Raw genomic sequence first — 60,948 nt, forward strand, 5'->3', positions numbered from 1 at the left:
TTCCGGTCTCTGGAGCAAAGCTTGGAGACGATACTCCCTCGGTGTTCCGGCTATCGGATCCTGCGCCTCAGAAAGGAGGCAGCCTTTTACAGGGCAGAACTCCTTCTGGTATCCTCTCCTTTTGCTATGAGTTCGTTTCTCACCCTCCGCAATACAATTCTCTTCTAATGTCTCTTTCTTAGGATACGTCAGGCAGGCGCAGCTCCGTGGCCTTCTGTCTAGGCCTCTGACAGGATCCCACCCCTGTCAAGGACCCACTACCTGAGTGGAGCTCAGAGAGCAGCTTACTGGGTGAAGCCCAGCTCGCTTCTGCCTCACTTCCTGTCCAGACCACCAGTTTTACCTAATTGTGAGGAGTGCCCTAATAGATAGGAGCGTAGCTCCCCCTGGTGGGCTGGAGTGTGAAGTGTGTTGTATGTTTGTGATACCTGGTAAAGATATCTCCTTTATTGCCTTCAGACGTAACATCACTCCCCCTGGTGGAAGAATGACATTACTGCAACGACCAGGACTCTGGGGCGCTGCACCACCATTACCTATACATAACAAAACACTTGATACAGAGACCAATGACACCACTATACACCTTCTACTACATAATGACTGAAACACATTAAACTGTTACTAAAAAAAAAGAAAACAAAAAGCGCTACTAAAAAGCAATAATACCACCTTATAGTAACGGTATATTGGTAGATCCCAGCCCTGCACATACATGTGATTACAGTACAGTCATATATAGTAACTTAGAGATGATGTTCTTTCTGATTTGGGTGCTCCTTTGAAAACTATTAATGTCCCCATTTATAACAAATAATGTCCTCCGAGTGCCCACCCAGCTCTGTATACAGTGAGTATGGAGAGTATTCAGACCCCTTTAAATGTTTCACTCTTTGTTTCATTGCAGCCATTTGGTAAATTCAAAAAAAGTTCATTTTTTTCTCATTAATGTACACTCTGCACCCCATCTTGACTAAAAAAAAAAATCTGTAGAAATTTTTGCAAATTTATTAAAAAAGAAAAACTGAAATATCACATGGTCATAAGTATTCAGCACCTTTTGAGCTAGGACAGCTATGAGTTTTCTTGAGAATGATGCAACAAGTTTTTCACACCTGGATTTGGGGATTCTCTATAGTGATGAGCGAGTGCACTAGTTGCTTGGGTTTTCCCGAGCACGGTCGGGTGACCTCCAGGTATTTATGACTGCTCATAGATTTAGTTTTCATCGCAGCAGCTGAATGATTTACAGCTTCTAGCCAGGCTGAGTACATGTGGGGGTTGCCTGGTTGCTAGAGAATCCCCACATGTAATCAAGCTGGCTAATAGCTGTAAATCATTCAGCTGCCTAGATAAAAACTAAATCTCCAAGCAGTCATAAATACTCGGAGGTCACCCGAGCGTGCTCGGGGAAAACCCGAGCAACCAGTACACTCGCTCATCACTAATCCTCTGCCATTCTTCCTTGCAGATCCTCTCCAGTTCCATCAGGTTGGATGGTAAACGTTGGTGGACAGCCATTTTCAGGTCTCTCCAGAGATGCTCAATTGTGTTTAGATGAGGGCTCTGGCTGGGCCAGTCAAGAATGGTCACAGAGTTGTTCTGAAGCCACTCCTTTGCTATTTTATTTGCTGGAAGGTGAACCTTCAGCCAAGTCTGAGGTCCAGAGCACTCTGGAAGACGTTATCATCCAGGATACCTCTGTACTTGGCCGCATTCATGTTTCCTTCAATGGCAACCAGTTGTTCTGTCCCTGCAGCTGAAAAACACCCCCCATAGCATGATGCTGCCACCACCATGTTTCACTGTTGGGATTGTATTGGGCAGGTTATGAGTAGTGCCTGGTTTTCTCCACACATACCGCTTAGAATTATCACCAAAAAGGTCTATCTTTGCCTCATCAGACAAGAGAATCTTATTTCTCATAGTCTGGGAGTCCTTCATGTTTTTTTTGGCAAACTCTATGTGGGCTTTCATATGTCTTGCACTGAGGAGAGGCTTCCATAGGGCCACTCTGCCATAAAGGCCCGACTGGTGGAGAGCTGCGGTGATAGTTGACTTTGTGGAACTTTCTCCCATCTCCCTACTGCATCTCTGGACCTCAGCCACAGTGATCTTGGGGTTCTTCTTTACCTCTCTCACCAAGGCTCTTCTCCCACGATTGCTCAGTTTGGCTGGACGGCCAGGTCTAGGAAGACTTCTGGTGGTCCCAAGCTTCTTCCATTTAAGGATTATGAGGCCACTGTGCTCTTAGGAACCTTGAGTACTGCAGAAATTCTGTTGTAACCTTGGCCAGATCTGTGCCTTGCCACAATTCTGTCTCTGAGCTCCTTGGCCAGTTCCTTTGACCTCATGATTCTCATTTGGTCTGACATGCACTGTGAGCTGTGAGGTCTTATATAGACAGGTGTGTGCCTTTCCAAATCAAGTCCTATCAGTTTAATTAAACACAGCTGGACTCCAATGAAGGAGTAGAACCATCTCAGGCCAGTCTCACGTCCAGATATTTCCGGTACTGGAAGAAATGGTCCCGGAGCTATCCGTGTCCGTGTGTGCATGTAGGCTATCCATGTGTCATCTGTGTGCTATTTGTGTGTCCGTGTTTATCATCCGTGTCCATGTATTGAAACAATTTGTTTTAATTTTAACCCTATGACTTTAAAAAAGCACACGGACAGCACACGGACGGCATCCGTGTGTGGTACGTGTTTACACTCACCCATTGACTTTAATGGGTCCGTGTGATCCGTGCGCTCCCACGAACACTGACATGTCTCTGTGTTTTGCACACGGACACACAGTCCATGAAAACATGCTGACATCTGCAGAGATACATTTATTTTAATGTGTCTACGTGTGTCAGTGTCTCCGGTACGTGAGGAAACTGTCACCACACGTACCGGAGCCACTGACGTGTGAAACTGGCCTCAAGGAGGATCACAAGGAAATGGACAGCATGAGAAATAAATATGAGTGTCTGAGCAAGGGGTCTGAATACTTATGACCACGTGATATTTCAGTTTTCCTTTTTTAATAAATTTGCAAAAATGTCTACATTTCTGTTTTTTTTCAGTCCAGATGGAGTGCAGAGTGTACATTAATGAGAAAAAAAATGAACTTTTTTGAATTTACCAAATGGCTGCAATGAAACAAAACGTGAAAAATTTAACGGGGTCTGAATACTTTCCGTACCCACTGTGTATACAGGATAGTGTGTGACTGGTGTATCTTATACTATGACTACGGACATCAGATATTACACCAGTCACATATCCAGTATATAACATCAGATATCTGTGCACGTAGTACATTACATACAGTATACATGATATGTGACTGGTGTGTGATATGTTTACAAACATCAGATGTCATATACAGGATAGTAAGTGACTGGTATATGTTATACTATGAGTTCAGACATCAGGTATTTGACCATCACATACAGTATTATCTACTATATAACATCTGATGTCTGTATACATAGTATAAGGCTATGTTTCCACGGTCAAGAAACATAGCGCTTTGGATGCAGCGGATACCCTGCTCCGCACAAAGTGCCGCCCCCTTTGTAAGCACGGTGATTCCGCCTGTGTTCATTGAGCACATGCGGAATCACCACATCCTGTCCATAGATTAAATAGACATGCTGCGGTCTATAAAGACGCACCGCATGTCAGGTTACACAGGGCCGCCGGATGCGGCTGTGCTCATATAGTGGTGATGGTATTTCATAAAATCCCCTCCTATGCTGTAACATCTGGATGCTGCGGATTGGACGCTGTGGATGTATGCAGCGTCCAATCCGCAGCAAATCCTGATGTATTACGCCACGTGGAAACATACCGTTACACATACAGGATAATATATTACTTGCAAATTAAACACTGTTATACAAACATCAGATGTTGTACAGTATACACATGTGTATGTGTGTAGATACGTATACATGACAGCGTGTATACTGTATAACATCTCATGTCTGTACACAAAGTATAAGGCCATGTTCACACTTGCGCGTATTTGTCATGTTTTTTTCTGAGAGGATTTGATAACAAAACCTGATGCCAGCAAAGTGAATGAGAAACCTGAAGTGTCATGCAGATGTTGAGTATTTTTGACTTAGGCTAAGTTCACACAGGGCGTTTTTGCAATGTATGTTGATGTGTTTTTTATGCACATTTTCAGCTGTGTTTTACAGTACCAGCAAAGTCTATGAGATTTCAGAAATCTCATGCACACATTGTTTTTTTTTACCATCAGGATTTTGTGCTTTGCATGGTTTTTTGCACAATGGAGCATGTCACTTCTTTCACCATTTGTTCCTCCACTGAAATGAATGGGTGGTGAAAAAACGCTGACAAAACACACCAAAAACTCAGGAATTAGGTTTTGCTGCATTTTTTTTGTGCCAAAACCCTGATTCTATAGAATAGGACTTTTTTCAACACTAAACTTTATCAGCATGCACAAGAGACAAATCTAGCATGCCAAAACTGCAGCAAAAGCCTCATAAAAACGCAGCAAAAAGCGCAAGAAAAACATTTTTCTGCAGCCTTTTTCCTGCCAAGAGATCAGGTTTTGCTGCAGAAAAAACACCTAGTGTGAACTTGCCCTTTCAGATTTGGTGCAGAGAATAATCTGTAGGATGTCAATTCTCTGTGCATTTTTCCCTGTGTTTTTCACCATTGACTTCACTCAAATCAGTCAAAAACGCAGGGAAAAAAATACCGGTTTTGTAGCTGCGTGTTTCCTGTCAAGAAAGGCAGAAATGGGGCAGAAATTTTACTTAGTTTGTGCACATACCCCAATGGTATGTCCACAGTATTTGGTGCAGAAATGTCTGCCCCGTTTTTGTCTTTCTTGGCAGGAAAAAGGCTGCATATAGTAGTTTTTGAGGTGTTTTTTACATGCATTTTTATAGCAGATTTTTCCCCACTTATTAGTCTGAGTGAAATCTGCAACAAAAGCACTGATAAAATTGACTTGCTGAAGCTTTACATCTGTACCAAATCTGCAAGGAAAATATATAAGGAATGTTTGCACGAGACATCACGATTCTCAGTCACTTGCTGGCATCAGGAAACCCTTTACATTTTGTGACAAATCTGTGCAGAAAAATCTGCGACAATCTGCAGCGTGTGCACAAGTCCTAACACATACAAGATAACATATAACTGGCATTTGATATACTGTTAGGTTCACATTAGCGTTTGAGTCTGCAGCGTGGTGCTGCGGACTTCTTTCCTTAGCTCCGCCTACTTCCGCATGCGTCCTGCATACCTATCTTTAACATTGGGTACGCAGGGACATGCGTTGTATGCGGTGCGTCCGCGTGCGTTGTTTTGACTTGCCCACCGTACACAACATGTTGCATTTTCTTGCGTTCGGCGGGCACGTCAAAACAACGCACACGGATGCATCCGCATACAACACATGTCCCTGCGTACCCAATGTTAAAGATAGGTATGCAGGACGCATGCAGAGTAGGCGGAGCTAAGGAAAGAAGTCCACAGCACCACGCTGTGGACTCAAACGCTAATGTGAACTTAGCCTTACACAGTATACGCATTTTTGAATGTACTGTATATACAGATTTAGGATAATGTACACAGTATAACCACTCATATCTGTATTATTCTTTGTACCAGACTCAGGCTGGATCAGTCCAGGGCAGGATTCAGTATTGTGTCTCTGGTCACTCTGAGGTATAGGGATGGAGATTTATTGCAGGAGACTGAACTTTCCTGCAGATCTGTTGACCCTGGAGCTGATAACCTGTCACTGACAGGGCCACCCTGAAAGTTCACTCTCCTGCAATAAATCTCAGGGATCATCAGGAGGACCTGCACAGACACAACAAGGCCGCCCCCCTCCGGTGGCCATAATTAGCTGCTTAGTGACCGGCCCAGGGGGAAAATGCCCCTCTGCCACCCGGCCCAGCCCGCCACTGGCTACAGGGCAGTGGGAAGAGAGAGGCTAAGTGCCGGCATTGGCGCATCTTAGAGATGCGCCATTTCTGAGGTGGCAGTGAGCTGGTGTTTGTAGCAAGGGGGCCAATATCCATGGCCCCTTCCTAAGCTATTAATATCAGCCTGCAGCTGTCTGCATAGCCTTTTCTAGCTATTAATTATAGGGGGACCCCACATAGTTTTTTTGGGGGGTCCCCCTATTTTAATAGCCAGTAAAGGCTAAATATATATCTGCGGGCTGATATTCATAGCCTGGGAAGATCCATGGGTATTAACCCCTTCCTAAGCTATAAACATCGGCCCCCAGTCACTGGCTTTCCCTCTCTGGTGCAGAAAATTGACCGACGCCATTTTTTTTCCATTTTTTTTTAAATTAAACAGATATCTATCTATCTAGCCATCTATCTATCTATAGATCTATCTATGTATCTATTTATCTATCTATCTATCTATCTATCTATCTATCTATCTATCTATCTATGTGTGTAAACATTATTCTTCAATGGAGTATGTAAAAAAAGAGGTTGGACAAGGAAATGATGTCACAATTCTTTTTTTTGTTAAATAATATATCTTTATTTAGCTGACAAAAGCACTGACAAATCCACATAAAAATCCGCATCAAAACGCACCAAAAATGCATCAAAATCGCACAGATTTTTAAGTGCGTTTTCTTCCAAGAGATGCAGAATCTGCAGAGAAAATTCCACAGGCAAATCTGCAATGTGTGCACATACCCTTACACTGCTCGATGATTGCGGAATGAGCGTTCACAGAAATGATCATCCCCGTTTATCTGGTTATGTAAACAGCCCAGCAAACTCCCAACAGGAGAGCAAAACGTTTGTCTGGTTGGGTAGTTTTTCAGACGGCTTAAAAGTCATTGTTATCAGCAGTTAATTGTCCTGTATAAGGTTATGTGCACACGTTCAGGTTTTTTAGCAATTTTTTCGCGCTTTTTCGCAATAAAAACGCTATAAAAACTCATTAAAAATGCATACATTATGCATCCTATCATTTAGAATGCATTCTGCATGTTTTGTGCACATGGTGCATTTTTTTTCGCGAAAAAAACGCATCGCGGTAAAAAAAGCAGCATGTTCATTAATTTTGCAGATTTTCCGCGTTTTTCCCGCAATTCTATGCATTTGGAAAAAACCGCACAAAAACCGCACAAAAACGCGTCAAAAACGCATCAAAACCGCAAAAAAACACGAAAAAAAACGCATGCGGATTTCTGGCAGAAATGGCCGTTTTTTGTCAGGAAAATTTCTGCTAGAAAACCTGATGTGTGCACATACCCTAAAGGGGTGATGTGCTGCAGAAAGCTGATATTATAAGCACCCAAAACTTACTAAAGAACTTAATGTGCACAGTGGTCGGACGGTAAACAGCCAATTGGCGATTGGCTTCATGTAGCCGATCAGTGGTCAGTTCGCAGAGAAAGGATAACAACTTTTTTTGTAGTAATATATACCTTTAACCCCTTAATCCCATATGACGTACTATCCTGTCGAGGTGACCTGGGACTTAATTCCCAGTGACGGCATAGTATGTCATAGTCGATCGGCCGCGCTCACAGGGGGAGCGCGGCCGATCGCCGCCGGGTGTCAGCTGATTATCCAGCACTATGTGCCAGACCGCTCCTGACACATTAACCCCCGGAACACTGCGATCAAACATGATCGCAGTGTTCCGGCGGCATAGGGAAGCATCGCGCAGGGAGGGGGCTCCCTGCGTGCTTCCCAGAGACCCTCGGAACAATGCGATGTGATCGCGTTGTTCAGAGAGTCTCCTACCTCCTCCTCCCTGCAGGCCCCGGGTCCAAAATGGCTGCGGGACTCCTTCCGGGTCTTGCAGGGAGGTGGCTTGCAAGCACCTGTTCAGAGCAGGCGCCAGCAAGCCTTCTGCAGTGCCTGTCAGATCGCTGATCTGACACAGTGCACTGCAAAGTGTCAGATCAGTGATCTGATAATATATAGTGATGTACCCCCCCCCTGGGGTAATGCTATAAAGTAAAAAAAAAAATTAAAAATGACATGTGTAAAAAAAATAAATAATAAACTCCTAAATAAAGAAAAAAAATATATTGTTCCAATAAATACATTTCTTTCTCTAAATAAAAAAAAAACAATGAAAGTACACATATTTAGTATTGCCGCATCCGTAACGACCTGACCTATAAAACTGTCCCACTAGTTAAACCCTTCAGTGAACACCGTAAAAAAAAAAACCGAGGCACAAAACAACGCTTTATTATCATACCACCAAACAAAAAGTGGAATAACACACGATCAAAAAGACGGATATAAATAACCATGGTACCGCTGAAAACGTCATCTTGTCCCGCAAAAAAACGAGCTGCCAGACAGCATCATCAGCAAAAAATAAAAAAATTATAGTCCTCAGAATAAAGCGATGCAAAAATAAAATCGTATAAAAGCACCAAAACATAAAAAAAGATATAAATGAGGTATCTCTGTAATTGTACTGACCCGAAGAATAAAACTGCTTTATCAATTTTACCAAACGTGGAACGGTATAAACGCCTTCCCCCAAAAGAAATTCACGAATAGCTGGTTTTTGGTCATTCTGCCTCACAAAAAACGGAATAAAAAGCAATAAAAAAACCCGCTATAAAAGTAAATCAAACTCCCCTTCATCTCTCCCTTAGTTAGGGAAAAATAATAAAATTAAAATTTTTTATTTATTTTCATTTTTCCATTAGGATTAGGGATAGGGTTAGGGTTGGGGCTAAAGTTAGGGTGAGAGTTGGGGCTAAAGTTAGGGTTGGGGCTAAAGTTAGGGTTGGGGCTACAGTTAGGGTTAGGGGTGGGGCTAAAGTTAGGGTTTGGATTACATTTACAGTTGGGATTAGGGTTGGGATTAGGGTTAGGGGTGTGGTTAGGGTTATGGTTAGGGTTGGGATTAGGGTTAGGGGTGTGTTTGGGTTAGGGTTTCAATTAGAATTGGGGGTTTCCACTGTTAAGGCACATCAGGGGCTCTCCAAACGCAACATGGCGTCCGATCTCAATTCCAGCCAATTCTGAGTTGAAAAAGTAAAACAGTGCTCCTTCCCTTCCGAGCTCTCCAGTGCGCCCAAACAGGGGTTTACCCCAACATATGGGGTATCAGCGTACTCAGGACAAATTGGACAACAACTTTTAAGGTACAATTTCTCATGTTACCCTTGGGAAAATACAAAACCGGGGGCTAAAAAATAATTTTGTGAAAAAAAAAGATTTTTTTATTTTCACGGCTCTGCGTTATAAACTGTAGTGAAACACTTGGGGGTTCAAAGTTCTCACAACACATCTAGATAAGTTCCTTGGGGGGTCTAGTTTCCAATATGGGTCACTTTTGGGGGGTTCTACTGTTTAAGTACATCAGGGGCTCTGCAAACACAATGTGACACATGCAGACCATTCCATCTAAGTCTGCATTCCAAACGGCGCTCCTTCCCTTCCGAGCTCTGCCATGCGCCCAAACGGTGGTTACCCCCCACATGTGGGGTATCAGCGTACTCAGGACAAATTGTAGAACAACTGTTGGGGTCCAATTTCTCCTGTTACCCTTGGTAAAATATAAAACTGGGGGCTAAAAAATAATTTTTGTGGAAAAAAAAAGATTTTTTATTTTCACGGCTCTGCGTAATAAACTGTAGTGAAACACTTGGGGGTTCAAAGTTCTCACAACACATCTAGATAAGTTTCTTGGGGGGTCTAGTTTCCAATATGTGGTCACTTGTGGGGGGTTTCTACTGTTTAGGTACATCAGGGGCTCTGCAAATGCAACGTGACGGCTGCAGGGTGAAAAGATCATTTTTGTGAAAAAATATGATTTTTTATTTTTACGGCCCTACATTATAAACTTCTCTGAAGCACTTGGTGGGTCAAAGTGCTCACCACCATACATCTAGATAAGTTACTTAGGGGTCTACTTTCCAAAATGGTGTCACGTGTGGGGGGTTTCAATGTTTAGGCACATCAAGGGCTCTCCAATCGCAAAATGGCGTCCCATCTCAATTCCAGTCAATTTTGCATTGAAAAGTCAAACGGCGCTCCTTCCCTTCCGAGCTCTGCCATGCGCCCAGACAATGGTTTACCCCCACATATGGGGTATCAGCGTACTCAGGACAAATTGTACAACAACTTTTGGGGTCTTCAATTTCTCCTGTTACCCTTGGTAAAATAAAACAAATTGGAGCTGAAGTAAATTTTTTGTGAAAAAAAGTAAAATGTTCATTTTTTTTAAAACATTCCAAAAAAATTCCTGTGAATCACCTGAAGGGTTAATAAACTTCTTGAATATGGTTTTGAGCACCTTGAGGGGTGAAGTTTTTAGAATGGTGTCATACTTGGGTATTTTCTATCATATAGACCCCTCAAACTGACTTCAAATGTGATGTGGTCCCTAAAAAAAAATGGTGTTGTAAAAATGAGAAATTGCTGGTCAACTTTTAACCCTTATAACTCTCTAACAAAAAAATGTTGGTTCCAAAATTGTGCTGATGTAAAGTAAACATGTGGGAAATTTTACTTATTAAGTATTTTTGTGACATATCTCTGTGATTTAAGGGCATAAAAATTCAAATTCAAATTTTTTTGAGAGGACATCATACTCTCTGTGGGAGCTGTAGGGGGCATCCTACTGTTTGTAGAAGGCTATGGGATCTATCATTTTGTGTGGGAGGCTGTGTGGTGGGGCTGTGGGAGATAATAATGCATAGGGGCAGTGAGGATCATCGTACTATGTGTAGGAGGCTGTGAAGAACATCATAATGTGTGTGGGAGCTGTGAGATCCATAATACGGTGTGGGGAGCTGTGGGAAAAAATTACCAATTGTAAGTACACAGTGCTATATAATATGATGATTGCAATATTATAAGAGAATAAAAACTTTGATGGGAGGAGTGCTTCTCTAAGTGATACAATTAATATTAATATAAAATAATAATTATAATTAGTATGCTAATATTAATACTGAGTAGAATTAATTTCAGCCTATTAATTCGGCCTCCACAAAAGTCAGGGTATGTGCACACGTTGCTGCACTGATTTTGGTAAATCCGCAGGAAATCTGCACTGCGGAATTACTGCGGAATTACCGTGGATTTACGTGGTTTTTCCCACGGGTTTTTGTGTGGATTCCACCTGCGGTTTTACTCCTGCGGATTCCTATTATGGAGCAGGTGTAAACCGCTGGGGAATCCGCACAAAGAATTGACATGCTGCGGGCTAAACAACACTACGTTTCCACGCGTTTTTTTCTGCAGCATGTGCACTGCGGATTTTGTTTTCCATAGGTTTACTTGTTACTGTAAACTCATGTAAAACTGCTGCGAATCCGCAGAGGCCAATCCACTGCAGATCCACAGCAAAATCCGCAGCGTGTGCACATACCCTCATGGTCTCACATGTGGCCATTTGAAAAACAAATTAATTACCCATGCAATGCTTTAAATAGTAATTATAGCCTTATTTATCATCAAGGTTTATTGTGTCTAATATTTTGAGTATTACGCTAGTTAAAAGTAAATACTTCATGTAAGGCCAGGTTCACACATTCAGTATTTGGTCAGTATTTTACATCAGTATTTGTAAGCCAAAACCAGGAGTGGGTGATAAATGCAGAAGTGGTGACGTATTTCTATTATACTTTTGCTCTGATTGTTCCACTCCTAGTTTTGGCTTACAGATACTGATGTAAAATACTGGCCGAATACTGAACTTGTGAACTTAGGCTTAAACACGTGTTGTATCATCGTAAATTCAAACTGCAGCTTTTCTCGAAAACATGAACGTCAATGGTTTTGTGTCTGTGAGATCCTCTAAACACTTGATATTTGTTGCCCTCTAGTGGCCATATTGTGTAATAACATCTAAAATACATTGAGGCGGTAGTAGTTGACCTATGCATATGATATATCAGACCCAGAAGGTTTTATTCACATTAGAAATCATCAGGCAATGCATTCGGGAACTGAATAAATATTGAGCGAAAGACCAGGCATAACCTGTTTTTAGGTGACGTAGCTAACGTTGATTCAAAGCAATCACTTCTATGCATTTCTCTGCATAGGGCCGACATCAGGGCATTACTTCCCTTACTGCTGTATTAGGTGAGCAGAAGTACAGAGGAGAGGCTCAGACCCAATCCGCACCCCCACACTTATGCTTCTGCTCACTGGGCTCCAGGGTGTAATAAAGTGCTGAATGCCAGTGAAGCGCCTTAGGATCTGGGAGCTTTCCCGGAGCTCCACGGCCATCATACCTGAATGGCTGCGCAGCTTCAGCACCCTCTGCCTCTTCTGGACATCTAGTGATGGCACATACGAGATGACGTAATCACGTACGCGCCGGCATGTACGCGCCACTGGGCATTGCCAGAACACCAGAAGTGATTGAAAATGATGAAGTTGGGGGGAACGGGGGACTGCAAATGATGAAGTGAGGGGGGATGTGGGACTGCAAATGATGGAGTGAGAGGGCTGCAAATGATGAAGTTAGCGGGGACTGCAACTGATGAAGTGGCAGGGATGGGGAACTGCAAATGATGAAGTGAGGGGGGATGGGGGACTGCAAATGATGAACTGAGGGGGCTGCAAATGATGAAGTTAGCAGGGGACTGCAAATGATGACTTGATGAGGGCACGAGGGACTGCAAATGATGAAGTATGGGGGGAATGGAAATGATGAAGTAAGGGGGACTGCAAATGATGAAGTGAGGTGAGGACGGGAGACAGCAAATGATGAAGTAAGGGGGGGACTGCAAATGATGAAATGAGGGGGGACTGAGGATTGAAAATGATGACGTTAGGGAATGGAATGGGGGACTGCAAAAGATGAAGTGGGGGGGATGGTGGACTGCAAATGAAGTGGGGGGACTGCAAATGATGAACTTAGTGGGGACTGCAAATGATGATGTGAGGGGGATGGGGGACTGCAAATGATGAAGTGAGGGGGCTGCAAATGATGACCTGAGGAGGGCACAGGGGACTGCAAATGATGAAGTGGGGGGATTGCAAATGATGAAGTGAGGGGGACTGCAAATGATGAAGAGAGGTGGGGACGGGAGACTGCGAATGATGAAGTAAGGGGGGACTGCAAATGATGAAGTGAGTGGGGACTGAATATTGAAAAAGAAGTTAGGGAGGGGATCAGGGGACTGCAAAACATGAAGTGGGGGGACGGGAGACTGCAAATGATGAACTAAGGGGGGATGGTGGACTACAAATGATGAAGTGGGGGGACTGCAAATTATGAAGTTAGTGACGCGGTCACCGGGGTATTGGGGTACTCGGTACCGGGTCCTGTGTTCAGAGGGGGATGTCACGGTGTTTGCGACCCGGTCCGTGGTCCTGGGCATCAACGTTAAAAGGAGGAAAGGTGTTTAAAGGGAATAAAGATGCCACCTGTGGTATTCGGCCAGTGGGGACCGACGCTGCTTTAAGGGGTCCTCTGGGGTGATGTTATGGCAGCTAGATGGTATAACTTCCCACAGGTGAAGTGTATCCCCAGGGCTCCCGGTGTGTAGATGAAAGATGGTGAATGGCCCAGTAAGGAATGAGGACACAGGTTTGCGGTCTCTTTACCTTGTTTACTGAAGACTTCAGGCAGCCACAGTCCAGGGTACCAGATCACAGGGCAGGCAGGCTCTGGCCGGCTTGGAGGCAAGTTAGGAGTCCCCTTGTCCAGGTGGAAATCAAAGCCTTCCTCTAGCACTGTGGTGTTGTAGTCCCTTACTGCCTATGGCTTCAGATAAGGTCCTCACAGATGTTCTCTCTCTCTGTCCCCTGTATAGGATAGGACATAACCCGTATGACTGGTGACTTGAGTCTGTTTATAGGGACTCTAGCATGCCCCGGGCTCTAAAGGTGTCACCGTGTCTCCTGGGTATTAAGGCGGACAGATAACATGAAGTTCAGCTGTCCTACTGGTCTCTGATGTAAGTTGTAGAGTTCCTTACAACCTCGGTGTTCCGGCTACCGGTCTCTGCGCCTCAGAAGGAGGCAGCCTGCTCGTGGCTGGTCTCCCACTGGAATCCTCTCCTGTGCTTAGCTCTCCTACACGCGCACTGCAATATATTCAACTTTCTGTAAGTCTCTTTCCAGGAGCTGCAGCACTTTGGCTATACAGCGCCGTAAACCCTCCTCTGCCTCAGACTGATCCAGTCTGTTTCCTGGCAAGAACTGTTCTGAACAATGTTCTTTCCTTCTCAGTTTCCTCTTTCTGCCAGGAGCTGCAGACCCCTTACGTCTGCTCAGCTATTCTCCTATCATACCAGCTCCTCCTCAGCTGATGTTCCACGACAAGCTCCCTTCTGGCAATTTTTCTCTCTAGCACATCTTTCTGCTTCCTTCCCCTCTGTGTAATGATTATAAGGGATAACTCAGGAGACTCTTTGCATGGAACAAGACAACTACAGGACACAGTTTTATAAGTGGTAAAGTCTATATTATCACACGGTGATTCAAACAGGTGCAGAGAGAAACTCAAGTCCACAACACTTGGAGTAAATATTAAACGCATCTTAGCAGTCTATAGGAAACTTCAGAGGAAAATGCAATCATGCAGAAAGTCTATGAATCACAATTATTCTTGAGGATACTTGACATGAATAAGTCCTTGGTAGTCCAAACACAGATAGATATGCTTATAAGGCAGTTCAAATAATATCTTAGCACAACCAGGGAGGCCTGGGTAAAAGTCTCAGGTTTAAGCAGAGCAGCAACAGCTTACATGTCCAGCAAATGCAGATGGAAACAAACACAAGCAGCCAGATGGAGGATTACTGGAAACCGATGTATGCAGCAGAAACTCAGAGCTGAGTAGCAGGATCTCCACACAGGTTCACAGGAGCAGGTGCAGGTGCAGGTGCAAAGCCAGGGAGTCATCAGGACCTGGATGCAAGGCAGAATACTCTAGCACAGACTGAAGGCTGGGGTGGAGTTATATAGCAGGAAGACACAGTGCACATGAGACCAAAGACGCCATCTTGGAAAAGGGCAGTAATGCACAAAAGGTAATCAAAATGTTCAGAGTCCTGACACTCTGTCTCTCTGACAGGAACTGACTAACTTTCCCTCCAAAAACTACCTTATATATGGGGAGTCACCTAGTAAATAGGATCAAAAGCTCCCCCTGGTGGCCTGGAGTGTGAATGTGTTGCATGCTTGTGTTTACCTGGCGACAGTTATCCCTTCTTGCCTCCAAATGTAACATCACTCTCCCCGTGAGGAAAGCACAGTACCCTGGGGCACCACACAAGCGGGGGACTGCAAATGATGGCGTGAGGGGGGACGAGGAACTGAAAATGATGAAGTGAAGGGGGCACTGGAGACTGCAAATGATGACGTGAGGTGGGGATGGGGACTGCAAATGATGAAGTAAGGGGGGACTGCAAATGAAGTGAGGGGGACTGAGGATTGAAAATGATGAAGTTAGGGAGAGGAACGGGGAACTGCAAATGATGAAGCGGGGGATGGAGAACTGCAAATGATGAAGTGAGAGGGATGAGAACTGCAAATGATGAAGTGGGGAGGGACTGCAAATGATGAAGTTAGCAGGGGGGACTGCAAATGATGATGTGAAATGGGACGGAGGACTGCAAATGATGAAGTGAAGGGGGAACGGGGGACTGCAAATGATGAAATGAGGTGGGATGGGGAACTGCAAATCATGAAGTAAGGGGGGACTGCAAATGATGAAGAGAGGGGGATTGCAAATGATGAAATGAGGATAGAGGACTACAAATGATGATGTAAGGGGGGACTGCAAATGATGAAGTGAATAGGAACTAAGGATTGAAAATGATGAAGTTAGGGAGGGGAAAGGGGGACTGCAAATTATGAAGTGAGGGGCTGCAAATGATGAAGTGACGGGTGATGGGGACTGTAACTGATGAAGTGGGTGGACTGCATATGATGAAGTGAGGGGGACATGGGGGACTACAAATGATGAAGTAAGGGGGGACTGCCAATGAAGTGAGGGGGACTGAGGATTGAAAATGATGACGTTAGGGAGAGGAACGGGGAACTGCAAATGATGAAGCGGGAGATGGAGAACTGCAAATGATGAAGTGAGGGGGATGAGAACTGCAAATGATGAAGTGGGGAGGGACTGCAAATGATGAAGTGAAGGGGGAACAGGGGACTGCAAATGGTGAAATGAGGTGGGATGGGGAACTGCAAATGATGAAGTAAGGGGGGACTGCAAATGATCAAGAGAGGGGGACTGCAAATGATGAAGAGAGGGGGACTGCAAATGATGAAGTGAGGATAGAGGACTACAAATGATGATGTAAGGGGGGACTGCAAATGATGAAGTGAGTGGGAACTAAGGATTGAAAATGATGAAGTTAGGGAGGGGAAAGAGGGACTGCAAATGATGAAGTGAGGCGCTGCAAATGATGAAGTGACGGGTGATGGGGACTGTAAATGATGAAGTGGGTGGACTGCAAATGATGAAGTGAGGGGGATATGGGGGACTGCAAATGATGAAGTGAGAGGGACTGCAAATTATGAAATGAGGTCGGGACGGGGGACTGCAAATGATGAAGTGGGTGGAGTGCAAATGATGAAGTGAGTGGGACATGGGGGACTGCAAATGATGGAGTGAAGTGGGATGAGGGACTGAAAATGATGAAGTGAGGGGGACTGCAAATTATGAAATGAGGTCGGGATGGGGGACTGCAAATGATTAAGTGGGTGGACTGCAAATGATGAAGTGAGGGGGACATGGGGGACTGCAAATGATGAAGTGAGGGGAGGGATAAGGACTGCAAATGATGAAGTGAGGTGGGATGGGGGATTGCAAATGATGAAGTGAGGGGGACTACAAATGATGAAGTGAGGTGGGATGGGGGACTGCAAATGATGAAGTGAGATGGGGACAGGGGAATGCAAATGATGAAGATAGGAGGGACTGCAAATTTTGAAGTGAGGGGGAACAGACAACACAACCATCACAGCAGTGGAGGGGCTGATGGAGCACAATTAGTACACAAGCATCGACCCTACTAATTAATAAGTGACATGGATATAAGTGCCTCTTGCTCCATAAGGCATCTAGACAAAGGAAAACAATCTCATTTAACATCCCCGTACACTGGAAATATCAGCTTGACTGAGTGTTCCTGTAAATGATGAATTGAGAGTGAGGGACAGCAAATGATGATGAATTGGAGGTGGGGCAGCAAATACTGATAAATTGAGGGAAGGGGAGAGTAAATGATGGATTCAATATGGAGGAGAGCAGTTGATAAAGAATTGAGGGTGGAGGTGGGAGAGAGAGAGGACATGAGATAACTAGATGGGCATTTCCTGAAGGAAATACATGGTGCTTGAACAGCGCTGCCAGCTTTACAGCAGCACTTCACACACCAGGGGAGCACTTACTTTTGCACACCCGGGACCGGGGCGCACTTACTTTTGCACACGGGGCCGGGGGCGCGCTTACTTTTGCACACGGGGCCGGGGGCGCCATTACTTTTGCACACGGGGCCGGGGGCGCCATTACTTTTGCACACGGGGCCGCCATTACTTTTGCACACGGGGCCGGGGGCGCCATTACTTTTGCACACGGGGCCGGGGGCGCGCTTACTTTTGCACACGGGGCCGGGGGCGCGCTTACTTTTGCACACGGGGCCGGGGGCGCGCTTACTTTTGCACACGGGGCCGGGGGCGCGCTTACTTTTGCACACGGGGCCGGGGGCGCCATTACTTTTGCACACGGGGACGGGGGCGCCATTACTTTTGCACACGGGGACGGGGGCGCCATTACTTTTGCACACGGGGACGGGGGCGCCATTATTTTTGCACACGGGGCCGGGGGCGCCATTACTTTTGCACACGGGGCCGGGGGCGCCATTACTTTTGCACACGGGGCCGGGGGCGCCATTACTTTTCCACACGGGGCCGGGGGCGCCATTACTTTTGCACACGGGGCCGGAGGCGCCATTACTTTTCCACAAGGGGCCGGGGGCGCCATTACTTTTGCACACGGGGCCGGGGGCGCCATTACTTTTGCACACGGGGCCGGGGGCGCCATTACTTTTGCACACGGGGCCGGGGGCGCGCTTACTTTTGCACACGGGGCCGGGGGCGCGCTTACTTTTGCACACGGGGCCGGGGGCGCGCTTACTTTTGCACACGGGGCCGGGGGCGCGCTTACTTTTGCACACGGGGCCGGGGGCGCGCTTACTTTTGCACACGGGGCCGGGGGCGCGCTTACTTTTGCACACGGGGCCGGGGGCGCGCTTACTTTTGCACACGGGGGCGCCATTACTTTTGCACACGGGGCCGGGGGCGCCATTACTTTTGCACACGGGGCCGGGGGCGCCATTACTTTTGCACACGGGGCCGGGGGCGCCATTACTTTTGCACACGGGGCCGGGGGCGCGCTTACTTTTGCACACGGGGCCAAGGGCACGCTTACTTTTGCACACGGGGCCAAGGGCACGCTTACTTTTGCACACGGGGCCGGGGGCGCCATTACTTTTGCACACGGGGCCGGGGGCGCCATTACTTTTGCACACGGGGCCGGGGGCGCCATTACTTTTGCACACGGGGCCGGGGGTGCCATTACTTTTGCACACTGGGCCGGGGGGCACTTACTTTTCACACACGGGGCCGGGGGGCACTTACTTTTCACACACGGGGCCGGGGGGCACTTACTTTTCACACACGGGGCCGGGGGGGCACTTACTTTTGCACACGGGGCCGGGGGCGCACTTACTTTTGCACACGGGGCCGGGGGCGCACTTACTTTTGCACACGGGGCCGGGGGCGCACTTACTTTTGCACACGGGGCCGGGGGGGCACTTACTTTTGACACACGGGGCCGGGCACTTACTTTTCACACATGGGACGAGAGGGTGTCATAGTCACTTTATTCTGATGTTGGACTTTGATAAATGATCATGTCCTAAAATGGACACCGTACATTTGCATAGCTGCCATCTTTGGAAGGTCAAGTTGGGGGTAATGGAAAGTTCGCCATTATTTCCTATGGGAAATTTTTTTAAAAAAATGTGATTTAAATAAAATCTACATATCAGATCGACTATAAAAGTCATAGCACACCTGTCCCCACCGAGGCCTTCGAAACGCCGCCTGAACGGGGTCTCTGCGCCGAGCGGTTCGGGCCGCATTAATTGCGGAAAACGCGGAGAAGAATAATAATAATAATAAGAAAATATAAGAAATCGGATTACAATATGTTGCTTGAACCTAGGAGGTTCAAGCACCATAATTAATTGGGGCAGAGGGGGCAAGTAAATACAATGAATGGGGGAGTGGGAGGTACAGAGTGGGGGTCATTGAGGATGTAGTGACTGGTATTGAATTGGGAGAAAGAGTACAGGTGCTAATTAATTTATGTATTTATTAGGTGGGTAAAGTGACTGTTTATAGTTGGTGGGGGCAGAGTGGCGGATTACAATTTATATTTGGAATGGTGAGTTGCATAAAAAGACAAGCACGGATGAAGGACTTCAACTAGGGACATCACTGGGGAGTCAGTGTGTTACCTGTACACTTGTACTGCACTGTATACTATGTAAAGAGCTCCTGTGTATAATGTCACTGGTGATCACTGTATTATCTGTACACTGACACTATATACAGTAGTCCTGTGTATAATGCTACCGGTGATCCCTGTATTACCAGTACTGACACTATATACAGAGTTCCTGTGTATAATGTCACTGGTGATCCCTGTATTACCTGTACACTATATACAGTGCTCCTCTGTATAATGCCATACTGTATACTACATACAGAGCTCCTGTGTATAATATCACTGGTGATCCCTGTATTACCTGTACACCGACACTGTATACAGAGCTCCTGTGTATTATGTCACTGTATTATATGTACACTGACACTATTTAGAGAGCTCCTGTGTATAATGGCACTTAGTTATGTGAGGGGGCTTTTTATTAATCATCAGTATTGTAGTATTCGGTCACTATGTGATGGTAATATGTGGTCTGGTCATGGTGTGGTGATATTTGTTCCTTGTATGTGGTATTACTCAGTCACTATGTGATGGTAATATGTGATCTGGTCAATGTGTCGCGGTATTTGTTCCTTGCATATGATATTATTTGATCACTATGTGGTGGTAATATGTGGTTTGGTTATGGTGTGGCGCTATTTATTCCATGTATGTGGTATTATTTGGTTACTATGAGGTGGTAATATGTCATCTGGTCATAGTGTGGTGGCATTTGTTCCTTATATGTGATATTATTCGGTCACTATGTGGTGATAATATGTGATCTGGTGTTACAGTATTTGTTCCTTGTATGTGGTAGTATTTGGTCACTATGGGGTGATTCTATGTGGTCCAGTCATAGTGTGACGGTATTTGTCCCTTGTATGTGGTAGTATTCGTCATTTTAAAAAATGAATGTGACACATTCCCTGAAAGAAAAATGAATAAAAATAAACCTAAATAGAGTATTTTAAGAAATTTTTAATAGGTTAGAGTAGAGTAGGGCCCAACCAAAAGAGTATACCTTGTCGTGGTGGTGGCTTAAAAATTATTTTGGCCAAAACAAAAGGTGATGGCTATGTATGTGATATGGAGTTTGATAGGAACTGTTAATGTAGGATTGGTGAGGACGGGGTGCAGAAGTGGAGCTTTTCCAAGAGTGAGCGGTGGGATTGTGGAAGGTCCGAGGGGTGGAGGCGGAGCTGGGGTAGAGCCTGGGCAGAGTCTCAAGGGGGCCATAAAATTTTGCCAATATGGGGCCCTGAAATTTCTGGTGGTAGTCCTGTTTCTGCATAGCAATATTTTTGTATTTCCAAGCTATGCACTGTAGCACCTTCACTCAAGTGATTGTTTTTGTGTTTTACAGATGTTTTTATCGTCGCTGCTACACCAGCATTTATTCACAGGCTGCTGTGATGGCAAAAAAACTAAAGTGCACATTACTGTGCTGCAACCAATGAGGCTCAGAAGATCATGCTATCTACATTAGCAACACCACTGTACTCAGTGATTGGCTGCAGCGATCACATGCATCACATGCCCTGGAGCAGTGACAGTGAGTATAGCTGATTTTATTATTTTTATGAACAGCAAGCTGATTGGATTAAACACTTTATTTACAGAAAACCCCCTTTTAAAGATGACTTTATTTAATGGAAGGACATATTGTTAAATTGAATGACGTCCTATTCAAAGTTTTGACTGTTTTGATAATACTGTGTAAATAATGGCCCTGATTTATCAGGGAGTTTACGACAAAATTCTGTCATAAAATGCATTGAAAAGTTGTAAAAAGTTTTGTGCAATGCGAAGTTGCGCAAAAAAAATGAAACAAATATTTTTTTCACACCACTTTCTGTTGGAGCTGGGGAGCAGGACAGAGCATTCATCAGAAGTGGCGGTGTACATTGCACTAGAAATGTTTGCTCCATACAATGACTGGAGTAACATTTCTGACAAGGCACACGCCACTGCCTCACAACATTGAAGCGCACACTAATGATAAGGTACATGACACGGAAGCGTACGCCACTAATAAGATACATGACACAGAAGCGCACACCACTGATAAGGTACACGACACGGAAGCGCACACCACTGATAAGGTACAAGACACGGAAACGCACACCACTGATAAGGTACACGACACTGAAGCGCACACCACTGATAAGGTACACAACACGGAAGCGCACACCCCTGATAAGGTACACGACACGGAAGCGCACTCCACTGATAAGGTGCACGATAGGGAAAGGCACACCATTGATAAGGTACAGGACATGGAAGGGCACACCAGTGATAAGGTACACGACATGGAAGCGCAAACCACTGATAAGGTACACAACACAGAAGCACACAGATCTGATAAGGTACATGACAGCGAAACACTCACCACTGATAAGTGTGGTGAAACGCTACCTGAGTGAATTGGGGAACAGTCGCTTGGCTTGGGATTTAAGCACTCAGGCATAGTTTCTCCGCGTAAACAGTCTAATTCCGGTTTATTAGACATCATAAACCATAACATAAACAGTTCATTATACACATCAACGGAAAACATTAACCATCGACAGTCTGTTCCAATGGCAGATCCGTGTCTGCCCGTAACCCCTTGTTACCTGGAGTTACCTTAATGGAGCTCTGGCTCCACACACTGACTCCTGCCAGTGCTGGTTCCCAGGGGAAAGCTGCCTCACTGGGATCACCGTCCTTGTGACCAGGGCACCTCGGATAGTCCAGACCCACAGTAGGAACTGTACCTTCCCCAACACAGAAGCCGTCACAGGCTTTGTAGATGCAGCCTCTCCATGCGCTTTCAGGAAGTCCAATCACAGGCACTTCCAACACACAGGCCATCAGTCCATGGTCTTACCAGGTGGTTGCAGGACTCCAGTCCACTCCAGGACAATCCAACACCCTGACCATTCCAAGACTCACACTCTCACCAGGTGCTTGCAGGACTCCAGTCCATCCCAGGACAATCCAACACCCTGAGCGTTCAGGACTCACACTATCACCAGGTGCTTGCAGGACTCCAGTCCATCCCAGGACAATCCAACACCCTGAGCATTCAGGTCCACAGTCTTTAGGTGCTTCCAGGACATCTCCACTCACAGGAGACTCCAACACTGACCGTCCAGGTCCACGGTCTCTCAGGTGCTTCCAGGAAGACTCCACTCACAGAAGCTTCCAACACCGACTGTCCAGGACCTTGCACATGGACAAAACAGATTCATACACTCTGACCCATGTGACCAGACCTCAGTCACATTATATGGTTGTAACCACTCCCCTTGATGGGAGTGTGTGTGGTTAGCCAATAGCCAGTCCCGCCCAGCTCACCAACTAACCCTATAAGCCCGCCCTTATAAGTAAACACAACAAACACTTGTGGAACTATAAGTCCCAGCATATCCATATAACTTTGGGCTTACAGCACAGAGCACCTCTGCGACACATACTGGCCATTTACAATCCTGCCGGACTTTGTCTCATCACCATAATTATGCCTCCAAGCACATCCTGAAGCACACACACAGTGCCCCCTGGCTGTAACATGGGTTACCGCGCCACATAAGGTACAGGACAGGGAAGCGCACACCACTGATAAGGTACACGACTCGGAAGCGCACACCACTGATAAGGTACATGATAGGGAAATGCAAACCACTGATAAGGTACACGGCATGAAAGCTCACACCACTGATGAGGTACACGGCACAGAAGCACACACCACTGATAAAGTACACAACACGGAAGCGCATATCACTTATAAGGTACATGACACGGAAGCGCACACCATTGATAAGGTACATGACAGGGAAGCGCACACCACTGATAAGCTACACGACATGAAAGTGCAGCGCCCCAGAGTCCTGGTCGTTGCAGTAATGTCGCTCTGCCACTAAGGGGTGTGATATTACATCTGATTGCACTAAAGGAGTTCACCTGACCAGGTATCACAGTCACACATTATACTTCACACTCCGGCCACCAGGGGGAGCAAAGGGTTCTATGTATTAGGCCACTCCTCACACTCTGGTAAAACTGGGAGTTGGATAGGAAGTTAGGGAGAAGCTGACTGGGTTTTGCCCAGGTAACATCTATTGAGAGGAGGGCGTTGCTTGGGAAGATTCAGGGGGGTCCCTGTCAGGGGTGGGATCCTGACAGTGGCCTAGCAAAAGGACAGATTGTTACAGAGCCGTGCCTGCACCTCATTGCGGCGGCATCTTAAGAAAGGACACGAAGCTAAGTATATTGTGGAGAAGTGAGAAACGAGATCACAGCACAAAGGCGATAGAACCAGTAGGAGTTGTGCCCCGAGATCGGCAACATCCTACTGAGGCGCGTAGCCGGTGTCCAGAACGCCGAGAAAGTAACAGACTCTACGCAATACTTTAAACCAACGGCAGGACAGTTAACTTTAGGTTGGCTGTCTCACTTTTTTCACCTAATGAAGACAACGGAGGCAATTGTGGGAGAGGGGCGTCTCTAGGGTCCCTATAAAATAACTCCAGGCCTACCCCGTCATACGGGTGCGTCCTATCCATATCATCTGGGGGACGGAGAGAGAAAGAACAGAAACATACACGACAGTTGTGAGGACTATCCCGTGGTGCTCAGCAGGGAAGTACTACAATACCCAGGCGCTAGCAGGTAGGCTACTGATTTCCACCTGCAAAGGGAACTCTGGATGTGCCTTCGGACCGGCCGGTCTTAGCCAGCCCTGTTAGCAGTGCTCTGGATTGTGGATGCCGAAGCCTTCAGTAAGGAGGTAAAGAGACTGCAACCCTGTGTCCTCGTTATTTACTGCGACCTACACCGTCACCTACATCTTTAATTGGGCGCCCCTTAGAAGAGTCACGGACCGGGTCAGGCCACCGTGACATCCCCAGAACCGAGAGAGACCCGGTACCGAGTACCCCGCTGCCCTGCGTTTGGGGGCCGCTCCAAAAGCTCATGTAAGGAGGTGGTGCTGTTATGGACAGTAAGGAACATACTGCCACTTTAAGAGACAGCACCCCCCTGTCTGGTGTGATGGAATGTTCTGCTCCCCCCTGCAATAGACTGTGTGAATGAACTGGACTGTGCTGAGGGGAGAGGTGGAGCCTGGACAGTGTGTAGCTGAAGCTGCTGCAGAGAGAACTTTGTGCTTATAGCTGCAAAAGAGGACCCACAGCCTGGGACTGTGTGAACTCGTGAAATTGGACAGACTCTTCGGGCATAGCAAGGGTGGCTGTCCTGTGCTAGTTTGAGAAGCCACGAAGATACCGAAAAAGTGATTTACAGTTTTCAGGAGCACCTCCCGGATCAAGAAGCAAGTAGAAGACCACGTTTCATGGAGCTGGCAGAGAGCTGTGCGCACCACCATACTGCACTGTTGGGGGCCCCCAGGACTGGATATGAGTCCTCAACATCACCGTGAGTTTGATCCCATTTTGTGCACATGTCAGGGCCTAGTGTAGGCTTCAACAGACAGAACACGGCAGCCATGTGGCCTGCTTAGTAAAGGCCAGAGTGGCTATACGTAGAGTAGCATCATTCTTTGTTTATTTTTTGCATTTGCTTGTGTGACGTATATTGATTCTATAGTAGTTGGAGCACATGCTATTTGATGGCCCAGCTAAAGAATGCAACTCTTGTAAATTATCTTTTGCCATTGCATACCCCTGTTTGCACCTTCCTCATCCACTTCATTCCTTGCCTTCCAATAAATTTACCCTTTGTTGTTTGCACCTCATCTTGTGTACGGTAGTCTCCCTGCACCTAGGTGGTTCCCTGGCCATCGCTTCACTCACACCACTGACGAGGTACACAACACAGAAGCGCTCACCACTGATAAGATACATGACATGGAAGCGCACACCACTGATAAGATTCACCAAATTCATTAAGTGGCGTTACATTTTTAATGAATTCAGAGCATTTTATCCCTCATTAATGAATCAGGGTCCATGTCTCTACTACTGGGGCTGGCTGGGCCGGGTGGTGGGGAGGCAAATGCCCCCCGGGCCGCTACCCCAGCAGCTGTGCAGGGCCAGCTGCCTGATGGCCACGCTCAGCAAACCAGCACGTGGCCATGTCTGCTGTGCTGTGATGCAGCCGATCAGTCTGTCTCATAAGCTGCAGACCGCGGTTTGTGAGACCTCAGTGTGCTCATGCAGGGGGTGCGATGACGTCATTGTCTCACGCCGCTCTACGGGCCAGAAGAGAAGACGGAGGCTGTGGTGCCAGAAATCAGGATGAGGTGAGTATAAACTTCATTATTTGTTATATGAACGGGCAGTGAGGCCATCCTACTATATATATGGGGCTGGGGCCATCATACTGTATATATGGGGGCTGGGACCATCATGCTTTATATATGGAGGAACTGGGGCCATCATACTGTATATATGGGGGCTGGGGCCATCATACTTTATATATGCAGGAACTGGAGCCATTATACTGTATATATGGGGGGTGGAGCCATCATACTGTATATATGGGAGCTGAGGCCATCATACTTTATGTATGGAGGAACTGGGGCCATCATACTATATATTTGAAGGAACTGGGACCATCATACTATATATATGGAGGAACTGGGGCCATCTGTTGTGAACTCTGTTTTCAGGCTCCCTCTTGTGGTCACAGGTGGTATTGTGTGACTTTTGTTTTGGGCTCCCCCTGGTGGTTTTGTTTGTTATCCTGCGGGTCTGTGGCTGATCAGCTGCCTCGTTATTCACTTGGGAGTTTCCTATTTAGCTCTGTTTCACTTCCATTTGTTGCCGGCTGTCAATGTACTCAGTGCTATTCTGATTACTCCTGATTATCTTCGGTTTCAGTCTCTTCAGGAGAAGCTAAGTTCTGTTTAATTATTTTTTGCTCATCAGTCTGCAATATGATTTCTGTGTATGATGAGTTTAGTCCAGCTTGCTAATATGTGATTTCTTCTGCTGGTTTGCTCTGGGGTACAGAGTTGCTTCCCCCGCACCGTTAGTTGGTGCAGGGGCTCGAGCGATCTCTGCGTGGATATTTTTGAATAGGGTTTTTAATTGACCGCACAGTTCCCTGTCTATTTTCTGCTTTCTAGTGTTAGCGAGCCTCATTTGCTAAATCTAATTTCATCTCTGCGTTTGTGCTTTCCCCTTAACTCACCGTTAATATTTGTGGGGGGCTATTCTATATCTTTGGGGTCATTTCACTGAGGCAAGTGAGGACTTTCGTTCCCTCTAGGAATAATCAGTTTCTCAGGCCGTGAAGAGACGTCTAGGATTTTCAGGACACGTTCCACGGCTGCCTATAGTTGTTTGCGGATAGGATCAGGTTGCGGTCAATTCAGTTACCACTTCCCCAGAGTTTGTAGTCGGTTTAGTTACTTAGCTAGTCCTACTTGCGATCCTTGCCACTAGGATCATAACAGTACAGCCGGCCAGTAAAGTGTTAATTGCATGGCAGAAGCAGGAGAAAAGAAGCCTTGAGAATTTTTTTTTTTTTTTTTTTGCCGTGTGTCTAGCTGCTGTGTGTCTAGCTTCTCTCCTCCTCTTAATCTTGGTGTGGCTCTGAACTCAGCTGCTGATATGGATATTCAGAGTTTGGCCTCCAGTGTGGATCATCTTGCTGCAAGGGTACAAAGTATTCAGGATTTTGTTGTTCACAGTCCTATGTCAGAGCCTAGAATACCTATTCCGGAGTTGTTTTCTGGAGATAGATCTAGGTTCCTGAATTTTAGGAACAATTGTAAATTGTTTCTTTCTTTGAAACCTCGTTCCTCTGGTGATTCCGTTCAGCAAGTTAAAATTATAATTTCTTTTTTTGCGTGGTGACCCTCAAGATTGGGCCTTCGCATTGGCGCCAGGGGATCCGGCATTGCTCAGTGTTGATGCGTTTTTTCTGGCCCTTGGATTGCTCTATGAGGAACCTAATCTTGAGAACCAGGCTGAAAAAGCATTGTTGGCCCTCTCTCAGGGGCAAGATGAAGCAGAGGTGTACTGCCAGAAATTTCGGAAATGGTCGGTGCTTACTCAGTGGAATGAGTGTGCCCTGGCTGCAAATTTCAGAAAAGGTCTTTCTGAGGCCATTAAGAATGTCATGGTGGGGTTCCCTACGCCTGCAGGTCTGAATGAGTCAATGACTCTGGCCATTCAGATTGATCGGCGTTTGCGGGAGCACAAACCTGCGCACTATTTGGCGGTGTCTTCTGAACAGACACCTGAGTCTATGCAATGTGATAGAATTCTGACCAGAAGTGAACGGCAAAATTATAGATGGCAAAATGGGTTGTGCTTTTACTGTGGTGACTCAGCTCATGTTATCTCAGCATGCTCTAAGCGCAAAAAAAAGTTGATAAATCTGTCACCATTGGTACTTTACAGCCTAAGTTCATTTTGTCTGTTACCCTGATTTGTTCCTTGTCATCTTACCCGATTATGGCTTTTGTAGATTCAGGTGCTGCCCTGAGTCTGATGGACTTGTCATTTGCCAGGCGCTGGGGTTTTGTTTTGGAGCCTTTAAAATTCCCTATTCCACTAAGGGGAATTGATGCTACGCCATTGGCTACGAATAAACCTCAGTACTGGACACAAGTGACCATGTGCATGACTCCTGTTCATCAGGAGGTGATTCGCTTTCTTGTGCTGCATAATTTGCATGATGTTGTCGTGTTGGGTCTGCCATGGTTGCAGACTCATAATCCAGTCTTGGATTGGAAAGCAATGTCTGTGTCAAGTTGGGGTTGTCAGGGAATTCATGGCGACGCTCCTGTGGTGTCAATTGCTTCATCCACTCCTTCTGAAGTCCCTGCGTTTTTGTCAGACTACCAGGATGTATTTGATGAGCCCAAACTCAGTTCTCTACCTCCTCATAGGGATTGTGATTGTGCTATAAATTTGATTCCTGGTAGTAAGTTTCCTAAGGGACGACTTTTCAATTTGTCAGTGCCGGAGCATGCTGCCATGCGGAGTTATATAAAGGAGTCCTTGGAGAAAGGACTTATTCGCCCCTCCTCCTCCCCTCTTGGTGCGGGGTTCTTTTTTGTGGCTAAGAAGGATGGTTCTCTGAAACCTTGTATTGATTATTGCCTTCTAAATAAAATCACGGTCAAATTTCAGTATCCTTTGCCATTGTTATCTGATCTGTTTGCTCGCATTAAGGGGTCTAGTTGGTTCACCAAGATAGATCTTCGTGGTGCGTATAACCTTGTGCGTATTAAGCAGGGTGATGAATGGAAAACTGCATTTAATACGCCCGAATGCCATTTTGAGTACTTGGTGATGCCTTTTGGACTTTCTAACGCTCCTTCTGTCTTTCAGTCTTTTATGCACGACATCTTCCGCGAATATCTGGATAAATTTATGATTGTGTATTTGGATGATATTCTGTTTTTTTCTGATGATTGGGAGTCCCATGTTAAGCAGGTCAGGATGGTGTTTCAGGTCCTGCGTGCCAATGCTTTATTTGTGAAGGGCTCAAAATGTCTTTTTGGAGTCCAGAAGGTTTCTTTTTTGGGTTTCATTTTTTCTCCTTCTACTATTGAGATGGACCCAGTCAAGGTTCAGGCTATTCATGACTGGACACAGCCTGCATCTGTTAAGAGTCTTCAGAAGTTCTTGGGTTTTGCAAATTTTTACCGTCGATTCATCGCTAATTTTTCTGGTGTTGTTAAGCCTTTGACGGATTTGACCAAGAAAGGTTCTGATGTTACTAACTGGTCTCCTGCGGCTGTGGAGGCCTTTCGGGAGCTGAAGCGCCGGTTTTCTTCGGCTCCGGTCTTATGTCAGCCGGATGTCTCTCTTCCTTTCCAGGTCGAGGTTGATGCTTCCGAGATTGGAGCAGGGGCTGTTTTGTCGCAGAGAAGCGCCGATGGCTCTGTGATGAAGCCATGTGCTTTCTTTTCAAGAAAGTTTTCGCCTGCCGAGCGGAATTATGATGTCGGTAATCGGGAGTTGTTGGCTATGAAGTGGGCATTTGAGGAGTGGTGACATTGGCTCGAGGGAGCTAAGCATCGTGTGGTGGTCTTGACTGATCACAAGAATCTGATTTATCTCGAGTCGGCCAAGCGGCTGAATCCTAGACAGGCTCGTTGGTCGTTGTTTTTCTCTCGTTTTGATTTCGTGGTCTCGTACCTGCCTGGTTCGAAGAATGTAAAGGCTGACGCTCTTTCTAGGAGTTTTGTGCCTGACTCTCCTGGAGATTCAGAGCCGGCTGGTATTCTCAGAGAAGGGGTGATTTTGTCTGCCATCTCCCCAGAATTGCGACGAGTGCTGCAGGAGTTTCAGGCGGATAGACCTGACCGTTGTCCACTGGAGAGACTGTTTGTCCCGGATAGATGGACCAGCAGAGTTATTTCCGAGGTTCATTCTTCGGTGTTGGCGGGCCATCCTGGAATATTTGGTACCAGAGATTTGGTGGCCAGGTCCTTTTGGTGGCCTTCCTTGTCGCGGGATGTGCGTTCCTTTGTGCAGTCTTGTGGAATTTGTGCTCGGGCTAAGCCTTGCTGTTCTCGTGCCAGTGGTTTGCTGTTACCTTTGCCTGTCCCGAAGAGGCCTTGGACGCACATTTCCATGGATTTTATTTCGGATCTCCCTGTCTCTCAGAGAATGTCTGTCATCTGGGTGGTGTGTGATCGTTTTTCTAAGATGGTCCATTTGGTGCCCTTGCCTAAGTTGCCTTCCTCCTCCGAGTTGGTTCCGCTGTTTTTTCAAAATGTGGTTCGTTTGCATGGGATCCCTGAAAATATTGTTTTCGACAGAGGATCCCAGTTTGTGTCTAGATTTTGGCGGACCTTTTGCGCTAAGATGGGCATTGATTTGTCTTTTTCGTCGGCCTTCCATCCTCAGACGAATGGCCAGACCGAACGAACTAATCAGACCTTGGAAACCTATTTGAGATGTTTTGTTTCTGCTGATCAGGACGACTGGGTGACTTTTTTGCCATTGGCCGAGTTTGCCCTTAATAATCGGGCTAGTTCTGCTACTTTGGTTTCTCCTTTTTTTTTGTAATTCGGGGTTTCATCCTCGTTTTTCCTCGGGTCAGGTGGAGCCTTCTGACTGTCCTGGAGTGGATGTTGTGGTGGATAGGTTGCATCAGATTTGGAATCATGTTGTGGACAATTTGAAGCTGTCACAAGAGAAGGTTCAGCGCTTTGCCAACCGCCGTCGCTGTGTGGGTCCCCGACTTCTTGTTGGGAACTTGGTGTGGTTGTCTTCTCGCTTTGTTCCTATGAAGGTCTCCTCTCCTAAGTTCAAGCCTCGGTTTATCGGTCCTTATAAGATTTTGGAAGTCCTTAACCCTGTGTCATTTCGTTTGGACCTCCCAGCATCGTTTGCTATTCATAATGTGTTTCATCGGTCGTTGTTGCGGAGGTATGTGGTGCCTGTGGGTCCTCCGGTTGAGCCTCCTGCCCCTGTGCTGGTTGAGGGAGAATTGGAATACGTGGTGGAGAAGATCTTGGATTCTCGTATTTCTAGACGGAGGCTTCAGTATTTGGTTAAATGGAAGGGCTATGGTCAGGAGGATAATTCCTGGGTTGTCGCCTCTGATGTTCATGCGGCCGATTTGGTTCGTGCCTTCCATGTGGCTCACCCTGATCGCCCTGGGGGTTTTGATGAGGGTTCGGTGACCCCTCCTCAAGGGGGGGTACTGTTGTGAACTCTGTTTTCAGGCTCCCTCTTGTGGTCACAGGTGGTATTGTGTGACGTTTGTTTTGGGCTCCCCCTGGTGGCTTTGTTTGTTATCCTGCGGGTCTGTGGCTGATCAGCTGCCTCGTTATTCACTTGGGAGTTTCCTATTTAGCTCTGTTTCACTTCCATTTGTTGCCAGCTGTCAATGTACTCAGTGCTATTCTGATTACTCCTGATTATCTTCGGTTTCAGTCTCTTCAGGAGAAGCTAAGTTCTGTTTAATTATTTTTTGCTCATCAGTCTGCAATATGATTTCTGTGTATGATGAGTTTAGTCCAGCTTGCTAATATGTCATTTCTTCTGCTGGTTTGCTTTGGGGTACAGAGTTGCTTCCCCCGCACCATTAGTTGGTGCGGGGGCTCGAGCGATCTCTGCGTGGATATTTTTGAATAGGGTTTTTAATTGACCGCACAGTTCCCTGTCTATTTTCTGCTTTCTAGTGTTAGCGGACCTCATTTGCTAAATCTAATTTCATCTCTGCGTTTGTGCTTTCCCCTTAACTCACCGTTAATATTTGTGGGGGGCTATTCTATATCTTTGGGGTCATTTCACTGAGGCAAGTGAGGACTTTCGTTCCCTCTAGGAATAGTCAGTTTCTCAGGCCGTGAAGAGACGTCTAGGATTTTCAGGTCACGTTCCACGGCTGCCTATAGTTGTTTGCGGATAGGATCAGGTTGCGGTCAATTCAGTTACCCCTTCCCCAGAGTTTGTAGTCGGTTTAGTTACTTAGCTAGTCCTACTTGCGATCCTTGCCACTAGGATCATAACAGCCATCATACTATATATACAGTTATATGAAAAAGTTTGGGCACCCCTATTAATCTTAAGCTTAATGTTTTATAAAAATTGGTTTTCTTGCAACAGCTATTTCAGTTTCATATATCTAATAACTGTTGGACACAGTAATGTTTCTGCCTTGAAATGAGGTTTATTGTACTAACAGAAAATGTGCAATCTGCATTCAAACAAAATTTGACAGGTGCATAAGTATGGGCACCCTTATCATTTTCTTGTTTTAAATACTCCTACCCACTGTTTACTGACTTACTAAAGCACTTTTTTGTTTTGTAACCTCATTGAGCTTTGAACTTCATAGCCAGGTGTATGCAATCATGAGAAAAGCTACTTAAAGTGGCCATTTGCAAGTTGTTCTCCTGTTTGAATCTCCTCTGAAGAGTGGCATCATGGGCTCCTCAAAACAACTGTCAAATGATCTGAAAACAAAGATTATTCAACATAGTTGTTCAGGGGAAGGATACAAAAAGCTGTCTAAGAGATTTAACCTGTCAATTTCCACTGTGAGGAACATAGTAAGGAAATGGAAGAACACAGGTACAGTTCTTGTTAAGGCCAGAAGTGGCAGGCCAAGAAAAACATCAGAAAGGCAGAGAAGAAGAATGGTGAGATCAGTCAAGGACAATCCTCAGACCACCTCCAGAGAGCTGCAGCATCAACTTGCTGCAGATGGTGTCACTGTGCATCGGTCAACTATACAACGCACTTTGCACAAGGAGAAGCTGTATGGGAGAGTGATGCGAAATAAGCCATTTATGCAAGCACGCCACAAACAGAGTCGGCTGAGGTATGCAAAAGCACATTTGGAGAAGCCAATTTCTTTTTGGAAGAAGGTCCTGTGGACTGATGAAACCAAGATTGAGTTGTTTGGTCATACAAAAAGGCGTTATGCATGGCGGCAAAAAAACACAGCATTCCAAGAAAAACACTTGCTACCCACAGTAAAATTTGGTGGAGGTTGCATCATGCTTTGGGGCTGTGTGGCCAGTGCCGGCACCGGGAATCTTGTTAAAGTTGAGGGACGCATGGATTCCTCTCAGTATCAGCAGATTCTTGACAATAATGTTCATGATTCAATGACAAAGTTGAAGTTACGCAGGGGATGGATCTTTCAGCAAGACAATGATCCAAAACAGCGCTCCAAATCTACTCAGGCATTCATGCAGAGGAACAATTACAGTGTTCTGGAATGGCCATCCCAGTCCCCAGACCTGAATATCATTGAACATCTGTGGGATCATTTGAAGAGGGCTGTCCATGCTCGGCGACCATCAAACTTAAATGAACTGGAATTATTTTGTAAAGAGGAATGGTCAAGAATACCTTCATCCAGGATCCAGGAACTCATTAAAAGCTACAGGAAGCAACTAGAGGCTGTTATTTTTGCAAAAGGAGGATCTACTAAATATTAATGTCACTTTTCTGGTGAGGTGCCCATACTTATGCAACTGTCAAATTTTGTTTGAATGCAGATTGCACATTTTCTGTTAGTACAATAAACCTCATTTCAAGGCAGAAACATTACTGTGTCCAACAGTTATTAGATATATGAAACTGAAATAGCTGTTGCAAAAAAAAACAATTTTTATAAAACATTAAGCTTAAGATTAATAGGGTGCCCAATCTTTTTCATATAACTGTATATGGGGAAACTGTGGCAATCATACTATACATGGGGGAACTGGAGCCATCATACTATATATATGGGGGCTGAGGCCATGACACTTTATATATGGAGGAACTGGGGCTATCATACTATATATATATGGGGCTGGGGCATCATACTATACATGGGGGAACTGGAGCCATTATACTTTATATATGGAGGAACTGGGGCCATCATACTATGTATCTGGGGGCTGGGGCGATCATACTATACTGACTAGCCATAGGTAAGTGTTCACACTAAGCAGTTTGGTCGGGGACCCATCTGATTCATGAGATTACCTTGACGATGGTGGATGGGCTCACATTGTTTGGCCAAATTTTCTGCTAAGCGTTTCATGTGTACTTTTCCTAAATTTCAAAAGCCATTTTGCTATTCACACTTCATGTATTTCATATTGACATGCTTTAACATTATTGAGTGCGATTTTTCGTATTTTGATATTTAAGTCATTTTTGGGTATGCACCTATTCAGACTAGTTCTCGTTGTTTCAGAGAAAAAAAGACTAGGCCAATAACGGTATGCACACCCATAGAATATACAAAAAATCTCAAAAATGTTTATTATACCTCAAAAAAGATGACTTCCCCTGACAAAGCTGCGCCTGCAGCGATACGCGTGGGGCTTCTGCCTCACCCCTTAGCCCGTCTCCTGTCTTTCTCAGGCATCTGGGTTCATTGCTCAGCGTTGGTATTGTCCTTGCTGGACACTTTTTTCCTCTGTTTCAGCTTACTTACTATTATGTATTCATTAGGCTGCATTTGCATTACTTTGCACTCTAGATAATATGGGGTTGCCAGTGCACACCTGATTGAGGTTTTTTGCTTACAACCGAAGCCCAGACTAACATGCCAATACTGATATCTTTATCATCCTGGGCAAACAGCATGCTCATTTAACACTTTATATTTCCATACTTAATACACTGAACTGCAGTAATTTCATCACTTGACTATCCGCCAGTGTATTATTATAAGTCAATATATATCTCTGTTCAGTCCTTTACATTTTCATATGTTCATGCATGCTATATTGAGCCATTATCTGTATAGATAGGAGACATTGTGTATTTTTCTTGCACTTTATTGTTGTGTCTGTCATTCCATGGCATATGTGCTTAGGGGTGGTGGTTCATAGTTCTGTATTCAGGCCTTTTTAAATGGTTTTATTGTATTTGTCTTTTTTGAGGTATAATAAACATTTTTGAGATTTTTTGTATATTCTATGGGTGTGCATACCGTTATTGGCCTAGTCTTTTTTCTCTGGTATTTCTAGTATTCATTTTACTGACCAGGTTTTGCACCCCATTTTCATGAGATTAGCAGGGGTGCACCGCTTTAATAAATTACTATAGTTCTCGTTGTTTCAGTCACTTTTTCTGTTACTTATATGGGGGAACTGGGACCATCCTACTATATATATGGGGGAACTGGGGCCATCCTACTATATATATGGGAGAACTAGGGCCATCATACTATATATATGGGATATATATGGGGGAACTGGGGCCATCCTACTATATATATGGGAGAACTAGGGCCATCATACTATATATATGGGATATATATGGGGGAACTGGGGCCATCCTACTATATATATGGGAGAACTAGGGCCATCATACTATTTATGTGGTGAAAACTGGGGCCATATATAGGGGCAGTGGGGACAATGATACTATATACAGGGGGCAGTGGGGCCCATCATACTATATATACGGGGCAGTGGGGACATCACATTGTATATAGGGGCTATGTAGCCATTTTACTATATGGAGCTATGAGGTCATCAATGTATAATAAAGGGCTTTGGAGACCACCATATTGTGTATTGGGGCTGTAAGACCATCATCATGTATAGGCAGAGCTGTGTGGGCACACAGGACATTATTTGTTATAAAAGGGGACATTAATAATTTTGATAGGGGCACTCAGGCTCCAGTATTTTTTTTTTGGGGGGGTGGGGACATTGTTAACTTGAAATGGACACTCAAGGGTATTTGTTGCTGGAAGGGGGCACATGGCATATTATATCCTTCAAAGGAGCATACAGGCCTTTGCACAGTGGGGGCATTAATACTTTCTATGGGACACTTTAATTTTGGGGGGAGGGAGTAATCATAGAAATGACACAGTTTTTTAAATATTGGGGTCAGTGTTCTATGCCTCAGGTGCATGCAGAGTGGGGAGTTTTTGTAGGTTGGGAATAAATGGAGACATGCCTAGAAATGTGAGGAGCCAAATGCATTTTGTTGTAATCTGTGCAGACGAGTTGTGGCTGGAGAAGTGGTAATGGAGGTATGGGTGAGATTGAAAAGACGGGAAAAGTGAGCAACCCAAATCAGAAAGATCGTCAGCTGTAAGTCATTTATATATAACTGTACTGTACTCAAGTGTATGTTCTGCGGGTCTGGTATCTACCAATATACGGTTACAGTAAGGTGGTAATATTACTCTTTTTAGTAGTCTTTTTTTTCTTTTTTTAATTTACTAACAGCTGAATTTGTTTCAGTCATTATGTAGTAGAAGGTGTATGGTGGTGTCATTGGTCTCTGGTCATATTATATTATATTGTGTATTCTCTGTGTAGTGGTGATGGTGGTGGACATTGAATAGTTTTATTGTTTCGGTCTTTTATATTAGTAATTTTGATAATATTGGTATTTGCATTGCAAGTTTTTTGTTAGTTACTTGTCAGTGTTTCTAGAGATATATGAATGTTTGTAAGTAAGCTCAGTTATGGCACCATATCTAAGCAGTAAGCTTGGTTCTGGTACTGTATCGATGTAGCAATCTAGATTCTGGTACCATATGCATGACGTAAGCTTGGTTCTGTTCCGTATCTATGTAGTAGACTTAGTAAGCTCGGTTCTGCTTCCATATCTCTTCAGTAAGCTCGGTTCTTCTCCCAAAGCTCTGTAGTAAGCTCTGTTTTGCTTCCATGTTTCTGTAGTAAGCTCGGTACTGCTCCCATATCTCTGTAGTAAGCTCAGTTCTGCTCCCTTACATCTGTAGTAAGCTCGGTTCTGCTCCCATATTTCTGTAGTAAGCTCGGTTCTGCTCCCATATCTCTGTAGTAAGCTCAGTTCTGCTCCCATATCTCTGTAGTAAGCTCTGTTTTGCTCCCTTATCGCTGTAGTAAACTCAATTCTTCTCCATTATTTCTGTAGTAAACTCCGTGCTGTTCCATTATCTCTGTAGTAAGCTCAGTTATGCTCCCTTATCTCTGTAGTAAGCTCAGTTCTTCTCCCACAGCTCTGTAGTAAGCTCAGTTCTTCTCCCACAGCTCTGTAGTAAGCTCTGTTCTGCTCCCTTACATTTGTAGTAAGCTCTGTTCTGCTCTCTTATCTATGTAGTAAGCTCTGTTCTGCTCCCTTATCTCTGTAGTAAGCTCAGTTCTTCTCCCACAGCTCTGTAGTAAGCTCTGTTCTGCTCCCTTACATCTGTAGTAAGCTCTGTTCTGCTCTCTTATCTATGTAGTAAGCTCTGTTCTGCTCCCTTATCCCTGTTGTAAGCTCAGTTCTGCTCCCTTATCTCTGTAGTAGTAAGCTCAGTTCCTCTCCAATATCACTGTAGTAAGCTCTGTTCTGCTCCCATGTCACTGTAGTAAGCTCAGTTCTGCTCCCTTATCTCTGTAGTAGTAGTAAGCTCTGTTCTGCTCCCTTATCCCTGTAGTAAGCTCAGTTCTGCTCCCATATCTCTGTAGTAAGCTCGGTTCTGCTCCCATATCTCTGCAGTACGCTCGGTTCTACTCCTATAGCACTCTAGTAAGGTCGGTTCTGCTCCCTTATCTACGTAGTAATCCATCCTTCTCGTGTCTATGTAGTCAGCTTGCTTCTGTTACAATATCTATGTAGGCAGTAAGCTTCGTTCTGCTTCCATATCTATGCAGCAAGCTCCATTCTATTTATATGTCTATGTACAAGCCTGTTTTTAAAGCATGTTATCTATGTTGCATTAATGCAGCAGCCAGCGATAAGTAGTGCAAATGTGGGTGACTGCTACTCGAGGGCCACTGCCTTGTGATTGCCCCCCAGGCTGAAAAGTGCAAGCCAGCCCCTGCTACTACAGCTTCACTTTTTACATCATTCCTGTACTGTAACATCATGGTGTTACCCATTCTACATAATGACGTTACCTTTTGCATAATGTTGTTGTTATGGTCCATAATTCTGTACGGTGACCGTGACCGTCTCTGTAATTCATCACTTTATGAGAACATCTAAAAACGTACTCATGTAAATGTTGTCTAGGACATTGTTATACAAGACACATATTTATTACCAGTCAAAAATAAAATCTCGCCAAACAGAAAGTATGTTTTACATGATCAAAAAGACATTAAAAGAGTGCAGTATGGAATAATTATGAAGGTCTGGGAAAAAGGGAAGAGAGGTCAAGACATGGGGCCCCGATTCATTATTTGCGATTCATCTAAATCAGTTTTCTTTTTTTTCTTTGCGATATTCGCTACTGTTTTTTGTGCCACAGTCTCTAAAATAAGACACACAGTTCATAAATTTGGAGCAAAAATTAAAAAAATGCTCTTTATTTTTCTCTTTAACCAGTTTTCGAGACTTTAAACACAAAAAGTGGCAAATCATTTAAAAGTTGCCAAAGTGTGCCAAACTGAAAACTCTGCCAGAAACTTTACTCCAGAAAGGGAGTGGATTGAGATGTGCCAAAAAGAAATGTAACGTTTGAAAAAAGTTGCATTTTATGAATCTGTCTGAGGCTAGGGTCACACAGCTGTATTTTCTCTCATCCGAGAGAATCGAGCCAATTATGTAAATGATATTGATCAAACTCTGGTCAGAGTATGATCAGAGTGTCAGCATAGTTTGATCTGATTCTCCCTGATGAGAGAATCTGAGCACACTGTGAGGAGAAGATGGAGAACAACATTTCTCCATCTTCTCCATTGTGTCTTGGAAATTCTACTTCACTAAGATGTCATTTGAGTGCAGTCCAATTAATTCCAGGGATTCATTGACTTCGATGGCCAAGTGCGATCCTATAATCGGTTCAAACTCGGACATGCTGTGATTTTTTTCTTCGACCGGCTCGGTCCAAGGAAAAAATCAGACATGTGCGCAACTCCACTAACAATGATTTGAGTGTGATCCGATGTTTTAATGGAAAATACGGTGGTGTGAGCGAGCCCTAAAGCATGTGGATAAGCAAAGTTGTTGAGGAAAGATAAAAAATACTTTAAAAAGAAAGACAAGTTAAAAAGTAACTCAAAACGTATAAAGAATAAAGCGCAAATACTAAAGCCACTAAAAAGGAGCAAATCACTGCAGAAAACTGGAGAAACAACAATGACGAATCGGGGCCAAGGTCTTACTGCTTTTCAAACCATTAATGCAGCATCATCAACAATATGCAGTTCAGTTCTGAACAACAGTTCACAAAAATAATGTCTTACTGCATGAAAAATATCAGACTATAATAATTTATAGTTTTCATGTATCTATCTTCATCTATTTGTGTTACCATTCAGCTTAGATAAGTTTATTATAAATTGCAATTGTGGCATAAAGTGAAAATAAAGGAAACACCTTCTGCTTTTGGCACAGACATCTGGATGCCTCCCTGCTGACCTCCCCACCTGGCTTAATGAGAGTGAGAGATACCTCACTGCTGACTTCTCCCCACCGGGCATAGCGAGCGTGAGAGATGCCTCTCTGCTGACTTCTCCCCACCGGGCCTAGCGAGAGTGAGAGATGCCTCCCTGCTGACTTCTCTGTACCTGGCCTAGCGAGAGTGAGAGATGCCTCCCTGCTGACTTCTCCGTACCTGGCCTAGCGAGAGTGAGAGATGCCTCCCTGCTGACTTCTCCGTACCAGGCCTAGCGAGAGTGAGAGATGCCTCCCTGCTGACTTCTCCCCACCGGGCCTAGCGAGAGTGAGAGATGCCTCCCTGCTGACTTCTCCGTACCTGGCCTAGCGAGAGTGAGAGATGCCTCCCTGCTGACTTCTCCGTACCAGGCCTAGCGAGAGTGAGAGATGCCTCCCTGCTGACTTCTCCCCACCGGGCCTAGCGAGAGTGAGAGATGCCTCCCTGCTGACTTCTCCGTACCTGGCCTAGCGAGAGTGAGAGATGCCTCCCTGCTGACTTCTCCCCACCTGGCCTAGCAAGAGTGAGAGATGCCTCCCTGCTGACTTCTCCGTACCTGGGCTAGCGAGAGCGAGAGATGCCTCCCTGCTGACTTCTCCCTACCTGGCCTAGCGAGAGTGAGAGATGCCACCCTGCTGACTTCTCCCTTCCTGGCCTAGCAAGAGTGAGAGATGCCTCCCTGCTGACTTCTCCTCACTGGGCCTAGTGAGAGATGCCCCCTGCTGACTTCTCCCAACCAGGCCTAACGAGAGTGAGAGATGCCTCCCTGCTGACTTCTCACCACCAGGCCTAGTGAGAATGAGAGATGCCCCCTGCTGACTTCTCCCTACCAGGCCTAACGAGAGTGAGAGATGCCTCCCTGCTGACTTCTCCCCACCGGGCCTAGCGAGAGTGAGAGATGCCCCCTGCTGACTTCTCACCACCAGGCCTAGTGAGAGTGAGAGATGCCCCCTGCTGACTTCTCCCTACCAGGCCTAGTGAGAATGAGAGATGCCTCCCTGCTGACTTCTCCGTACCTGGCCTAGTGAGAATGAGAGATGCCTCCCTGCTGACTTCTCCCTACCGGGCCTAGTGAGAGTGAGAGATTCCTCCCTGCTGACTTCTCCCCAACAGGCCTAGTGAGAATGAGAGATGCCTCCCTGCTGACTTCTCCCCACCGGGCCTAGCGAGAGTGAGAGATTCCTCCCTGCTGACTTCTCCCTACCGGGCCTAGTGAGAGTGAGAGATTCCTCCCTGCTGACTTCTCCCTACCGGGCCTAGTGAGAGTGAGAGATTCCTCCCTGCTGACTTCTCACCACCAGGCCTAGTGAGAATGAGAGATGCCCCCTGCTGACTTCTCCCTACCAGGCCTAACGAGAGTGAGAGATGCCCCCCTGCTGACTTCTCACCACCAGGCCTAGTGAGAGTGAGAGATGCCACCCTGCTGACTTCTCCCTTCCTGGCCTAGCAAGAGTGAGAGATGCCTCCCTGCTGACTTCTCCTCACTGGGCCTAGTGAGAGATGCCCCCTGCTGACTTCTCCCAACCAGGCCTAACGAGAGTGAGAGATGCCTCCCTGCTGACTTCTCACCACCAGGCCTAGTGAGAATGAGAGATGCCCCCGGCTGACTTCTCCCTACCAGGCCTAACGAGAGTGAGAGATGCCCCCCTGCTGACTTCTCACCACCAGGCCTAGTGAGAGTGAGAGATGCCCCCTGCTGACTTCTCCCTACCAGGCCTAGTGAGAATGAGAGATGCCTCCCTGCTGACTTCTCCCTACCGGGCCTAGTGAGAATGAGAGATGCCTCCCTGCTGACTTCTCCCCACCGGGCCTAGCGAGAGTGAGAGATGCCCCCTGCTGACTTCTCACCACCAGGCCTAGTGAGAGTGAGAGATTCCTCCCTGCTGACTTCTCCCTACCGGGCCTAGTGAGAGTGAGAGATTCCTCCCTGCTGACTTCTCCCTACCGGGCCTAGTGAGAGTGAGAGATTCCTCCCTGCTGACTTCTCCCTACCGGGCCTAGTGAGAGTGAGAGATTCCTCCCTGCTGACTTCTCCCTACCGGGCCTAGTGAGAGTGAGAGATTCCTCCCTGCTGACTTCTCCCTACCGGGCCTAGCGAGAGTGAGAGATTCCTCCCTGCTGACTTCTCCCCACCAGGCCTAGTGAGAATGAGAGATGCCTACCTATTTGTGTAGATGGACAGACCTGTCAGTCTATCGATCCAGACAATAGCCACCTAGATGGCTTTTTCCCCTTGTCCCTTTTACAAACTGTATTTTCTATGAGATGCCGCATTATCTCAGAGTAAACAAATGCACCAATGGAGCCTGCCCTCTGTTCATCCTGCCAATAAATCGGTAGCATGAATCATCCGAAGGGTTCCATAGTAAAGAAACAACTGTTGTGTTTATTATACTGTAATATGTGAAAGTATTACACCACTTATCTAGCTTTATTCTGTACCCGTGTAATGTGGCAGTATTTCTCTACTCAATACCTAAAACTGAGTAACAAAGTACGGTATGTCGTCCACTGTTGGGCATTATACCCACTATATATAATTGTCTTTGTAGGATAATACCCACATTAACTGCTATAACCATCTATATTGCTATTTTGATGCAGTAATCTTGCACCCCAAATACAAAGTGGTCACATAATTAGATTATACTGATTTAATATTAATTTAAAAATCAATTCTCCATTCTCCTGTCCTAAGCAGGTCATTCATTATCGATCCAATTATATTTTGCTCATTTTTAAACTTTAGAAGTCGCCAAATTTCATTTCTTACTTTTCTAGAGTTTGGATCTCCTAAAGGGACCTTTACATTACTAGATCATCAAGAAACTCAAGATTAGATTTTTTTTTCAAAATGTTTCACAAATACTGGACTGTTATGGATGTTTACAGGCCACCAGGTGCAAATCTAAAGGAGTCATACTGCATTTCATACTATTTGTGTATAACGACTTGTTTCCTCAAGTCCTGTCATAGTTGCATAGTGGGATGTTGCCATAGGTGTAGGTTTCGGAGCTCTGCTGCAGTTCTTTGGCTGTGCGTCTTGCTTCCCTTGCAATTTTCTGGAAACGACGCAAGGAGAGAATGATAAAGATTAGCAGAATGCCTTGTACTACAATAAAGATAAAGAGGCAGAGCTGGGAGATCACAGCAAGGTTGCAGTACCAGTGTTGACAGGTGGTCACAAGTTCATCCTCTGTTAAGAACATAATAACTCTCCCTTCAAGGGTCTCGGGAGATGCACAAATCACGTCTCTATACAGGCCTTTCTTCTGCTGTCCTTGCAGCCAACTTCTCAGATAAAGGATGTCACAATCACAGTGCCAAGGGTTATGCTTAAGATGGACCTCACGCACATTTGGAAGGTGGTCCAGAAGACCATTAGGAATAGATAACAGGTTGTTCTGGTCCAAACGGATCACCTGGGTGGTAGTAGGAAAAGAGGCCGGCAGGGTACTGCTGGTAAGGTCTTTATAGCTGCAGTCCACAATTCCAGAAGTACAGCTACAGGGAGAAGGACATCCAGAGACCAATGGAAGCAAACAAATTATCAGGAGCAATAGCCACAACCAATGGATCATCCGCCTCATCTTGTCTGAAATGATAAAATGTCTGGGTTAATAATAGTTAACATTTTTCCCATACTTATAGTAAAATAATATAAAAAGTAAAAGAGTAATTTGTATTAATAACATATAATTCAAAATCTAAAAAATCTTTAACCGGAATCTGCAAGATGGCTTTCATCTCCAAAACTAATATGAACATGTAGGTCTTTCAAAAACAAGTCCAGCAGTATCTTTACATGGCCAGTCCATTTGCCTGGTAATGAGAAAGCATTTGAATTGATATGCAAATGAGGCTGTAAATCTGATTCCTCTGTCACTCCAGCTCTATTCCCCACCCAGTGCCACCTCCTCCTGCTTGACTGACAGAATCAATGCTGTGTGACTTCAGGCAAAGCAATCATCAGTCAAGCAGGAGGAGGTGGAGCTGGATGGGGAATAGAGCCGGAGTGACAGAGGCTTTAGATCTACAGTACTTCTTCAGCCACATTTGCATATAAATTTCTCAGTAACAGATTGGACATGTCATGGTATATCTGGACTTGTTTTTGAAAGAGCTAAATGTGGAAGCAAATAATTTGGAGTGTAAAATCCTGCTGACAGATTCTTTTTATTCTTTTCCTGGATGCAGCCTGATGCAGAACCTGCAGCACACTGTCACACGGCAATTGAAAAGTATGAGATAAGTGACACAGAAAGAAGAGATAAACATGGCGTATAGTCCTGAAAATGAAACTATATCAGAAGAGCTATAAGAGGTGCAGTCATGACAAACGGAGGTCTAAAAAACTTTATTACTATCATGGCGTACAAATGAACATTTTATATTGTGTACTACAAATATGCCTTTAAAGCATTCTCTCATCAGCAGATATAATTTTACTAGCGCAAATCTGTGAAACGAGTTGGTGCAAAGTACAAATTCACATGCAGTTTTGTAGCTGTTTCTTGGTGAAAAATGTGAAAATTCAAAGCGAAGATGGGAAAGAAGCATCTCCAGTCCTGCACAATCCATGCAGCATTAAGCAGTAGCTGCTGTAGAGGGGACAGGACACACTAGGCTCCGCTGCATTATGGAGAGGAGAGCCCAGGCCAATACCATTGGGGCCAGACTAAGACTGAAATTCAGCCCTGGTATTTTAAAGCACACTGGTCCATGCTGACCTCTAGTCCTCCACCTCTCCCGTCTTCACACCCACTTGCCCCAAATGAGGATGTCTATTACAAATATTACCCTGCCTGACACTGAAGAAAATCAAGATTTTCTGCAAGACCAATTTTATAGCCACATAAAACTAAATAATACTGCCACTCTATGACTGTATAATATTGCCATATAGTGACAAAATAATGCCATCATACTGATCTTTTAAGGAATTGTCACCCCCCCCCCCCCCCAACTGAACTTTGTGCAAGCCATGCATCTTGCCAAATGCTAAAGATGAATAAATCATCTTTGATTGTTGGTTCTAGCAGTCGCCACATGACTTGCAAGAATATGATTTGCATACGTGTGGTCCTCGGCCACTTTGCTCAATGTGCAGAGACTCTAATCAGCTAGTGACTGCAAGTATGCAATTCACTGGCAAGCAAGGCAGAATCCTAACGGTGTGTATATTACATGTGTTACTACATATCGTCAGGATTCAGCAAGCTCCTGGGATTGCCAAAAATGTACTCAGGGGTGGACAGCTCCTCTGACAAAAATATCTGTAAAAGACCACAGCTTTACTGCAATATAATAGCCAAATAATACTTCCACACCATAATCTAACATTCATAATACCATGTTACACTCAGTTAGGTGGGGATGGAGGCGCTAAAATGGCTTGTTACTTCCAGTGGTGTGGGGTTGTAGCACTTGGAGTGTAGGCAGTGAGGAGCAGCACCAGACAGTATCCGTGGTACACCAAGGTAGCAGGAAAGATAAAAAATATAATGACGTTGGTGATTGCAGTACTTACTTAAATAAGTAATTAAATAAATGCAGTAATGTATAAATGCAGTAATTAATTAATTATTTAGGATCAAAATCACAAATTATTTTACAACCCCTCGCAAAAATTATGTAATCGCCGGCCTTGGAGAATGTTCATTCAGTTGTTAATTTTTTTATTAAAAAAAAAAAGCAGATCACAGACATGGCACAAAACTACAGTCATTTCAAATGGCAACTTTCTGTCTTTAACCCCTTCACCCCCAAGGGTGGTTTGCACGTTAATGACCGGGCCAATTTTTACAATTCTGACCACTGTCCCTTTATGAGGTTATAACTCTGGAACGCTTCAACGGATCTTGGCGATTCTGACATTATTTTCTCGTGACATATTGTACTTCATGATAGTGGTAAAATTTCTTCGATATAACTTGCGTTTATTTGTGAAAAAAACGAATATTTGGCGAAAATTTTGAAAATTTCGCAATTTTCCAACTTTTAATTTTTATGCCCTTAAATCACAGACATATGTCACGCAAAATACTTAATAAGTAACATTTCTCACATGTCTACTTTACATCAGCACAATTTTGGAACCAAAATTTTTTTTTGTGACGGAGTTATAAGGGTTAAAAGTTGACCAGCAATTTCTCATTTTTACAACACCATTTTTTTTTAGGGACCACATCTCATTTGAAGTCATTTTGAGGGGTCTATATGATAGAAAATACCCAAGTGTGACACCATTCTAAAAACTGCACCCCTCAAGGTACTCAAAACCACTTTCAAGAAGTTTATTAACCCTTCAGGTGTTTCACAGGAATTTTTGGAATGTTTAAATAAAAATGAACATTTAACTTTTTTTCACACAAAATTTATTTCAGATCCAATTTGTTTTATTTTACCAAGGGTAACAGGAGAAAATAGACCCCAAAATTTGTTGTACAATTTGTCCTGAGTACGCTGATACCCCATATGTGGGGTTAATCCACTGTTTGGGCGCATGGCAGAGCTCGGAAGGAAAGGAGCGCCATTTGACTTTTCAATGCAAAATTGACTGGAATTGAGATGGGACGCCAAGTTGCATTTGGAGAGCCCCTGATGTGCCTAAACATTGAAACCCCCTACAAGTGACACCATTTTGGAAAGTAGACCCCCTAAGCAACTTATCTAGATGTGTGGTGAGCACTTTGACCCAACAAGTGCTTCACAGAAGTTTATAATGCAGAGCGGTAAAAATAAAAAATCATATTTTTTCACAAAAATGATCTTTTCGCCCCCAATTTTTTATTTTCCCAAGGGTAAGAGAAGAAATTGGACCTCAAAAATTGTTGTGCAATTTGTCCTGAGTACGCTGATACCCCATATGTGGGTGTAAACCATTGTTTGGGCGCAGGGCAGAGCTCGGAAGGGAAGGAGCGCCATTTGACTTTTCAATGCAAAATTGACTGGAATTGAGATGGGACGCCATGTTGCATTTGGAGAGCCCCTGATGTGCCTAAACATTGAAACCCCCCACAAGTGACACCATTTTGGAAAGTAGACCCCCTAAGGAACTTATCTAGATGTGTGGTGAGCACTTTGACCCAACAAGTGCTTCACAGAAGTTTATAATGCAGAGCCGTAAAAATAAAAAATCATATTTTTTCACAAAAATGATCTTTTCGCCCCCATTTTTTTATTTCCCCAAGGGTAAGAGAAGAAATTAGACCACAAAAGTTGTTGTGCAATTTGTCCTGAGTACGACGATACCCCATATGTGGGGGTAAACCACTGTTTGGGCGCATAGCAGAGCTCGGAAGGGAAGGAGCGCTATTTTACTTTTCAATGCAAAATTGACTGGAATTAAGATGGGATGCCATGTTGCGTTTGCAGAGCCCCTGATGTGCCTAAACATTGAAACCCCCCACAAGTGACACCATTTTGGAAAGTAGACCCCCTAAGGAACTTATCTAGATGTGTGGTGAGCACTTTGACCCAACAAGTGCTTCACAGAAGTTTATAATGCAGAGCCGTAAAAATAAAAATTCTTTTTTTTTTTCACAAAAATGATTTTTTAGCCCCCAGTTTTGTATTTTCACAAGGGTATCAGGATAAATTGGACCTCAAAAGTTGTTGTCCAATTTGTCCTGAGTATGCTGATACCCCATATGTGGGGGGGAACCACTGTTTGGGCGCATGACAGAGCTCAGAAGGGAAGGAGCGCCATTTGGAATGCAGACTTAAATGGATTGGTCTGCAGGCGTCACGTTGCATTTGCAGAGCCCCTGATGTACCCAAACAGTACGAACCCCCCACAAGTGACCCCATATTGGAAACTAGACCCCCCAAGGAACTTATCTAGATGTGTTGTGAGAACTTTGAACCCCCAAGTGTTTCACTACAGTTTATAACGCAGAGCCGTGAAAATAAAAATTCCTTTTTTTTTTCACAAAAATGATTTTTTAGCCCCCAGTTTTGTATTTTTACAAGGGTATCAGGATAAATTGGACCCCAAAAGTTGTTGTCCAATTTGTCCTGAGTATGCTGATACCCCATATGTGGGGGGGAACCACTGTTTGGGCGCATGACAGAGCTCGGAAGGGAAGGAGCGCCATTTGGAATGCAGACTTAAATGGATTGGTCTGCAGGCATCACGTTGCATTTGCAGAGCCCCTGATGTACCCAAACAGTACAAACCCCCCACAAGTGACCCCATATCGGAAACTAGACCCCCCAAGTAACTTATCTAGATGTGTTGTGAGAACTTTGAACCCCCAAGTGTTTCACTACAGTTTACAACGCAGAGCCGTGAAAATAAAAAATCTTTTTTTTCCCACAAAACTTATTTTTTGGCCCCCAGTTTTGTATTTTTCCAAGGGTAGCAGGAGAAATTGGACCCCCCAAAAGTTGTTGTACAATTTGTCCTGAGTACGCTGATACCCCATATGTGGGGGTAAACCACTGTTTGGGCGCATGGGAGAGCTCGGAAAGGAAGTAGCACCGTTTGACTTTTCAATGCAAAATTGACAGGAATTGAGATGGGACGCCATGTTGCGTTTGGAGAGCCACTGATGTGCCTAAACATTGAAACCCCCCACAAGTGACACCATTTTTGAAAGTAGACCCCCTAAGGAACTTATCTAGATGTGTTTTGAGCGCTTTGACCCACCAAGGGCTTCACAGAAGTTAATAATGCAGAGCCGTAAAAATAAAACAAAAATTTTTTCCCACAAAAATTATTTTTTTAGCCCCCAATTTTGTATTTTCCCGAGGGTAGCAGGAGAAATTGGACCCCAAAATTTGTTGTCCAAGTTGTCCTGAGTGCGATGATACACCATATGTGGGGAGAACCACTGTTTGGGCGCATGGGAGGGCTCGGAAAGGAAGGAGCGCCATTTGGAATGCAGACTTAGATGGAATGGTCTGCAGGCGTCACATTGCGTTTGCAGAGCCCCTAATGTACCTAAACAGTAGAAACCCCCCACAAGTGACACCATGTTGGAAAGTAGACCCCCTAAGGAACTTATCTAGATGTGTGGTGAGCACTTTGACCCACCAAGGGCTTCACAGAAGTTTATAATGCAGAGCCATAAAAATAAAACAAAAATTTTTTCCCACAAAACTTATTTTTTAGCCCCCAGTTTTGTATTTTCCCGAGGGTAACAGGAGAAATTGGACCCCAAATGTTGTTGTCCAATTTGTCCTGAGTGCGCTGATACCCCATATGTGGGGGGGAACCACCGTTTGGACGCATGGAAGGGCTCGGAAGTGAAGGAGTGCCATTTGGAATGCAGACTTAGATGGAATGGTCTGCAGGCGTCACATTGCGTTTGCAGAGCCCCTAATGTACCTAAACAGTAGAAGCCCCACACAAGTGACCCCATTTTGGAAACTAGACCCCCCAAGGAACTTATCTAGATGTGTTGTAAGAACTTTGAACCCCCAAGTGTTTCACTACAGTTTATAACGCAGAGCCGTGAAAATAAAAAATCTTTGTTTTTCCCACAAAAATTATTTTTTAGCCCCCAGTTTTGTATTTTCCCAGGGGTAACAGGAGAAATTGGACCCCAAAGGTTGCTGTCCAATTTGTCCTGAGTACGCTGATACCCCATATGTTGGGGTAAACCCCTGTTTGGGCACACGGGAGAGCTCGGAAGGGAAGGAGCACTGTTTTACCTTTTCAACGCAGAATTGGCTGGAATTGAGATCGGACGCCATGTCGCGTTTGGAGAGCCCCTGATGTGCCGAAACAGTGGAAACCCCCCAATTATAACTGAAACCCTAATCCAAACACACCCCTAACCCTAATCCCAACAGTAACCCTAACCACACCTCTAACCCTGACACACCCCTAACCCTAATCCCAACCCTATTCCCAACCGTAAATGTAATCCAAACCCTAACCCTAACTTTAGCCCCAACCCTAACTGTAGCCTTAACCCTAGCCCCAACCCTAGCCCTAATGGGAAAATGGAAATAAATACTTTTTTTTAATTTTTCCCTAACTAAGGGGGTGATGAAGGGGTGTTTGATTTTCTTTTTATAGCGGGTTTTTTAGCGGATTTTTATGATTGGCAGCCGTCACACACTGAAAGACGCTTTTTATTGCAAAAAATATTTTTTGCGTTACCACATTTTGAGAGCTATAAATTTTCCATATTTTGGTCCACAGTCATGTGAGGTCTTGTTTTTTGCGGGACGAGTTGATGTTTTTATTGGTAACATTTTTGGGCACGTCACATTTTTTGATCGCTTTTTATTCCGATTTTTGTGAGGCAGAATGACCAAAAACCAGCTATTCATGAATTTCTTTTGGGGGAGGCGTTTATACCGTTCCTCGTTTGGTAAAATTGATAAAGCAGTTTTATTCTTCGGGTCAGTACGATTACAGCGATACCTCATTTATCTCATTTTTTTATGTTTTGGCGCTTTTATACGATAAAAACTATTTTATTGAAAAAATAATTATTTTTGCATCGCTTTATTCTCAGGACTATAACTTTTTTATTTTTTTGCTGATGATGCTGTATGGCGGCTCTTTATTTGCGGGACAAGATGACGCTTTCAGCGGTACCATGTTTATTTATATCTGTCTTTTTGATCGCGTGTTATTCCACTTTTTGTTCGGCGGTATGATAATAAAGCGTTGTTTTTTGCCTCGTTTTTTTTTTTTTTTTCTTACGGTGTTTACTGAAGGGGTTAACTAGTGGGCCAGTTTTATAGGTCGGGTCGTTACGGACGCGGCGATACTAAATATGTGTACTTTTATTGTTTTTTTTTTATATTTAGATAAAGAAATGTATTTATGGGAATAATATATATATTTTTTTTCATTATTTTGGAATATTTTTTTTTCATTTTTTTTTTACACATTTGGAAATTTTTTTTTTTACTTTTTTACTTTGCCCCAGGGGGGACAATACAGATCGGTGATCTGTCAGTTTGCATAGCACTCTGACAGATCACCGATCTGCGAGAAGTGCAGGCTGCTTCACAGTGCCTGCTCTGAGCAGGCTTCTGTGAAGCCACCTCCCTCCCTGCAGGACCCGGATCCGCGGCCATCTTGGATCCGGGTCTGGAGCAGGCAGGGAGGGAGGTAAGACCCTCGCAGCAACGCGATCACATCGCGTTGCTCCGGGGGTCTCAGGGAAGCCCGCAGGGAGCCCCCTCCCTGCGCGATGCTTCCCTGCACCGCCGGCACATCGCGATCATGTTTGATCGCGGTGTGCCGGGGGTTAATGTGCCGGGGGCGGTCCGTGACCGCTCCTGGCACATAGTGCCGGATGTCAGCTGCGATATGCAGCTGACACCCGGCCGCGATCGGCCGCGCTCCCCCCGTGAGCACGGCCGATCGCGTATGACGTACTATCCCGTCCGTGGTCATGGGGGCCCACCCCACCTCGACGGGATAGTACGTCAAATGTCGGGAAGGGGTTAAGAAACACTAAAAGAAATCAAGAGCAAAAAATGTTGTAGTCAGTATTTGTTAGTTTTTTAGAACAAGCAGAGGGGAAAAATTATGGACTCACTCTATTATGTGGGATAAAATTATGGAATCATGAAAAACAAACAGAAAAACACTCCAGCAAATCACTAGTATTTTGTTGCACCACCTCTGGCTTTTATAACAGCTTACAGTCTCTGAGGCATGGACTTAATGAGTGTCACACAGTATTCTTCATCAATCTAGCTCCAACTTTCTCTGATTGCTGTTGCCAGATCAGCTTTGCAGGTTGGAGGCTTGTCATGGACCATTTTCTTCAACTTGGACCAAAGATTTTCAATTGGATTGAGATTTATTTGCATCATCCCCAAACATCCTTTCAATTGATGGGATAAGAAAAGTGTCCAAAATATCAACATAAACTTGTGCATTTATTGAAGATGTAATGACAGCCATCTCCCCAGTGCCTTTACCTGACATGCAGCCCTATATCATCAATGACTGTTTAAATTTGCATGTTCTCTTCAGGCAGTCATCTTTTAAATCTCATTGGAACGGACCCAAACAAAAGTTCCAGCATCATCACCTTGCCCAATGCAGATTCGCGATTCATCACTGAATATGACTTTCATCTAGTCATCCACAGTCCACGATTGCTTTTCCTAAGCCCATTGTAACCTTGTTTTTTTCTGTTTAGGTGTTAATGATGGCTTTCGTTTAGCTTTTCTTTATGTAAATCCCATTTCCTTTAGGCGGTTTCTTACAGTTTGGTCACAGACGTTGACACCAGTTTCCTCCCATTAGTTCCTCATTTGTTTTGTTGTGCATTTCCTGTTTTGGAGACATATTGCTTTAAGTTTCTGGTCTTGACGCTTTGATGTCTTCCTTGGTCTACCAGTATGTTTGCCTTTAACAACCTTTCCATGTTGTTTGTATTTGATCCAGATTTTAGACACAGCTGACTGTGAACAACCAACATCTATTGCAACATTGCGTGATAATTTACCATCTTTAAGACTTTGATAATCCTCTCCTTTGTTTCAATTGACATCTCTCATGTTGGAGCCATGATTCAAGTGAGTCCACTTGGTGCAACAGCTCTCCAAGGTGTGATCACTCCTTTTTAGAAAATATAGGAAAACTGAACAGCAATGTAGTCTGAACTGGTGCATAACCAAAAAAGTCTTACATAGCAAATAGATAATGGCTGCACTCAATTTTACTGTGCTAAAGCAAGGAAATGTGCAATACATGAAATGTGAATAGCATAATGGCTTGTGAAATCTATGAAAAAACACATGAGATGCTTAGCACAAGATTTGGCCAAAAATTGTGAGCCCATCCACCAAACGTCAAGGTAATCTCAGATCGGATGGGTACCTGACCTGTCTGCCTAGTGTGAACACTTACCTATGGCTAATAACATGCTAAAGCCTGCATTTATAGGAAGGTCGGAACCAACTGTGTTTGGATGCAATTAACAATTACCTTGACGTTTGGTGGATGGGCTCACAATTTTTGGCCAAATCTTGTGCTAAGCATCTCATGTGTTTCTTCATAGATTTCACAAGCCATTATGCTATTCACATTTCATGTATCGCACATTTCCTTGCTTTAGCACAGTAAAATTGAGTGCAGCCATTATCTATTTGCTATGTAAGACTTTTTTGGTTATGCACCAGTTCAGACTACATTGCTGTTCATTCAGTTTTCCTATATTTACTATGTACTATTTTTTCTGACTTGAACGCCCCGCCCTTCACCATGCTGTGATTTTAATTACATCCAAACACAGTTGGTTCCGACCTTCCTATAAATGCAGGCTTTACCATGTTATTAGCCATAGGTAAGTGTTCACACTAGGCAGACAGGTCAGGTACCCATCCGATCTGAGATTACCTTGACGTTTGGTGGATGGGCTCACAATTTTGGCCAAATCTTGTGCTAAGCATCTCATGTGTTTTTTCATAGATTTCACAAGCCATTATGCTATTCACATTTCATGTATCGCACATTTCCTTGCTTTAGCATAGTAAAATTGAGTGCAGCCATTATCTATTTGCTATGTAATACTTTTTTGGTTATGCACCAGTTCAGACTACATTGCTGTTCATTCAGTTTTCCTATATTTACTATGTACTATTTTTTCTGACTTGAACGCCCCGCCCTTCACCATGCTGTGATTTTAATTACATCCAAACACAGTTGGTTCCGACCTTCCTATAAATGCAGGCTTTACCATGTTATTAGTCATAGGTAAGTGTTCACACTAGGCAGACAGGTCAGGTACCCATCCGATCTGAGATTACCTTGACGTTTGGTGGATGGGCTCACAATTTTTGGCCAAATCTTGTGCTAAGCATCTCATGTGTTTTTTCATAGATTTCACAAGCCATTATGCTATTCACATTTCATGTATCATACATTTCCTTGCTTTAGCACAGTAAAATTGAGTGCAGCCATTATCTATTTGCTATGTACTCCTTTTTAGATGCAGAATAACGAGCAGATCTAATTTGATGCAGGTGTTAGTTGGGGAATTAAAATTTAGAGGGTGATTCCATAATTTTTTTCCCACATAATTGAGTGAGTCCATAATTTTTCCCCTCTGCTTGTTCTGAAAAAGTAACAAATACTGACTACAAATTTTTTTGTTCTTGATTTCTTTTAGTGTTTATTAAAGCCAGAAAGTTGTCATTTGAAATGACTATTTTTTTGTGCCATGTCTGTGATCAGCTTTTTTTATAAAAAAAAATAAACAACTGAATGAACATCCTCCAAGGCCGGTGATTACATAATTTTTGCCAGGGGTTGTATTACTGCATCCTCACTAACGTCATTGTCAGCATACCAACGTAACCTTTATATATTTTTATTTTACCAGCAGTGATCCCACCATACTGATCATTAATTAAAATCACTGTACTAAGACTGATATTAACAGCATACAACAGCCTTATAATAGTAAATGCTATTGTACACCAGTGCTCTGCAGACAATGTATGTGTATTGTAGGGGTTCATGCTCTCAAGCAGCCGGTCGGAAACATGGCACAGGGATTTATATTAAAACAACATGTAGTTTATTGTCCGTCATGAACTTCACAGCTCCAAAATGAAAAGTATCGATGGATAAGTCCCTTTCTTAAGGCGGAATGAAACCTTTATTTAGCAGCATCACCAACCTTGGTATTCCCAGCAGCAAATCACACTTGTCTTCAATGCATTCACCTAACAAACACTTCTCTGTTTGGCTCCAGCACACCTCTCTTTGCAGAGCAGACTAACCAGCAGCTCTGCCTTTTCTCCAGTCTCAACAAACTCAACTCAGATGCTGTTAATAGGCCTGTAAACTTTAGACTGGATGATAGGATCAACTTTTTGCAGCCAGGTTCTTTTAGTTACTCAAAAAACCTGGACCTAAAATCCAGTCACATTAAACCCTCTCAGTGACCTTGGGTTACTGGTACAGCTTAAATTATCAACACATATCTACCATCCAAGACCTTCCCTCCTGCTTACCTACATACCCTCCCCCTCTGCCGACAGCCGCGGGCTGAGCACCTCTGTCCATAAACAGTGTGCCATTGACCGCTTCTAAGAAATTCTGCACTGCCAACACTGGTTTCCTACAGATGAAAAAAACAATTATCGACACCCAGCTCATGAGGAACACCATTTAACACTCTCATTTTCCAGAGTACTTTCACTGTTAATTTCCTGGGCTGGGCAGTCCCAAAATTGTCCTGGCACTCCCCCAGGTCAGGGATATTGGCTTCAACGAATGCTTCCTCATCCTCCTATATAGCCAGAACAGTGAAAGGAAATTCACCAGTTACATCATGTGACTTTGCTACCATAGCCGACTCCTTCTGGCATACCTTACTACTGGGTGCTACAGCTTTAGCCCCTGAGTCCCAGACCAAAGGAAAATCTCATCAAATAACAGTAGCATGCAATAAGTCATTGACAATTTCTACTTGGTGGGACATGGAACCACAGTCTGTGCTTATGTCCACCTGAGCCATGGGATAGTTCTTAATGTATCCATGGATACACCCACCTTTAACCACTTTCCAGGGACTAGCAGATGCAGAAGGGTGCAGTTAATAGGGTAACCAATCTCACCGAGTCAAGGAGTCCAGTCACAGTAACACTGTTCACCGTCAACTGACACAGCTGAAATCCCTCACCAGGGTGAGGTATGGTATTGTACACGGGATTTGCAAAATATGAGAAGCATCGGCCTATGGAGCAGTCCACTGATTTTTGGACCATATGACAATGGGCTGCTATATGACCTGGGGTTTGACAACACTAACAGACAATGGTATGAGATGTACCCCTTGAAATCGGCTCTGACCCTTCCTGGGTCCTTGGACTCCTTCTTTTGTATAGCCCAGGAAGGTGACCTCAGGCTCCCTTGATTGTTCAGTAAATTTTCCAAAGCCAGATATTTTTCCATGATGCTCACAATGTCATCTACATTCTGGGGCTCTCCCTGGGCAACCCAGTTTTGGTAGGACTTAAGTAATGAGGGGATGAATCAGTCCACTACCACTCTTTCCACCATCTGTGCCAGAGAGCATGTTTCAGGATGCATATATTTTTGCATCAGGTGTAACAGGTTGAACATGTGAGACTGGGGAGGCTTATCCCTTTGGTAGCGCCAGAGGTGCATGCGTTGCGGCCTGACAGCCAGGGTGATGGCCAACTGTGCCACAATTTTTGCCTTCAACTTGCTGTACTCCTTAGTATCATGCAGGGCAAGGTCAAAGTACACTGTCTGCGGATTTCTAATAATGTACGAAACTACTACTACAGAGATAAGGGAGCAGAACTGAGCTTACTACAGGGATAAGGGAGCAGAACCGAGCTTACTACAGAGACATGGGAGCAGAACAGAGCTTACTACAGTGATATTGGAGAGGAATTGAGCTTACTACTACAGAGATAAGGGAGCAGAACTGAGCTTACTACAGAGATATGGGAGCAGAACAGAGCTTACTATAGAGCTGTGGGAGAAGAACTGAGCTTACTACAGAGATAAGGGAGCATAATTTAGCTTACTACAGAGATATGGGAGCAGAACCGAGCTTACTACAGAGATATGGGAGCAGAACCGAGCTTACTACAGATGTAAGGGAGCAGAACTGAGCTTACTACAGAGATATGGGAGCAGTACCAAGCTTACTACAGAAACATGGGAGCAAAACAGAGCTTACTACAGAGCTGTGGGAGAAGAACCGAGCTTACTGCAGAGATATGGAAGCAGAACTGAGCTTACTAAGTCTACTACATAGATACGGAACAGAACCAAGCTTGCGTCATGCATATGGTACCATAATCTAGATTACTACATCGATACAGTACCAGAACCAAGCTTACTGCTTAGATATGGTGCCATAACTGAGCTTACTTACAAACATCATATATCTCTAGAAACACTGACAAGTAAACACACAGTACGGCAGGTACATTGCTAAGGTTCTAAAAGATCAGGGGTCCAAGCCCCAAAGTGCATGTCTCCCCATCTAACCCCCTATAACCATTTAAAAGAGCTTCTATACATATATAATTACAGTATACCACTGTTGCTAACAAAAAACTTGCAATGCAAAGACCAATATTATCAAAATTACTAATATAAAAGACCAAAACAATAAAACTATTCAATGTCCACCACCATCACCACTACACAGCGAATACACAATATAATATAATATGACCAGAGACCAATGACACCACTATACACCTGAAACAAATTCAGCTGTTAGTAAATTTAAAAAAGACTACTAAAAAGAGTAATATTACCACCTTACTGTAACCGTATATTGGTAGATACCAGACCCGCAGAACATACACGCGAGTACAGTACAGTTATATATAAATGACTTACAGCTGACGATCTTTCTGATTTGGGTTGCTCACTTTTCCCGTCTTTTCAATCTCACCCATACCTCCATTACCACTTCTCCAGCCACAACTCGTCTGCACAGATTACAACAAAATGCATTTGGCTCCTCACATTTCTAGGGATGTCTCCATTTATTCCCAACCTACAAAAACTCCCCACTCTGCATGCACCTGAGGCATAGAACACTGACCCCAATATTTAAAAAACTGTGTCATTACTATGATTACTCCCTCCCCCCAAAATTAAAGTGTCCCATAGAAAGTATTAATGCCCCCACTGTGCAAAGGCCTGTATGCTCCTTTGAAGGATATAATATGCCATGTGCCCCCTTCCAGCAACAAATACCCTTGAGTGTCCATTTCAAGTTAACAATGTCCCCACCCCCCCAAAAAAAAAAATACTGGAGCCTGAGTGCCCCTATCAAAATTATTAATGTCCCCTTTTATAACAAATACTGTCCTGTGTGCCCACACAGCTCTGCCTATACATGATGATGGTCTTACAGCCCCAATACACAATATGGTGGTCTCCAAAGCCCTTTATTATATATTGAGGACCTCATAGCTCCATATAGTAAAATGGCTACATAGCCCCTATATACAATGTGATGCCCCCACTGCCCCGTATATATAGTATGATGGGCCCCACTGTCCCCTGTATATAGTATCATTGTCCCCACTGCCCCTATATATGGCCCCAGTATTCACCACATAAATAGTATGATGGCCTTAGTTCTCCCATATATATAGTAGGATGGCCCCAGTTCCCCCCTATATATCCCATATATATAGTAGGATGGCCCCAGTTCCCCCAAATATATAGTAGGATGGCCACAGTCCCCCCATATATATATATAGTAGGATGGTTCCAGTTCCCCCAAATATATAGTAGGATGGCCACAGTCCCCCCATATATATATAGTAGGATGGTTCCAGTTTCCCCATATATATAGTAGAATGGTCCCAGTTCTCCCATATAAGTAACAGAAAAGGTGACTGAAACAACGAGAACTAGTCTGAATAGGTGCATACCCAAAAACGACTTAAATATCAAAATACGAAAAATTACACTCAATAATGTTAAAGCATGTCAATATGAAATACATGAAGTGTGAATAGCAAAATGGCTTTTGAAATTTAGGAAAAGTACACATGAGACGCTTAGCACAACATTTGGCCAAATAATGTGAGCCCATCCACCATCGTCAAGGTAATCTCATGAATCAGATGGGTCCCCAACCAAACTGCCTAGTGTGAACACTTACCTATGGCTAATAGGTATAGTATGATCGCCCCAGCCCCCAGATACATAGTATGATGGCCCCAGTTCCTCCATATATAAAGTATAATGGCTCCAGTTCCCCCATGTATAGTATGATGCCCCAGCCCTCATATATATAGTATGATAGCCCCAGTTCCTCCATGTATAAAGTGTCATGGCCCCAGCCCCCATATATATAGTATGATGGCTCCAGTTCCCCCATGTATAGTATGATTGCCACAGTTTCCCCATATATATATATATATATAGTATGATGGCCCCAGTTCCTCCATATATATAGTATTAAGGCCCCAGTTCCTTCAAATATATAGTATGATGGCCTCAGCTCCCATATATACAGTATGATGGCCCCACCCCCCATATATACAGTATAATGGCTCCAGTTCCTCCATATATAAAGTATGATGGCCCCAGCCCCCATATATACAGTATTACAGTATAATAGCCCCTGTTCCCCCATATATAAAGCATGATGGTCCCAGCCCCCATATATACAGTATGATGGCCCCAGCCCCATATATATAGTAGGATGGCCCCACTGCCCGTTCATATAACAAATAATTAAGTTTATACTCACCTCATCCTGACTCCTGGCACCGCAGCCTCCGTCTTCTCTTCTGGCCCGTAGAGCGGCGCGAGACAATGACGTCATCGCACCCCCTGCATGAGCACACCACAAAGCAAAAGAATGCTGTGGGACAATGAATCGTTTCTAAGTAAAATATATGGTGACTACAACGAATGGCCAAATTATATCGTGTATGTATATATATATATATATATATATATATATATATATATATATATATATATATATATATATACACTGTATACCGGTATATACAGTATATATATATATATATATATATATATATATATATACAGTATATATATATATATACAGTATATATATATATATATATATATATATATATATATATATATATATATATATATATATATATATATATATATATATATATATATATACGTAAGGCATCCTCAGTGAAGAAAAAACAAATAGTAGGCAATTACTTTTAGTTTACTTTATGTGCACATGTTGTGTTTTTTAGCGTTTTGTCTGCGTTTTTTCACTGCGGAAACGCTTAAACGCTTACCAAACGCATCCCATTATGTTTAATGGAATTCCGCATGCCCATGCTGTGTTTTTTTCCGCATAAAAAACACATCACAGAAAAAAAAGCAGCATGTTCATTAATTTTGCGGAATTCGGCGATTTTGCCGCTATATAATTGTATTGGGACCGAAAAAAATGTGAGCGGATTTCCTGCGAAGGGAGTCCGGTTTTGATGAGGAAAATTCTGCTTACAATCTGCAACGTGGGCACATAGCCTTGCAGGTCAGTGATAAAGACTCTTTCCATATATTGACCACAGATTTGTATAATACTAGAATTATAAGAAGGGGCACAAATAAAGTAAAAAACAATAAAAAAAAGATACAGTACATATATATTAATATACCTTAATTGCCCTATTCAATATATTTTGCATAAAGCCTCATGCACACGACCAATCTCAGTTTCTGGGCCTCTGTATGGTACCTCCATGCAGTGACAGTACTATGGAGATATTTAATATCCAAAGCCATTGCTTCTGGGGCCGAACATATCGTTTTGTTTTTTTACATTTTGTGTCCCACAAGACATAACACAAATCTGCTCCTAGGAGAGAAAAACAGTCAATACTGCACATCATTTTCTATTTATCTTGGTGGCAGAGCTTACAGGCTTGGAAATATTTTAATTGAAGAATTTGTACTGTATAAGTTCGCACTGGTGCTATTACGTAAAATTCCAAAAACGTCTACAAATAGAATAAGATAAAATAATAATTGGACTTACCCTGAGCTATTGGGATTGTGCAGTCCCGAGGGACACAGTCACTGTGCGGGTGATGACGCTGCTGAACCTAGGCTGAACGATAACAGCAAAGTGTCAGGGAATGATAAGACGGCACAAGGGTTTAAAAGTATTTAAGGCAGGAAACAGCGTTTAACTCTTTCCTGCGAAGGTGACACCCACTTTGAACCTCACACAGCAATGAATGGACAGAGGCGATTATGAACAGATAGTGCTTGACAGTGAATGAGAAATTTCCCCACCTCCAAAAAAAGGAATGAAAATGTCATGAAAAATTAGATTTTATTTGCTGTATATTGTATGTACTGTGTGTTTTTTTAACCACTGGAGTGGTGCCACTAATCTAAGTTTCCTGCCACTGATTTTCTACTGATCAGTCGCCGTCTTCTTCTGTTATCGGTGCCGCTCTCGTCAACCTTCTGCAGGTGGAGACCTGGTAGATCGTTCCAGTGTTTGCTATGAAAGTCAGAACGAGGCGGGAATAAGGTTCTCATAGACTTACCGTGACCAAATCGTCATGATCTGTGCTCTGCATGCCACTAATTTTATTTAAAATCAAACAACAGAGATGTAATTGAATTGCAGGTGTTCAGGTTTAATTAAAGGAGTTGAAAAAAAATATCCTGTGAAACAGGCTCAAAAGTAATTGGACAAATTAACTTTATCATAATTAAAATGTTCATTTTTAATACTCAGTAGAGAAGCCTTGGCAGGCAATGACTGCCTGAAGTCTGGAAGCCATGGACGTCACCAAACACTGGGTTTCCTCCTTTGTGATGCTGTATCAGGCCTTTACTGCAGCTGACTTCAGTTGTTTTTTGTTTGTCAGTCTTTCTGCATTAAGTTTTGTCTTAATCATGTGAAGTGCTACTCGATGGGGTTGAGATCTGGTGATTGACTCGGCCATTGCAGAATATTCCACTTTTTTGCCTTAAAAAACTCCTGGGTTGTTTTCTTAGTATGTTTTGGGACATTGTCTATCTGTCCTGTGAAGTGCCGACCAATCAACCTTGCTGAATTAGGTTGAATCTGAGCAGAGAGTATAGCTCTGTACACTTCAGAGTTCATCCGGCTGCTTCTGTCTTCGGTCACATCATCAATAAACACCAGTGACCCAGTGCCATTGGAAGCCATGCATGCCCATGCCATCACACTGCCTCCACCATACTTTACAGAGGATGTGGTGTGCTTTGGATCATGAGCCGTTTCAAGCCTTCTCCATACTTTCTTCT

General features: G+C 44.1%; 1 protein-coding gene across 1 annotated transcript; it reads right to left on the reverse strand.

Annotated features, from left to right (window-relative positions):
• Window positions 1–37,687: 37,687 nt before the first annotated feature.
• Window positions 37,688–59,789, reverse strand: GP1BB (glycoprotein Ib platelet subunit beta). Its single transcript, XM_077293402.1, has 2 exons — window positions 59,699–59,789; window positions 37,688–42,804 (listed from the first exon to the last, which is right to left on the reverse strand). Exon 2 carries the CDS (start codon window positions 42,797–42,799, stop codon window positions 42,170–42,172), a length of 630 nt encoding a protein of 209 aa, XP_077149517.1. The 5' UTR covers window positions 42,800–42,804; window positions 59,699–59,789; the 3' UTR covers window positions 37,688–42,169.
• Between the last annotated feature and the right edge of the window lie 1,159 nt (window positions 59,790–60,948).

This window comes from Ranitomeya variabilis, chromosome 1, assembly GCF_051348905.1.
Source record: "Ranitomeya variabilis isolate aRanVar5 chromosome 1, aRanVar5.hap1, whole genome shotgun sequence".
Classification (NCBI taxonomy): Eukaryota; Metazoa; Chordata; class Amphibia; order Anura; family Dendrobatidae; genus Ranitomeya; species Ranitomeya variabilis.

Excerpts from the sequence above, each read along its gene's own strand:
- GP1BB (XM_077293402.1), bottom strand. The coding sequence starts at position 42,799 with ATGAGGCGGATGATCCATTGGTTGTGGCTATTGCTCCTGATAATTTGT.